The sequence below is a fragment of the Arvicola amphibius genome, chromosome 12 (genome assembly GCF_903992535.2).
Source record: "Arvicola amphibius chromosome 12, mArvAmp1.2, whole genome shotgun sequence".
Classification (NCBI taxonomy): Eukaryota; Metazoa; Chordata; class Mammalia; order Rodentia; family Cricetidae; genus Arvicola; species Arvicola amphibius.
The window spans coordinates 155,625,639-155,697,727 of NC_052058.2; the positions used below are offsets into that span (position 1 = coordinate 155,625,639).

The 72,089-nt window shown below is 36.8% G+C and overlaps 3 protein-coding genes across 5 annotated transcripts; 1 reads left to right on the plus strand and 2 right to left on the minus strand.

The window, feature by feature from the left end:
- Positions 1 to 3,684: 3,684 nt before the first annotated feature.
- On the minus strand, positions 3,685 to 4,686 carry LOC119802512 (olfactory receptor 14A2-like). The gene has a single exon (XM_038313442.1). The coding sequence runs from the start codon at positions 4,684 to 4,686 to the stop codon at positions 3,685 to 3,687; it is 1,002 nt and encodes a 333-aa protein (XP_038169370.1).
- Positions 4,687 to 14,641: 9,955 nt separating this feature from the next.
- On the plus strand, positions 14,642 to 19,268 carry LOC119802513 (olfactory receptor 14C36-like). Its single transcript, XM_038313443.1, has 2 exons — positions 14,642 to 15,567; positions 19,172 to 19,268. The coding sequence occupies exons 1-2, from the start codon at positions 14,642 to 14,644 to the stop codon at positions 19,266 to 19,268; spliced, it is 1,023 nt and encodes a 340-aa protein (XP_038169371.1).
- On the minus strand, positions 18,802 to 59,371 carry Folh1b (folate hydrolase 1B). 3 transcript variants are annotated; one of them, XM_038313681.1, is made up of 20 exons: positions 59,231 to 59,371; positions 56,743 to 56,851; positions 55,212 to 55,398; positions 52,066 to 52,167; positions 49,226 to 49,351; positions 47,979 to 48,165; positions 45,184 to 45,277; positions 39,992 to 40,090; positions 39,638 to 39,723; positions 37,938 to 38,057; positions 35,215 to 35,297; positions 33,034 to 33,097; positions 31,762 to 31,829; positions 28,625 to 28,716; positions 27,448 to 27,538; positions 24,798 to 25,062; positions 24,343 to 24,424; positions 22,641 to 22,733; positions 19,589 to 19,803; positions 18,802 to 18,908 (listed from the first exon to the last, which is right to left on the minus strand). In XM_038313681.1, the coding sequence occupies exons 1-19, from the start codon at positions 59,349 to 59,351 to the stop codon at positions 19,614 to 19,616; spliced, it is 2,259 nt and encodes a 752-aa protein (XP_038169609.1). In that variant the 5' UTR covers positions 59,352 to 59,371; the 3' UTR covers positions 18,802 to 18,908; positions 19,589 to 19,613. The 3 variants fall into 3 exon arrangements, with proteins under 3 accessions (XP_038169609.1, XP_038169608.1, XP_038169610.1); XM_038313680.1 differs by lacking the exon at positions 18,802 to 18,908 and having other exon boundaries at positions 19,361 to 19,803; XM_038313682.2 differs by lacking the exons at positions 18,802 to 18,908; positions 56,743 to 56,851 and having other exon boundaries at positions 19,361 to 19,803; positions 59,231 to 59,348.
- Positions 59,372 to 72,089: the final 12,718 nt, after the last annotated feature.

Genomic DNA, 72,089 nt, shown 5'->3' on the forward strand with positions numbered 1-72,089 from the left:
TATATTTACTTGGTTGTTTCCTTAAATTGGAGTTTTCCTCCAAGTACCTTCTGTAAGGATGAATCTGTAGATAGATACTGTTTAAATTTGACTTTGTTTTGGAAAATCTTGTTTTCTCCATCTATGATGATAAAAGTTTTGGAGGGAATACTAGTCTGGTATTGCAACCATAGTCTCTTAACATCTGCAAGATTTCTGTCCATGTCCTTCTGGCCTTTAGTGTATCCACTAAGAACTTGAGTATAATTCTAATATGTATGCTTTTATATGCTGCTTGGCATTTATCCTTGCAGCTTTTAACATTCCTGTTTTGTATGTTTACTGTTTTATTTATTATGGAAGAGGGGAATTTTCTTTTCAGATCTACTGTATTTGGTGTTCTGTAAGCTTCTTTTACCCTTATAAGCGACTCATTGTTTAGGTTAGGGAGGTTTTTTGTATGAATTTGTTGAACACATTTTCTGGGCCTTTAAGCTGAGAATCTTTTTTTTTACTATTCATATTATTCTTGGTGTTGGTCTTCTCATATTGTCCTGGAATTCCTGAAGGTTTTGTGTCAGGAGTTTGGGATGTTTTTTAAAACTTTACATTTTCTTTAATAAATATTTCTGTTTCTTCTATCATATTTTCCTTGCCTGAAAGTCTTCCATTTCTTTATACTCTGTTCATAATAGTTGTGTCTGTAGTTCCTACTCACTTACCTAGATTTTCCATCTCCAGGATTCCCTCAGTTTGTGCTTTCTTTATTGCTTCTATTTCCATTTTTATGTCTTGAAAAATTTGATTTATTATCTTCAACTGTTTGTGTTTTTCTATATTTCTGTAAGGGTTTTGTTCATTTCTTCTTTAAGGGTCTCTGTCATCTTCATAATTTGGGTTTAAAGCTATTTTCTTTTGCTTCAACTGTAGTAGACTATTTAGGGCTCACTGTAGTAGGCTCTTTTGTGGTGCCACATTGCCCTGTGTATTGTTGATTGTGTTCTTAAATTGGCATCTAGTCTTCTGGGTTTGAAGTTTGTGGTGATTTGAATAGGTATGGTCTGTATTGACTCATAAGTTTAAATGCTTGTCCTTTAAGAAACGGTGCAATTATCAGGTGTGGCCTTTTTGGAGTAGCTTGCTTTCTTAGAGGAAGTGAGTCACTGTGGTAGTAGGCTTTTAGGCCTCATACATGCTCAAGCTACACCCAGAGTAATAGAGAGCTCACTTCTTGTTGCCTGAGGATCAATATGTAGAACTCTCAGCTCCTTCATCAGCTCCATGTACACCTCAATTCTCCCATATTCTTGCTATGATGATAATGGACTAAACCTCTGATACTTTCAGTCAGCTTAAATTAAATGGTTTCCTTTAAAAAGTTGCTTTGGTCACAGTCTCTCCTCTCAGCCATATAAACCCTAATTAAGAGAGAGTTTATAAAAATAGGTAGGTGCTTATTTCTGAGTTATCTTTGTTGGATAGATATTTTTTCAAGTTTCTTTTTCCTTGCTTTCTGGTCTTCTGGCCTAAATGGCCGGTGGTTCTGGTGACTAGCAACTCTTCAGGTTCAATAGTGTGTTCTGGCTGGGATTATGATGGTCTGTGTAACCTCTGTAGTTTGGATGCTTGTATTTCTTCTAGAGTTCTTGGATTCTTGCAACTAGCTTGGCTTCTGGGCTTTTAGATATTGTTGTGGACTCTGAAATCCCAACTGCCTGGGATTTTGAGGTTCCTATAAATAGCATGGCCTCTGATACAGTGGAATTCTTGTGTTAGAGTTGTGGACATGAATCTAAATGTGACTTCTTAATACTCAATTAAGCAGCTGTATTACTATTATGTTACAAATAATATTTTTATTATTATTAAAATATTTATATGCATATTATTAATATGATACAACTGAAAACATGCCAGTAAGAGAAATAAAATTAAAGCAGAAAATGAGCAGATAGTTGGTAGTATAGATGATGAAATTAGTGATTTTTCTATCTCATGATCATTATCTCAACATTAAATATGAATATAAAATTTGAAATTAGTGATTTAATTAGGCATTTTATTTGTTTTTCTCTTAGAAATTTTAATTTCTAAATAATAAATATTTTCAACTTAAAAAATTTAAGGATATTATAATATATTATTGTTTTAAATTAATTTTGTCAAAAATTATATGAAAATATTATGTTCAATGAAATGGCTATATTTAAGTTTCTTGCTTTGGTCACCCAGCAGAAATTTTACAGTTTTGCTGCCTTATTTCCAAATATAAAATTGATACATGATTTCATATTATATAACATGCTATTATGTCATATGTTTAACTCTTTAACTCTTTAAATAGCATGATGTGTGCCAAAAACAGAACAATCAGAAGATAGTTCCTTTCAATTTTCCTTTATTCCACAACAGTAAAATATTCCAGAGTGATTCAGGTGGTGGTAATAGAACATGCCTGCCTCTCTCTCTCTGTCTCTCTCTGTCTCTGTCTCTCTCTCTCTCTCTCTCTCTGTGTGTGTGTGTGTGTGTGTGTGTGTGTGTGTGTGTGTGACTAGTGGAAACTGATACTCTGGTCATTGTTTGAATGCTTTCTATTATAATATTATTTGGTTCCATATCTTTTTTGTAGAAGATGATAGGAACAATGGTCTTCAGGTAGTTATATGGAATGCATTACTGGACTACAGGAAGGCTGACAAACACACCTTAACCATTGCTATGTTAACATATCCTGTGGAGAAACAACACCTACTCATACCAGACAGATGACCAAAGTAATTCTATGCAAATACAACTTTTTGAGTCAATGTGTTTATTGGAATTCCTTACTTACAGCAGCCTGAAGGACTCAAACGTAGTTACATCAACAAAGTGCTTTCATATCCAGTTTTGGTGAAAACTCACAGAAACTGCAGTCCTGCTGCTTAATGCATGAAGTTCAAATAGATCTATAGATCACAGAGCTGCATCCGGGCTCTAAGGATTGTCAGACAGTCTTTCTCCCCAACACTTGTTTAACATTTCTGTAATAACAGAAAGGGACTTGTGTTCTTCTCTTGAGAACTTGTGAGGTTATTTAAGATTATTCCTTAGACTCATAAGCCAGCCTCCTCTCATCTGTAATTAATTCCTCTATTCAGTAGAAGTGGTAGAAAAATGGTCACACAAGTATCTGCCTCTCCTCTGCCCCTTGATAACACTTTCAAACTGTTTGGCTACCATTTCTCTGTTAGAACTTGTCTTATATAATCATTCTCCAAGTTTGCCTTTGCATTAAACATACTTTGGGGCTTGAATAAATCTCCAGAATGCTCTGGGCTTATAGGTTAGAATCCTGACTATTCTTTTCAAACAGAAGAAAGAATAACACAGAAATCATGTATTAATTGTGTGATTGATCATATACTTCCACCATCTAAATTGTTTTGGTTGTGGTGGTTATTAGTTTTGTTTGTAAATGAGCCAGATAAGAAGTATCAATAACAGATACTGAAATTTACCAAAAAAATGACTAATACTTTTAGAAAGTTATATTCCCCAAATGGTGACAGATTTATCATAGAAGAGCAGGAACTGGTGCCATAAATTTATGTGTTAGCCAGATATAACTTAATTTTCTCATCATAGACAATATTAGCCTTATTCTGAATGTGTATTTTTAAGGACAAAATTGAGTATCTACACTTGTCTTTCTAAAGTCAAAAATTACAAAACCTTGCTTGTAATTTGTGAGGCACTATACCACTGACAGATAATTTGAAATGTTAAATGAAGTGAACCCATTGGGCAGAGATTTTGCTGTAACCTCCTCAGAGCATCCTTGACATCCCTGTTCCTCAGGGTATAGATCAAAGGATTAAGTGCTGGAGGTAACACAGTGTAGAGAACAGAAAAAAGCTTGTCCGCGACTGACGGTACATCTGAGGGAGCTTTCAGATAGACAAAGCAAGCAGCAGCAATGAAAACAGTGAACACAGTGAGGTGGGGGATGCACGTGGCAAATGCTTTGGACTGGCCTTTAGTAGTAGGAATCTTCAGTACAGTGCATAATATGTGATAATAAGAAATCACCACACATGTAAAGCAGGACATGCCTAAACACAGACCAATTCCATGGCATGTATAAACGACCACAAGTGTTTCAGAGCGTGAAATCCTTAGCAACGAGGGAACATCACAGAAAAACTGTGGGATCACATTGGAGCCACAGAAAGGCATGGAAAATGTGCCAGCTGTATATATGGCTCCAAAGAGTGCTCCAGTAGCCCAGGAAACAACCACCATCAGCACACAGATTCGACTACACATAATGACCTCATAGTGCAGGGGACAGCAGATGGCAACGTAGCGGTCATAGGACATAGCAGTCAGGACAATTGTCTCACTTGCTGAAAAGGAAGTCATAAAAAGTATCTGGAAGGCACAACCAAGAATGGAAATGAAATTGTTGTGAGTTAGGCTATTGACAAAGAAGCTTGGGATTGGGACAGAAACAAAGAAGATGTCAAACAAGGACAAGTTCTTCAGGAAGAAGTACATGGGTGTTTGGAGCTTCCGATCCAGCGTGATGAGAGTGATAATGAGGAAGTTACTCATCAGGATTGTCAGGTACACTACCAGGAAGAACACTCCGCAGACAGTCTGTAGCTCCCGGGTGTCTGAGAGCCCCGTAAGGATGAATCCTGTTATTCTCGTGAGATTGGGCATTCTGTAGTCTTCAAATGGCCTGTCAAGTAGGATAAATGAGCAAAAATTGACACAGTCTCAGATATTTACACTGATGTACAAAAAAATGGATCCAGGACACTACATAGGTTGTTCCCTATTTTTATAGTCCACATCTTATCTTTCCATAAAGTGATACTTTCACTTACTACATAAATTGTACCGAGTTATCATTAATACCAACTTATTGTACCATGGTTTGTCACGAATTTGAGAAAAATCGTAACAGAAATATATGGTGCTTTTCCTAATAGAAATGGCTCTTTGTCTGAAACGGCCACCATCTAGTGTACAAGAAGGAAGAAGATAAAACCTTAGATCCTCTCCCTTCTGTATTTCGCTTCCTTCGTCTTAATCTTGGGTGAGATCTCTGCTCAACTTTTCATAGCCACATTTACCATTCAAAGTGTGTTCAACAAAGTTAGTGTCTTTCTTCTACCTGTAATACTTTAAAAAGATTGCCAAATTCCACCATTGACAATGTGTTCTGGACCCTTTGGATAGCACATGGATGCTTACATTCATTGGCTAAATCTTTATTGAAGAGAAGCTTTCTTCTCACAGATCCCTCAAAGGTGAGCCTGTGCCCATAAGCAGGAACAATCACCTCCCAGGAGACAATTTGTCTCCAGATCACATGTCTAATACACAAACACCTTGTAATGCGAATGAGCTGGAGAAAATCGGGATCATCCTCAATTCTGCCTCATCAATTTTCTGCTTACGGATAAAATTCTATATATTCAGAAGAGAGATAACTAACAACCAGGCCACAATTTGAACAGGAGTGCTTGAGAATTTATAGCTCTTATAACTCATTCCTAGTAATCTTTGAGCTCTTCTTACTATTTTAAAATACTTGGTTACCTTATATTATCAAACTCTTTCCTTAACTTTCACATTTGATTTTTACTTTTTTTTCCTGTGGTGATTAACCACACCTAATTTGCTAAAACTCTTTCAAGTGAGGCTTCGCGTGGCATAAGATTTCCAAAACAAAGCAAAGCAAGTGCCCTTGCTTAAGAAAATAATATTATCTATCACATTACATTTATGTGTAAAAGTAACCAAGTGTTGTAGTTATAACTCTCAATTATTGTTATATTAAATAGTCTAACATATGCAAATAAATATCCCTGTCCTCATGAATGTCAACAAGGTCATATGAACATAGTTTTTGTTCAATATTTATACCATCTTAAACTGATCCAATCCTAAAATACTGAACATATCACTGACATTGTTAAGAGATGAAAGTTGGGACCTCCTGAAAAAAGGGAGAGGTGGCTTTTCCTAGTGTAGAGCACACATTGTGAGATGTGTGTGTTCACTGTTATTCACAAATACATTGCAATATCTCTTAGTAAAACAAAGCAACAACAACAAAAAAGAGGCCATGGATTTGAAAGAGAGAGTAGGGTCATATGTGTGGCTTTGGAATAAGGTAGGACAAAAGAGAAATATTGTACTCCGATTATAGTCTCAAAAATTAAAAACAAATGAGAAGAGAAAATTAAAGATAAAGGTGAGAGGCAGGAAACTTGGTTCAGCCACTAAGAACTGTTATTTCAGTTTCCAAGACCAAGTTGGTGGCTCAAAATTGACTATAACTCCAGTTCCTAACACCTATTGAATTGTCTGTTGGCTCCAGACAGGAACACATGAACACAAACACAAATGCAAAAAATCCCATAAGTTCACAGGAAATAGAAATATTAGATATGTCTTAAAGAAAGGACATAATTTAAAAAATTTGAGTTGTTCAGCTACACACATTTGTAGTAGAGACGTGTCAGGATGTCATGGTGTTTTGTTTATAAAGGAGTCTTGAGAAACGAATACATCAAAATACTTCCTTCTTTAGTTCCTTCATATTTCTCTTATCACATCATGTTTTCTGAAAATAGTTTTTAGTAAGATCCAATAGACTATGATATTTTATATAATTTATATTGGTATATTACTGGTTACTTAGGTTTAGGTATAGACTAGTATTATTGTAAAAAATGATACAATGTTACATATATTAGACATGGTACTAAATGGTAGTGACAAAAAATAAAGAATTCTGTGGGGCAGTGGAAAGCTTATTTTTCCAAAGGAGGAGGTTAAAATAATACACAAAAACAAAAAACAAATCCTATGACAGTGGCATGACAAGGTTTATAGACTAGCTATGTGGCTGCTACATTTTTTTCAAAAGGCTTTCAATTCACACCAAAGGCAGAGGACAATTGAACAGGACATATATTGCCACAGAAGATACTTTAGAAAAAATAGTTCTAATATATAATAAAGGTAAGTCTTGTTTAGATCGTTTCAGAAAAAGCAGTGGTAAACAGGAAGGAAGTGTGGCAGGGAGATAAGAATTGTGATAACATTTGCCAGCTCATTGTACATCAGGAGGAAGAAACATGGAAAAAAGGTACAAAAACAGTGAAAGAAATCAGCTATAATTTGCATTGCCTTTGATAACTATTCTAATTCTCATAATATCTATAATCTTTTATTCAGAGCAATGTATTTTAATATTTTATCGCCAGAAATTTGAAATCTGTACTTTAAAGCAATTCAGATGCCTCAAGTTCCTGGAAAGGGGATTAGTCATTCAACTTTTATAGGAAGATTTTCCAAGAGGTCCAAATGAGGAGCCAAAATTTCTTATAGACATTAGCATTCGGATTATTGATGGATCATAATTTTTGCAAACTCTGTAATCATAACATTTGGTTATGATTTAGGCTTCTGAAAAAAACTCAAAAGTCTATCCAAAGTTGTAATCATTTCCTAGTACAGAATAAAGCAAATAAGAATAAAAAAATCATTTACCGTCTTATAAATTTTGCTTAGATTTCCTTTGAAGCACTGTGTGATCCAAAGGTCTCGAATAGATCTTTAAGGCACTTGGCTACAACCGTAAGATTACCCAAGGGAAAACCTTTATGAATAGCCTTACTTATTATTTACTTTTCTCTTAATTAGTTATAATAATTGGTGCTTTTTATAGGAAGAACTGATCAGTCCCCTGAAAATACTCTAGAATAGATCATGAAAATCATGGCTCACACTTTTCCCAGGATTATATTAAAATAAACACATATACTCTAAATTATAATGAAACAAGTTATTTTAGTTTTTAGTAAATATTAGACTATCTGCAGAAAATTTCTCTAAGGACTCTTGCCACCTATTCATGTTATCAGTTATTTTATCATCACTATAATAAAAACCTGAAAAACAAAACACAACTGAAGATAATCAAGGTTTATTTGTAATGAAATAATCTTACTACTTGATTCATCTTCTCAGTCTATTTGAAATTCTAATGTATTTTCTCTTAGACAAATAATTGTACTTTTAAAAATCATACTCTCTCTATGTATATGTATATGTCTACAATTACAGATATATATGTCTATATATAATATCCAGATTTAGTATTTTCTACAATAATAGATTTAAAATTAAGTATTTCTGGAGGAATATGTAAAATATAGAGTATTTTACAAGATAAAAAGTAAGAAATAGAGAACCCATAACCCTTCCCATGACCAAATTCCCCTGACAAGAACAACAGCTCCTAGAGACACAGGCATGCCTGCACAAATTGGACGAAGAGGATGTAGTAGAAAATCAGAATTAGTTGTTCTGGTACTGTAATGGTCATACAATGGCAATGATGATTTCAAGATCTCAGGATTTGTTACTTAAACAATAAGAGTAGGAGAGTTTTAGTTTTTATCTTTTAATTTTTTTGTTTATTCATTTTTTATTGTTATATCTCAACCAATGTTTTCCATCTCTCTCATCCTCTCAGTTCTTACCGCTCCCTCCCCTCAGTTTTGTTTTTCTTAAGGGTGTTGGAAATGAGTGTTCAGAATCTATTTGTATAGTACACAATTCAAGCTCCAAAGATATATTCATGGATATTAGTTAGCAGTCCTTCTCTATTACTGTTCAGAAAATGGCAGTCCTACCATGGATAGCAACAAAATTTGATATATCTAGTTGCTATAAGACAATGTCCTTCCCCTTGTATTAAGGCTGGGCAAAACAACCCACTATGAGCAAAAGGTTCCCCCAAACCAGTCAAAGCCTTAGGGATAATCCCTTTCCCACTCTTAGTTGTTCCACAATAGACCAACCTACACAGCTGTTGCCTAGGTCCCTAGGTCAGTCCCATGCAGGTTTCTTGGTTGTCAGTTCAGCCAATGAGTTGCTATGAATCCAAGTTAATTGATTCTGTGGGTTTTTGTTTTAATTCCTTGACCCCTCTGGTTCTTAAAACATTCTGCTTTCTTCAGCTTGATTCTCTGAATTCTGATTGATATTTGGCTGTGGTTCTTTGCATCTGGTTCCACCAGTTACTGGATGAAGTCTCTCTTTGCTGTGAGACAATGGTTTGTACCCTGTCAATTGTATTTTAATAAATACAAACTTGTGCAACCACTTTGGAAATCAGTGTGGCAGTTTTCAGGAAATTCGGGATCAACCTACCCCAGGATCCAGCAATACCACTCCTGGGAATATACCCAAGAGATGCCCTATCATACTACAAAAGCATTTGTTCAACTATGTTCATAGCAGCATTATTTGTAATAGCCAGAACCTGGAAACAACCTAGATGCCCCTCAATGGAAGATTGGATAAAGAAAGTGTGGAATATATATTCATTAGAGTACTACTCAGTGGTAAAAAAACAATGACATTTTGAATTTTACATGCAAATGGATGGAAATAGAGAACACTATCCTGAGTGAGGTAACCCAGACCCAAAAAGGTGAATATGGTATGTACTAACTTATTAGTGGATTATAGCCATAAATGAAGGACATTGAGTCTATAATTCATGATCCTAGAGAAGCTAAATAAGAAGGTGAACCCACCCCCCCAAGGAAAAAAAAACATGTAGTTATCCTCCTGGATATTGGAAGTAGACAAGATTTCCAGGAAAAATGGAGAGCTTGGGGTGGGGGATGGGATAGGGGTAAGGGGAGAAGGGGAGAGAGAAGTGAGAAGGGGAGGATGGGGAGAACGTGGGGGTAATGGAACAGATGGGATGGAGGAGGAGTGGATATAAGAGCAGGGAAGTATATATCTTAATTAAGGGAGCAATTTGAGGGTTGGCATACAAAGATTATATTTTAGACAGATAGGGTATCTTAAAACATTTCAAAGACTTACAGAGCAGGGTATTTAATATTTATTAATAACATAAGCCTTTTCATGACAGTATGACACATTTGCTCCTGACAGCACCAATTTACTTCAAAAAAAGATAACGGGCATCAAAAAAAACCTCCATAGAGTTTTTGTTTTCTTTGTAGCAAAATCTACCTGCTGTGCAAAAAAAAAAAAAAAAAAAAACTTCCCCTGGCTCATCTGCTGACAGTATACTGTCCAAATTGGACAAGGAGGACACATTGGAAACTTTGTAAACTTTGAATTTTGCAGGAAAATGGAGCTATAAATCATCATTTTGAGTGAGATAACACAGACACAGAAAGAAAATTATCACATATACTCACTCATAAGTGGTTTTTAAAGATAAAGCAAAAAAAAAAAAACCATCCCACAAATCACAATCCCAGAGAACCTAGACAACCATGAGGACACTAAGAGAGACATACATAGATCTAATCTACATGGGTAGTACAAAAAGACAAGATATCCTGAGTATATTGGGAGCATGGGGACCTTGTGAGAGGGTAAACTTTGTCAAGACAAGTAGGGTGGTCATTTAAAATTTAAGTTTCACAAAGAAGGCCTGCAGGTCAAAGATGAATTCCCTAATGTTATAGTGGAACTATATGTAACTATCTAAGGAGCCAGATTTTTCTGTTAATTTTATAATTTTGAAAGTTAATTTACTGATTCTCCTGTTTACTCAAGTAATATTTTATCCTTCTTGGGTCTCTGATGGGGGTTGAGGATAATTTGTTATAGTTTTTACAGTTTTTCCTGTTACCAATTTTTTATTGATTTTTATTGAGATCTACATTTTTTTCTGTTCCCCTTCCCGCCCCTTAAACCCTCCCACAAGGTCCCCATGCTCCCAATATACTCAGGATATCTTGTCTTTTTCTACTTCCCATGTAGATTAGATCTATGTATGTCTCTCTTAGGGTCCTCATGGTTGTCTAGGTTCTCTGGGATTATGATTTGTGGGATGTTATTTTTTTGCTTTATCTTTAAAAACCACTTATGAGTGAGTATATGTGATAATTTTCTTTCTGTGTCTGTGTTACCTCACTCAAAATGATGATTTATAGCTCCATTTTCCTGCAAAATTCAAGATGTCATTTTTTTTTCTGTGTAGTACTCCATTGTGTAAATGCACCACATTTTCCTTAACCATTCTTCAGTTGAGGAGCATATAGGTTGTTTCCAGGTTCTGGCTATGACAAACAATGCTGCTATGAACATAATTGAGCACATGTCCTGGTGGCATGGTTGAGCATCCTTTGGGTATATACCCAAAAGTGGTAATATGGGGTCTTGAGGAAGGTTGTTCCCTAATTTTCTGAGAAATTGCCACACTGACATCCAAAGGGGCTGTACCAGCTTGCATTCCCACCAGCAATGCAGGAGTCTTCCCTTTACCCCACAACCTCTCCAGCATAAGTTGTCATCAGTGTTTTTGATCTTGGCCATTCTTACAGGTGTGAGATGGAACCTCAGAGTTGTTATTTTAAAAATAGCTTTTATAAGAGTATTTTAGATATACTCAAATTGTATATCTAAAATATGTTTTGATGTCTAAAAGATGTTTTTAAGATGATCATAGTAATTATACCAAAATGTGGGTTAGGTATACAATTTTGGACTAAAACAGGATAGATAATAGACTAATTTTTTTAAATTTGACAAATTTAAATGGACTGGATATTTTAAATGTAATTCTTACCTGATAATTGTTCTTATTTTATATAATTTTACTGTGTTACAGCTAAAACCTTTCTTTTTTATGTAGACAAAAAAAAGGCAGAAATGTTCTGGAATGTTCCTTTGTACCGTGCAAAGATGTGTCACTGTGATTGGTTTAATAAAAAGCTAAATGGCCAATAGCTAGTCATGAGTTATAGGTGGGACTTTTGGAAAGAGGGAGCTCAGAGAAGAAGAAAGGAAAGTCTCCAGTCAGGCATGGCATAACCAGGATGGGCATAATGGAGATGGACATGGGGAAGAATGTTGATTTTAAATGGGTTAATTTAAGTTATTAAGAACTAGTTAGAAGCAAGTCTAAGATAAGAATGAGCTTTTGTAAGCATTAATAACTCTATGTAGTTACTTATGAGCTGGCAAGTCAAAAAGAAAAGTCTGCCTAAAATGTGACTATATTAATTAAATATATAATTTAATTAATTAAATACTAAAATTAAAGAATTTTTTAAAATATTAAAAACTAAGCAAAGTCCAACCTTCCTTTGTGAACGACAGAACTGGAAATATATCACGTATTCACAGTTTCTGGCTGTAAGTAGCCTCTACCTTTCAGATAGAAACTGTGGTACTATAGATCTACTATCTTCCAATCTTCATACCATTTGAGGTGTCAGATCTAAAGTATTTTACTTTCCAGCAACCAATACTATTAAGAACCAACTGGGAAATTCTAATATTCTTACCTATTATAATGTTATGGGCAGTTAGCTGGTGTTGTGATATATTATGTAATTTAAAATATTTTAGTGTAATTCATAATATACATTTTTACATGATTCTTTTTAAATCTGCAAAAAAAAACTAAAAAAACGGAGTTGAAAGTCTTAAAATTTTTTTTGGAAACCCATGAAACTGAGAAGTGCCATTTGGTTTTTAATGCAGTTCTTGAGCATGGAGCACATTGCTATTGGTCTCAATGTTATGGTTAATGGATGTTCAAAGACCTAATTCCTTGTTTCAGTCCTTAGCAATCAAAATTTACATTTATGGTTTTGGTTTTAAAAGTGATGATTTCATTCTGTTCTTTCAGTATCTCTCATAGAGCATATCAAAATGAAGAGGAAAGAGATGGAGAGAGAAAGAAAAAGCGAAGGGGATGAGGGGAGAAAAAGGGAGAGAGAAAAGAAAAGAAGAGGAAGAGAGAGAGAGAGAGAGAGAGAGAGAGAGAGAGAGAGAGAGAGAGAGAGAGAGAGGGAATATATGATTGGTTTGAGATGTTAATCCACAGAGAATATTGTCCTGAGGTCCATGCAGGCACCTGGCACATATTTCGGGTGATGGAGACTACCCATGTGCCATCAGGTGATGGAGACTACACATGTGCCATCCACTCTGCTCTGTTATATTAGCTACACTTTTCGAGTGACTCAGGAGACATTGGATCCCGTTCTTCTGCTGGTGTCCAGTCCTGTATTTTAATTGGGTCCAGTTTTATCAGTTTTCTATAAATAATCACCTACCTAAATCCTCTAGGCATTTTGTCCCAATTAAAGCCTGTATTCTTAGAGCCTTTGCACTCAGGAGGATGCCTACATTTGAGATAAAAAAGAGGACAAAAATAGCCAATTTTAAAAGGCAAAAGTGGTCTTTTACTCATTTGGAGATTCGTTGTATCCTGTTATAGACAGCATGAAACTATCTTTAAGACTTTTATTTGAAAAAATTAACAATGGAGAGTTTCAGTCTCAATTTTGAATGGTGAGCAATGGCTGGGGAGTGTCCTGCATGTTCCCTCTTACTTCCATATAAGGGATTTCCCAGAAATTACACTATACTTGTAGGTTACACCTGGTAAAAACAGCTAGGTCCAGCTTCTCAATAACTTGTGGAGTTTCAACATAATGACACCCTGTACTTTGTCAAAATATAATGCTGTATAATAATCCTGAGTGGTCGTTATGGACCTTTGTGAAAGAATGCACTTTGGAGGTGACCAGTCTTCCTTTTCTGTAGCATACTGCAGCCATAATAAAAAAAAAGTTATGGATGTTCCTGCCTGATATGATGCTCAGTTACTCCTTCCAAATTGCCATCTTACACTGCCGCTAAAGGTGACACTGAACACACCATAGACATCAGTTTTGCTCATCCATTGCAAGGTGGGTCATCTTCTGATTAAACCTACATTCGGTATCTTTGGCATTTCAGTCAGATATTGTTAAGTGTTGTATTCTTTAACTGAGTTTTAGGTTTTAATTTCAATGCTTGCTTTACTATTGTTCTCAACTAATTTGTGGGGATATTAGACTATGATCTTGACAGATACCTGTTAAATATAATAGAGATATGCTGATATATTCAATGGATGTCATAATAATATATCTTTTGGAAGAATATTTTTTCTCTCTTTGCATCTTGGCAAAATGATTTACTACCATTTTTGGAAATGAAATGAATTATGCAAATAAGGATTAAAAATAGTTAATGTTCACTACTGAGTATCACTAAGTAAATGTTTCCTTTAACTTTTGTTCATTTCATGCTTATAGTATTTTGACATTTCTAATGCATCATACACTTTAACAAAAAAGTTAGCTACAGCTCTTTCACCACTTGCTATTCCTTTGTTACCTTTTTAATGTCTGTTTTCAAGCTGTTTTGTTTTTAAATAATTAATGTTTCACATCTAAGTAGTATCTTTGGTGGTTACCAAGACATTTTTTAAAATTGTTACGTTATTTTATCAAGCTGAGAGAAGCTTACCTTTAATTATGTATGCAAAAAAATCTGCATTTTAACACCCCTATACTCAAGTATAAAATTTAGAACTTAAATTTTCATATTATACACTATTCAAAGAATAATAACAAATATGCAGGATAGAAGCATATGTAAGCCAAAGAAACAAATACTTGACTTTTCACACATAAAGTCAGTTTTAGAAAATGGAAGTAAACGGCATTATGAGAAATGGTAGTGATCTACCAATTACTTTAGGTTATCCTCTGTCATTGCTTTTTTTTTTTTACAGGTAGACTTGTACTTTGAGACCATGACCAATTCCACTCTGGTGACTGAGTTTCTCCTGGAGGTTTTTGCTGAAACTTATGAACTCAGGCTCCTACTCAGTGTGCTGTTCCTGCTGGTGTACCTGGGCAGCCTGTTAGGAAACCTTACCATTGTCATTGTCACCACAGTCGACCAGACCCTGAACACCCCCATGTACTTTTTCCTCAGGAACCTATCCATCTTAGACATATGCTACGTTTCAGTCACTGTCCCCAATGCCTGTGTCAACTCTATTACTGATCACAGAAATATTTCCATGGCTGGCTGTGCAGTACAGGTCTTTTTGGTCTTCTTTTGTGCGTGTGTAGAGATTCTCTTTCTTGCTGTCATGGCTCAGGACCGCTATGTGGCCATCTGTAAGCCTCTCCTCTATCCTGTGATCATGAACCACCAAGTCTGTGTTCAGATGACACTGGCTTCCCTACTTAGTTCTCTTGTCATTGCAGGTGTACACACTATCAAGACCGTCCAGTTGTCTTTCTGTCAGTCTAATTTGATCCCGCAGTTCTTCTGTGATGTCCCTTCTTTACTGAGACTTTCTTGTTCAGACACCTTTAATAACAAACTCTTAATTCTTCTGTCTGCCATTGGGGTCAGTGGCAGCTGCTTTGTCTTAATTGCTGTATCATACATTCACATATTATCAACCGTGTTGAGGGTTCCTGTTAAAGGAGAGCGAGGTAAGGCCTTTTCCACGTGTGTCCCTCACATTGTTGTAGTGTCTTTGTTCCTTACTTCTGGTGCCTATGTGTATCTAAGAACTCCAGTAACCTCAGAAGTAGTTCAGGAGATGACCCTTTCTGTAATATATTCCACTGTTCCACCCTTCTTAAACCCTATCATCTATAGTCTTAGAAACAAACAGATAAAGGAGGCTGTGAGGAATATAACATTAAGAATATTTTATCAGCCGGGCGGTGGTGGCGCACGCCTTTAATCCCAGCACTCGGGAGGCAGAGGCAGGCGTATCTCTGAGTTCGAGGCCAGCCTGGTCTACGAGAGCTAGTTCCAGGACAGGCTCTAGAAACTACAGGGAAACCCTGTCTCGGAAAAAAAAGGAAAAAAAAAAGGAAGAATATTTTATCAGAGTTGAACATAAAAAGAAATTATATAGGTCAGGGTTTTCTAGAGAAAAATAAACACACACATACTAAAAGGAAGTTTTTTTGCCATTTTAATGAAGAAATTGTTTTTACATAATATATTCTGATTATAGTTATCCCTTCCTCTACTCCTCCTAGTTCCTCCTCACCTATCCTACCATCTGAATTCACCCCCTTTCTATTGCACATTAGAAAATAAATAGGCTTCTAAAAGTTAATAATAAAATAAAATGAAATAAAGTATTATGAGATAAAACAAAGCTAGTACATCAGAACAACCCATAATGAAGAAACAAATGGAAAAGGGATGAAGAAAAGGCCCAAAAAATAGATGCAGAGTCCCACTCATTCAAACACTGAAGAAGCCCATAAAAACACCAAATTGAAAGCAGTGATATGTATGCAGAAGAGAGAGATGTTGGGCTTGGTTTGGGCTTTTGAAACTTCATTGCCTTTTCCAGTGAAATTCTTCCTCCAACAAGTCCACACCTACTCAAACAAGTCCAAACTTCCTAATCCTTATCAAGTAGTATCTCTCCTTCATGACTAAGCATTCAACTATATTAGGTTATGGGAGCAATTCTTATTCAAACCACCACATGCAATTTTCACTTGGGTGATTAGAGCTACCCCAGGATATTTGGTATTATTTAAGGCTATGGTGAAATTGTTTCACTGTTTTCTTTCTTTCTTAATAGAGGAATATTATTGATTTTTGTGAGTTAATTTTGTGTTCAGCTACATTGGTGAAGTGCGTACCAGCAATAGGGGTTTCCAAACATAATCCTTAGAGTCATTTACAAACATTATCTTATCATCTATAAATGATTATACTTTGATTTTTTTCTTTCAATTTGTATACATTTGTTCAACTTTAGCTGTGTTATTGATCTAGTGCAGACTTCAAGTAATGCATTAAATAGATAAGGAGAGTATGGACAACCTTGTCTTGTTCCTTGCTTAAGTGGAATTGCTTTGAATTTCTCTTCATGTAATCTGATGTTGGCTTTAGACTACTTGGAAACAATCTTTAGTGTATTGAGGTATGTTCTTTGTATTCCTAATCTCTCCAGAACTTTTATCATTTAAAAGTCATTTTTTTCAAAGTCCTTTTCTGTACTTAATGAGATGATCATGTATGTTTCGTCTTTCAGCCTGTTTATATGATATATTGCAATTATTAATGTACATATGTTGAACCATCCCTGCATCTCTTGAATAAAGCCTATTTAATTATGGTAGATTATCTTTTAGATGTGTTCTTAGATTTAGTTTGTGAGTATTTTATTGAGAATATTTGAATCAATGTTGATAAGGGAAATTGGTCTGTTATCCTCTTTCTTTATTTGTTCTTTATTTGGTTCCCATATCTGGGAAGCTGTAGTCTTTGTAAAACAAATTGAACAGCATTCCTTCTTTTTCTATTTTGTGACCAGCTTGGCAAATATCTTCTTTGAAAGTATGGTAGAGTAAGGCAATAAAGTCACCTGGTCCCGGACTTAGTTGACTTTTTATTATTTTAATGTCCACTTCTTATTCACTAGGGATTATGGGTATGTTTAAGTTGCTTATCTGATCCTGATTTATCTATGGTAAGTGCTACCTATAAAGAATATTATCCATTTCTTTTAGATTTTTTTCCGGTTTGGTGGAATACAGGTTTTTAAAGGATGTCCTATGATTCTCTCAGTGTCTTTTCTTATTTTCATTTCTGATTTGCTAATTTGTATTCTGGACTTTAGGTAATTTGAGTGAGGGTTTGTCAATCCTATTGATTTTCTCAAAAATTTGTTTGTTTCATTGATTCTTTGTATTGCTTTATTTTGTTGATCTAAACCCCAATTTTGATTATTTCTTGCCATCTACTCCTTTTGGTGTGTGACTCCCTTTTGTCCTAGAACTTTTCAAGTGTGCTGTTAAGTTACTAGTATGATCTCTCTCTCTCTCTCTCTCTCTCTCTCTCTCTCTCTCTCTCTCTCTCTCTCTCCCTCCCTCCCTCCCTACCTCCCTCCCTCCCTCTCTCTCTCTCTCTCTCTCTCTCTCTCTCTCTCTCTCTCTCTCTCTCTCTCATATGGGTACCTTGTCTCTTAGAATTGCCTTCAATGGGAAAAATAATTAAAATCAAAGCAAAAAACGGACAAAGGGAAACATGGACTCTGATTGCTTTGGCCAGCTCCTCCTGGACTTGTGGCCTGCCCTGGAGTGTGATTGAGATACTCAGTGACATGGTATTGGAGCAAACTGATTTTCCCTTCCTAGCAGGTATCAATTGCAAATCAATATCTCTTTGGTTACAGATGGGTCTTTGTATTCACATTCCCTGTTCCCCTCTGGGATTTGTTTGCCTTGAACATGTGCAGGGCTTTTGCATGCTAACACAATTCCACATTTTTGCCTTATTAGTATTTTTGGCTGTTTGCTTGTTGTGAATTTTGGTTTGGGAATTTATTACTATTTTTTTGAGAGAGAGAGAGAGAGAGCATGCATGAAGTTGGATGGGCAGAAAGGTGATGAGTATCTGGGAAGATAGAGATAGTCAGTATAGTGACCGTTTCTTACAGCTTCTATACATATCTAAACGTCCCTTTACTTTTCGGGTGCCAGTGATACAAAGAAACAATACTGACATAACTTGTGATTCTTTCTGATGTCTCTGCTTGTTCAGATAACTATGTGATTTTTTTTCTTTGTTCAACCCTTACTGATAAATGACATTACTCAAGATAGTGTGGTGCCTTAAGGCAAATAGGAAAGATGAGTACTGCAAAAATACAAATGTTTGATTAATAATTGCACATGCATGCTGTACATAGTTTTAGTAAAAATGAAATATTTATTAAGTCTAAATAGTTATGTTTTATAATACAGAGTAATGAGGTTTACTAGAACTGTGAACAGACAAGAAACCATCAGCTACTGTGTCGTTTTTAAAATTGCTTGTATTGAGCTATATATTTTTCACTGCTCCCCTCCCTTCCTCTCCCCTATCCTTCAACCCTCTCCCATGGTCCCCATTCCCCCAGTTTACCCAAGAGATCTTGCATTTTTCTATTTCCCACATAGATTAGATCCATGTATGTCTCTCTTAGGGTCCTCTCTGTTGTCCAGGTTCTCTGTGATAATGAATTGTAGGATATCTAAAAGACACTTATGAGTGAGTACATATTATATTTGTCTTTCAGGCTCTGGGTTACCTTATTCAATATGATGCTTTCTAGATCCACCCATTTGCCTGCAAATTTCAAGATGTCATTATTTTTCAGCTGTGTAGTACTCCATTGTGTAAATGTACCACATTTTTCTTATCCATTCTTTGGTAGGGGGCATTTAGGTTGTTTCCAGGTTCCAGTTATGACAAATAATGCTGCTATGAACATAGTTGAGCACATGTCCTTGTGGTATGATTTCAGCTACTGTGTCTTAAATGAACCTTTGAGCTTTGGTGGCCAGGCACCACCTAAGCCCATGGGGAGAGCACCCTTGTACACTGTCACAGGTGTGACATGAAATGGTACTTGTTTACATTGAAATAACTGAGCTAGAGGCTGTATTAGATTTCTGATAATTATCTGATGATGCCAGATAAATGAGTCGTTATATTCAATTGTTCACCTTAATTTTAATCACTTAACCACTGAACTTCAGATTTCATAAATAAATTCTACAATTATAAAATAAAATTTTCCATTTTTCTTTTTTGATCCATAAGGAAAAATAAAAGAAATATATGTATATATATATATATATACACATACAGATATTACACATAATCATAAAGTCTCATATTTATTTTTCTATATAGGTTCTTCCAATAATATCATACCTACCAAATATGGATTCTCTGAAGTACCCTTAGGCTACTTCTCTCAAAGTCTCTGCTGCAGCTTGCACTGTGAAGGCTGCAATAGAAATCTGTCTCTTCACTTCTTTCCAGGCCTTAGAAGGGTCCACTTTGCTCTCAATATCAAAAAGAGCATCATAAATGCCTGGGAATGACTCTCCTGCATACTTGTTGTGGCTGCTTGGAGCGTAGATGATATGCCTGTTGAAAAAACAGATTTCTGTCCATTCGTTGCACAAACAATATATAAGAGAATGAAGGCATTATATTCAAATATAATATATTTGCATACTCCTTATTTTCTTACTTGAATTATTCACTTGTTACCTAAACTTAAATCCTCAGGCACATTAATTTTTACTTTTAATGGACAACTCAAAGTGCTTCAGAGCTAAACAAATAACAGTAAGGAAAGCCACTGTGAACTGTTTTAAGGTATTAAAATGGTGACTTAAACACCTTTTATAATCACTGAAAATAAACTATATAAAGTTGATAACAGTGTTCTCAGAGGAGGAAAGTCATCTGAGAAGAAAAGTGATGAATGAATTAGTCTCCAAGCACATTGCCAGTAAGTGATGATCTTTACATTATCCTCCTTGTTAAGACACACCATGACATCATGCTGGTAACCAGCCTACTGTGCATTAGGTTCAACTTTGTATTGTTTTGGTAAGATGGATTCATACTTTATAAGGGTTAACACAATATTCTGTTGTGAATCAAAATGTAAATATCTCATATGCAGAGTATGTGATAATTGGTACCAATGAAAGGATCCGTCCAACTCCAAAGTGGTCAGGATCCACAGGTTGAGAATTACTGGCCTATCAGAATAATGTCAGATTCTTCTCACTCTTTATTAGAATAAACACAAAGACCCTTGGCCCAGATTCTAGTAGAGTCTTCTTGCTCCCCTAAAACTGGTGAGCTGAATAGCAAGTCTCCATATTCCCCCCAGCATTCTAGTATTCCTAACTCTCATCAGATAGGCTCAATAAAGTGTGCTTACTTTAAGGCGTGATTGCCCAAACTCTCCCACATTCAACCTTCAAACTAATTCCAAAGGACCGTGAGCCTCAGTGAGTTTATCACAACAGCAACCCAGGCTCACCACAGGTTTCCTGTATTACTCACATTTTCCTTGCTGTGACAAAATACCTCCCAAAATAAGTGTAAGGAAAGAATGGAATATTTTGTCTCACAATTTAAGGTTACAGTGTGTTACAATTTAATTAACAAGGAGAAAGAGGTAGAGGGAGGGAAGTCATCATGTAACAGAGCTCACTTGGAGAGTTTTTTATTAGGGGAAAAGGATGGGAAAGGAGGGAGGGGAAGGGGGAGACTCACTTCTGCAGACAGGGGCAGCAGAAGAGAGGAAAAAGCAACAAAGAAAGGCAGGGAAGCAGAGAGAGAGACAGACTGACAAGTGACAAAGTAGATGGGGACAGAGAGACGAAGAGAGTCAGCAAGGCAGAGAGACAGAGAGGCGCAGAGAGAGAGAAGGCAGGTGGCCCACGTTTTAAAAGTGAACATAGCTGTAGTGATGTAGCTGATGTTGTCAGGACCCTGAGCATGTCAAGAGTACCGTCTGAGTACTAGCAAGTGCATGCAGCCAGGTGACAGGGGGCAGACCAGCATAATGCCTGAATGTTAACAAAGTCTGCTATGGTGGAGGACACGTGACAACAGAAGTGTGGGACAGCTGAGCATGTTGCATTCACAGTCAGGAAACAGAGAGATGAACGCCGATGATCCAATTACAATCTCTCTTCATTCCATCCAGACCCCGGGTCATGATGACACCTGGGCTAAGTATGTGTGCTCTTGAACCTCATACCCAGTGGTTGGTCTCTCAGGTGATTCCAAATCTCATCAACTTGACTACAAGATTAACTACCACAGTTTCCAACAATTCAGAATGATTCTGAGTAAAAAGAATAATCTTCGAGGTATCATAGTACTTAATTTTCAAGTCACACTACAGAGCCCACAAAACAATCCATGGATAAATGGAACATAAGAGATGAACCAGAAATAAAACCTCACATTTAAAAATATGTCAAAAATATTCATTGAGAAAAAGCAAATGGTTAAGTATACTAGATAAAAAGAATAAAACTATATGCCTGTCTCTCTCACCCTACACAACAAGCATTTTATAATGAGTCAACAACCATATTGCAAGACTTGAAACTTGATAACGATAAATATAGGGAAAACATTTCAAGGTGTAGGTATAGACAAGGATATTTGAAAAGGACTCCAATTGCTAATAAATAATGCCAAGAAATGCCAAATATGACTTAAGAAAAATGTAAAGGTTCTTTGCAATAGAGAAAAATGAAATGAAGGAAATATCAATGAAATTGGAGAATATCTTTATTAGTTAAACATCTGGCAGAGGATTTTTATCTAGAATATATAGAGAATACACCCATTTAACATCCAAACCCTAAACAACACAGTCAATAAATGAACAAATGAAATAAACACACTGTTCTCACAAGACAAAACATAAGTATCCAATAAACATATGGAAATTTTATATGTTTATTGGATATTTAAACATATAAAACAGGACTTTTTATATGTTTATTGGATATTTATCAGGGAAATTTCAATTAACTCACCTTGGTATTCCATATCGCTCCAGTAACCAACAAACACAAACAAATGCTGATGAGAAAGTAGGGGAAGGGAACATTTATACAGTAACGGTTGCGGTGTACTTAGAACAATTACTATAGGGATAAATACGAACGTGCCTCAATAAAACTGCAAATAGAGTTACCATATGACTCATCTATTCCACTTCTGGGTGTAGCCTGAAGGACTCTCTAGCTATGGCTGAGATAAGTGCATTCCAGTGCTCATTGTAACAAAGTCTTCATTCTCGAAACAAACATATTTTACAGAACCTAAATCTGTGTAGAGTGAAATTAACTCACTAAAAATATTTTGAACATTAAAAATAAATTAGCTATGATTTTTTTTGACACAAAGTGATACTATACTATAAAGTATTTTTTCCTCACCTGTAGAAAGGCCTGCCTGGTAACCCTAAAGGATCAATGAATGCACGTTCCAGATACATCAGCTGGTCATTCATAATTCTCAGTGACATGGGGCTAAAACAGAAATTAATAAAGTTAAACCTTCCTGAAGCTATGAACACTACCTGGCAAACTATAAGTCTGTAATAAAATCAAAGTCATTAATGCATTTTAAATCATTGTAATATGCAAATTAAGATGACCAGGAACATTACGCAGACTGAGCAGGCTGTGCTTATTTGTTTAGAACTATTGTAAACAACAATTAGTGAAAAATGAAAATATGAATTCTGAAAGAGAAAAAGAGGGTGTAAAGGGATTGGAGAGAGGAATGGGAGGGTAGGAATGATTTACTTACATTATAAAATAAAAAATAAAAGTAATAAAAAAGATATTAGCATGCATCGTCCTCATATTTCAGAAATCCCATAAAATACTACCCAAGTAAAACATGAGTTATGAAACAGTAGCACGCGGGTGGCAACACATGACAATAACTTTGATGTACAGGAAGATGAGAATCAATAACCCTGTGTTTATAATTATTGTCAAGTTCTTTTTCACCTTAGAGAACCTAACGGTATACTCAAGGAATTAACAAAAACATTGAAATGTGAAAATCTACTAATATAATTAACTTTATGAAAATTAAAAATATTAAATAAGTGACAATATATAATATCCTTATTGTTAAAAATACATTTGTCAAATATATAATCCTTAATTTGTATTTTTTTCAGTATTCAAACATCATGTAGCAAACACACTATTCCGGAGTTCATATTCTCAAGGGAGATTATAGGGTTGAATTAGAAAGTTATCATTGTTAATAAAAGTGAATTAATGAAATTAAAAATCTATCATCAACCCCCAAATAGCTCAATTATTAATTATGGAATACAGTATTCTAACTATGTTATGATATAATTAACAAATGTTATAGCTTTAATAAATAGTTTTTATCTATTAATCTATCGAGATTTTCATTTTATATTAGTTTTAATAATAATTATAGTTCCTCACTTTTGTAAATGCTTTTATAGTACATTTAACTTCAGAGAAATCCTGAACATTATACAGGGTTATAACTCCATTTCATAAACTAAGGATTTGTTTGGCAAAGTTTATAATTTTACATTTAAACAGTAAACATTGCAGCATTTATCAAATTCGGCTTATGGTATTGGCTTTACACAGAATTATCTCTATTTGTTCAGCACTTCTGAAAACAATGATTTATCAGTATTTATTATTCCTGAAACTATTTTTTTTACTGGAGTTGGAAAGGATCATATGAGTATGCATATAATGACTTTGAGCATAAGTTGAGAGAAGATTGCTCCAAGAACAAAAGAATCTTGTTGGATTATGATGCACAGGGGATGAAATAAAGAACAAGAGAAACCAAAACATGTTGGAGTCAATACTAAAGTAGGAAAGTGGTATGTAATTTGGCTGGCAGAAAGGAGGCACTGCAGTCCAGTTCCAACTCATGTAAGAACTAAAATCTCTGAATGCTACAGAACCCTCAACAAGATGCATCAGAGTGAAGACAGAAAACAGGAAAGAATTTCCAAAGCTATTCTGCAACAAAAATGTAAAGTAGTGTTATTTTCATTGTATACATATGTACATATATTAGACATAATTATCTCATATGGATATAATTTAATATATGACATACTTGCTTTTATCCAAGCCTTGAAGTTTTTTGTTGAACTCAGATGCAATCTCTGTAAAATTATTTACTGCAGAAAACAGTGAATCTGAAATGGAAATTCAAATTAGCAAAAGCTTTAAGAACATGATTTCTAAAGCAAGTAAGTTGGCAATGCCTACAGTTTCAGCACTCAGAAAGCTAAAACAGATGCATCACCTCAATTCGAGAGTCTAATATCAGCCAGTTCAAGATATGCAAATCTCATTTCAATAAAAGAAAAATGCATGGTTTCTGTACAGTTCAAAATGTGCAAATAACATAGGAAGCCATTTTGTATTTTATGAGGTCTTTTTATATTTTAACATATCTATGCCTTTAAAAGGTATTTTAAGAAAAAAGACTTATCAAATGTAATAGAAACAAGGTTGGGAAGTCATTAAAAACACAAGATTGAATATGAAAGATAAATTGCAACCTACCAAATGATACCGAGTATTCCTTCATCTCTTGTGGATGTTTCATTGAAATGTTGTAGATATTTTCAGTATACTTTTTCAGAGCTACTGCATAATCTCGACAGTCAAAGGGAAGCACTAGAGAATTGGCCAGTTCAAACACCATCCCTCCTCGAACCTGGGCCACAGCGAGGTGATATTTAAAGGTTGGATCATAAAATTTTTCCACTAACTCATATGTTTCATAGACACTGTGGTAGAGTGGATAGCTTCTGACTTTGTTTGTTTTCTAGGAGGAAGAAACAAAATACATCTCTTGTAAGATAGTTCATAAGACCCACAACATGGTATTTACTGTGCATATTATTAAGGTTGATCACTGATGAACAGGAACCATGTAAACTTGGGAACTTAGAATTCTGCTACTTTAGCTATGGGCAAATGAAAACACGTGTAGACATGCTACAAAAAAAAGAACTGAAAATATTCTTTGGGAGGCACTAAAGAGAGTTGTCAGATGTGTTGAGAGTTAGAAGAGAAATGATTCAAGAAGAGAGATGGGGAATCATTAGACAATTGAAGCAATAGTACAGACTAGCATATAGGTGACTATGTCAAATTTACCACTGAAAATTCCATGGAAAAACATCTGAGAAGCAGCATGCTGCAGAGTGATGGGACCAAGCAGTAAGGACCACAGTGGTGAACTGGGAAACTTGTAAATGAGGGTGACGTAATGCTCACTGAGGTACAAGAAAGCTACATATGTGAAAATCAAGGACTTTTCACATAGTGAACTGCTGACTAATGTCTTCTGATCTTTTCTCAATATGCTCCTTTGTTACTGATATAAAGAACATGCTATTTATTATCATGCTGAAGAGACGGAGACTCGGGCATTATTAATGAGAGAAGAGTTTCATTCTTAGTCTAAAATTCATTACCAAGAATGTTTGGTAGTCATCTGAACTTTGGTTGTTTTAGTTTCTTATATGTCAAATGTATCTATTCTCATCAAAATTCCAGCATGAACCCATATAATTTCTTAACCCCGAAAGATCCCTGGCTGGGGACAAATAACATACGAAAGAGTAAAAAATTACAAAAGTTCAAGGCCGGTGGCTTTGGGATTGGTGCACAATAGGAAGTCAGAGTCAGGTCTAATAGATTTCCCCTCTAACTATATCCCTGTTTGAAATCAACTTAAATATAGTCTCTCTTATATTTTAATAATTGTATAATGTCAACTTGACACAAGTTAGAGCCATCTAAGAGAAGGGAACTTGAGTTGAAAAAATGCATCCATAAGGTCACGCTGTAAACAAATCTGTAAGGCATCTTATTAATTAGTGATTAGTGGGTAAGGGTCCAAACCATTGTGGGTGGTGCCATCTCTGGACTGACTGAGCAAGTTAGAACGAGCAAGTCAGAAAGCAGCATTGTTCAAAGGCCTCTAAATCAGCTCCTGCCTATAGGTCCCTGCCCTGGCTTCCTTCAATATTGTACAGTCCTGCCCAAGTTGATTTGGTCATGGTGTTTCATCTCAGCTATCAAACCTAAATAAGAAAGTAACTATGACATTTTCTCTTACTAGTATAAATCTGAAAAACAAAATATTAGAAATGTAAGTTATTCCTTACAAATATTGAAGAAAGTAAGAATTAGAAAACGAATGTACAAAAGACTTCACTGTAAAATAGAATTTAATGGTAGTTTGAACATAAGAATCAAAAATCTCTAGCTATAAGCATTCATAAAACTATTTGAAATTTTATAAAAAAAACACATTTAAAACTTAAAACTGAAAATTTATCTTTCACAACAAGGAAGGGTATGGAAAATTATTTATGATTTTGTTATATTATGACAATTTTTCAGTGATATGATGTTTATTTAATGATCTGAACTACAATATAACAGGCAAAAATCCAAATATTGCTGATTTGGATCAATTTTGAGAGAAACTAGAGAAAGATGAGTCCAAGATAATTCTCACTAACTGTAGTAAGAGCTGCGGGCCACTTCCCGCCTCCCGGCTCTCAGCTGCCTGGCTAGCTTATGCCCTGAAATAACAACACACAACTGTATTCATTTAAACACTGCCTGGCCCGTTAGTTCTAGCCTCTTACTAGCAAACTCTCACATCTCTTGCTTTAATCCATATCTAATAATCTGTAGCACCACGAAGTGGTGTCTTACCAGGAAAGATTCAGCATGTCTGACCTGGTGGCTGGCTTCATGGCGACTGGCTCCCTCAGGAGAGGCACGAAGGTCTGACTAACTTCCCAGCATTCTGTTCTGTCTACTCCACCCACCCAAGGGCCGGCCTATCAAATGAGCCAGGCAGTTTCTTTATTAACCAATGAAATCAACTCAAACAGAAGACCCTCCCACATCAACTAACTTTAATGATGAAGTGAATATTAAGTCACCAAATCAATAAAACAGACTACATTTGATGGTAATCATGGAAGTTCTCGACTGCAGAAAGCTATATGAGCGCCAACTGGAATGTGAATACACGCCCATGAAAAACAGTGACAACCAATACAACATCGCTGTTTGGCTTTCCAACTCTCCCTTTAGTGCCAGAGGTATTTATTGAAGTAAAACTTAAAAATTTACTTAAATATACCCATACTTAATACTTAATAACTCACTAATTTAGACTTACCCAATTTTTAGTGTACCGTGCTCTGCCTGAAGCAATTCCAAGTCTTTGGAAAAACACTTCAAAATCATTGCCAGACCCCAGCTTGCTGATCCTTTCAGATTTAAAATTAGTACAATTAGTTCAAAGTACTATGTTCATTCTATAAAGATCAAAGGTCAATTGCTAAATTATAGTTATACTACTATAAATGTGATAGCCTTAGACAGTTAAAGTAAGATATTTATTCTGGTTCTGAAAATATGCTTCCTTTGTAATACAACTCTATGGAGTGGTACTTTTATAAGTCACTGTTTTATTTAAGTATTCTGAAGGTTGGAGAATACTTTCCTTCAAACTATGACAGACTGTGTCTGTCATATGTGCTAATGAAAAGAATCAGACATATTCAGATAATTAGAATATAAATTCTGCCTGAAATTTTTAATTTATTCATATTGTAGAGGTCTTCATTTACAAACTATTGAGATAATTATTTCCCTCCTCTTGCATGTAAAGATTCAATCATGCAGTCATAGTTTTAATTTATCAGAGCAAACAAAATATGTGTTACCTGCATGATGCTCAGGAAAATGATTAACTATAGATGGAGATAGGATAGATATTTGTCAGGAATTGTGTTCCATTTTCTCCATTGTGACCTTTTACATGAACCATGTATGAGCATCACGTATCCTAATAAGCACCAATATTCTCCCTTTGCTCTAAAAATACTAAAATTAATTTCCACAGTATACTTTGTAGGGACCATGTCATTAAAAGCTTGGCAGCTGCCTCTTGCATAAAGATTGTCTAAAAATCAGCATTTGAAACATACAGATTTAATTTCAAGCCACATGGTAATATTTTATTGTAAATCAAAGCACTAAATTCATTTGTCAGATGTCAGAGAATTTTGAAAGTTCCATTATACAAACAATATTTTAAAAGTACCCTTTTTTCCCACAAGAAGCCGTGGGAAGGAGGGACACACACACGGTTCGCACAAGCAGCACATGCACAACGACAACACATGGGATTCGAACTCGCAGACACACGCACACGCACGCAATCGCCAGCGCCCTACACGATGAGCCACCGCAAAAAAAAAAAAAAATAAATAAATAAAAGTACCCTTTTTATTTCCAACACAATCCGCAAACCAACCAAACTGGGTAGAATGGCTGGGGTATTTCTGTACCTGGGCACTTCACTGGATTCTGGTGAAGGATTCTTTTCTCTCCAGCTGTCGTAAAGAGATTTGCCTTCAAAGCCTTCATCTGGGCTTTGGAGCTACACAAGTTAAAAAGAAGAGAATACTCACAAATCTGATGTATAAGCTGAAATGTGTTCCTCAATGAGAAAGTGAAGAGTTAAGGTACATACAGCTAAACAAGAAATGAGAGTTCTACATTAGAAATTGCTCTGAATTCCGGGACTGCTGGGTGGTCCACTGTGAGAATGCTTTCCTGGTATGCTAGAGGCTTTGGGATTGCTGCCCAGCATAGGGAGTTGACAGTTACATTAAGAAATTTCTGGAGGGAAAATGTCTCTGCATGTGTAGCTGCAAGTGTAATGATGTGGGGTTCATATAAAAGAATTCAACAAATTATTAGCCAGTCATTTTCTGTGAAAGAACAATTGTTGACCTGTTTTCCAAGATGGAAGGAGACTACTCTCAAAATCATATACTGTCTTAGAAAAAGACAAGATCTTCTGAGTAAATTGTGAGCATGGGGATCATGAGAGAAGGTAGAAGGCGAGGAAGGGAGGAGAGCAGAGAAAAATATAATTCAATAAAAACAATAAGAGATAAAAATGAAAAAAACATATACTTCTAATCTTATAAATAAACAAGCAGCGTGACCTTACTAATTGAAATAGTCCTGTTAATATTATGTGTTGTCAGGAGGATGGTTGAATTCTTACATGATATATAATGAAGTAATTAAATAACATAAAAAATACAATGTAATTAATTATATTCTTCTTAATTGATTCTTTGTTACAATTGTGCTAAATACTGGGCTTGAAACTCATTATCTATTTTTTTATTTACCATTTCTAACTGACAGTTCTTTTTTAATTTTTTATTTTATTTTTTTATTTATTAAAAATTTCCACCTCCGGGCGATGGTGGCGCACGCCTTTAATCCCAGCACTCGGGAGGCAGAGGCAGGCGGATCTCTGTGAGTTCGAGACCAGCCTGGTCTACAGAGCTAGTTCCAGGACAGGCTCCAAAGCCACAGAGAAACCCTGTCTCAAAAAACCAAAAAAAAAATTTTCCCACCTCCTCCCCTCCTCCCATTTTCCTCCTACTCCCCCCAATCCCACTCCCTCCTCCCTCTCCAGTCCTAAGAGCAGTCAGGGTACCCTGCCCTGTGGGAAGTCCAAGGTCCTCCCCCCTCCATCCAGGTCTAAGAAGGTGAGCATCCAAACAGGCTAGGTTCCCAATAAGCCAGTACATGGAGTAGGATCAAAACCCAGTGCCATTATCATTGGCTGGCTTCTCAGTCAGCCTTCATTGTCAGCCACATTCAGAGAGTCAGGTTTGATCCCATGCTCATTCAGTCCCAGTCCAGCAGGCCTTGGTGAGCTCCCATTAGATCAGCCCCACCGTCTCCGCGGGTGGGCGCACCCCTTATCTATTTCTTTAGATGTAAAGCTTAAAGGAGTGAAGAATGAACTATTATTAAAGTTTAGAATTAGAATATAACAAGTTGTACCAGAAATATTTAATAAGCTAACCACAACTAAGGCTCCATACTTATTTAGGTTTATTGTAAGAATTTATACAATATTTTATTTTGTTTTATTTCATGCTTAATAACTGTCAAGTATATTAGTCCTCAGTAAGGTCAGCCAAAAACATTATTAAACACCTAAACTATTTAAAGTTTTTATGCCAAAAATGTAGAGGCCAATGAACTATTACTGTAGCAAATATACCTATAAATCATTATATGAAGATAAACTAGATTTTTCTAGCATGGGGAAAGATTAAGAAGATAGATCAGCATCTTCACCTATAAGATATAAATAAAGAAACAAATTATTTTGCTCACACATCAATTCACTCTCACTTTTCTTAAGAAACATACATTTAAAAATATAATACTGGATTATCAGTTTGTCAATCAGTTTATTAGCTCTCTGCAAATACTCTCCTGAAACAAAGAAAAATAAGCCTTTCAAGCATCGTCTGTGCTACCCTGGTCCAGCAGGGTTCTCCAGATGATTACAGATGTGGCAGGAAGTAGTGGTTCAGAAGATGAACGGAACAAATTGCTGGCCTTCATTGTCGTTTGCCTTATATTTCTGAACAGTGATATTTCTCTAAAATACTAGTTTTGGGGATCTTTAAATTTCATATGCTGCAATATAAGTGATAAAATTGCATTGAAATGGTAGAGATCTTAAATATCGACACGAAAGATTTCTAATTAACATGCTTCCTATATCTCTAGAGGAAACCATTTTTTTCATGATTGAATCCCATGCTTTGTATACAAAGCTTAGTGGTTTTATTGCAATTCCAATGTGAAGTCATTTTGATTTTCTTAGAAATACATTGGAATTCATACATCTATCCAATGCTCATGTCTTCTGGGTGATGTTTGGTTTTGGCAATACATTCCAGGACAGTTTCAAAAGTCTGCCTTGCGGTTGGAACGCGTGTACACTTCTACAATTCCAGCCACTCTGGAGGCTGACACAGAAAGATCTGGAGCTCAAGTCCAGAGAAATCTGTCTATCAAGACCCTTTCTTAAAAGTCTTTCAACCAGAAGTGTTGGTACAGCCTCTCATCTAGCTTTAATCCCTGTTGCTGTTAAGAGAGATAGAACACATGTCGGTCCCTTTGATGGGCCCAGAGATTGGAGTTCAAGGCAAAAGATAAGACAGAATCTACATGGCATTATTACTTAGTTTTTATTCCCCAAATGACTCTGCATTTTCATTCAAGACATTGTTTCTCCTATATTCTGTGTTAATTTATTTAACCATAAAGGGGGCATGAAGCAGTTATAGAGTTCAGTATATAAACTGTAGTTTAAGCAACCTTGACTACAATATTTGCTTTACAAGGTGTATCTTTTTATTATTTTTAAACTGGCAATGGTAGGCAGAAAGCAGTTTAAAGGATGCCTCATTGAGGTTAGGGAGATGGGAGGTAGTATGTAGAGAAAGAGTTGGTTAACTGTGATGGCTCAGGGAAGGGGAAAATTTATCATTTAAAAATAAAGTTGGCTACAAACAATATAAATGTGTCACACACTAATTGCACCCCAGGCAAGTATCATTTGCTGAGTTCCTGAGATGGGTTGCCTTTTCCTTACCTCTTTTGTTAAGTTGTACACTAAGCCGTGCAGCAGTGGTGAGCAATCGACTCTTAAGGTGTAGTTTCCTGTAACAGAAAGGATAGGATAGTTTGTTTTGTTTGTTATTTTTTTCAAAGACCACTGCTAAACTTTACACAGAATGATCTCTTCAAACATGCACTTAAGGAAAACCAATGCTCTCCACCTTAAAGGATAAAACCCAACATCTTTGGCATTTACATGGTTGAAAGTAGGCCTGAGGCTGGGGAGAGAACAAAATTGACAAGCAACTCTTCAAATCTGCACCGGACTCTACCCAAGACTTAAAGCCTTGAGGACCTGACAAACCCTGTTACCTCAGTATGGATCAGTGTTCTATGTCATATCTGCATGACTTCTTCACCCTTTGGATTCATGTTACATTTTCTGAGTGACCTCCCTCACTCCTGTACGTGACACTGCACACTGCCATCACACCGTACGAGCTGCTGTCGTCATCACTTGCCCTTGGTCTGTTTTTCACATCACTCACCTCCCCCACACATTTCCTCACTGTCTTATTATTTCTTTCCTCCAAATGCATTGTTTAAAAAAAAAAAACAGCCTTCCCATACGTGTCTGCATCATGAGATTCCTTCCGAGAATGTTATGTATCTTTTACTCTCAAAGAATTCATGTCACTGAAGGCTGAATGGCCCAGACATGCAATCTCAACATTCAGGAAGTTGAAGCAGGATGCTCATGAGCTCTATGCCAGACAAGACTACAAAGTAAGAACTTTAACTCAAAAAATATAGAATACATATATAAACAGAAAATGTAATTTTGGATACACACATGCATTTATACAAGGGTGACTTGAAGGGAGATAGTTTGAAGGCCTTTATTGCAATTTAAATGCACTATTCCTGGTACCAAAGAATTACACGTGTAGCTCAATATTCACTTCAAACTTTGTTTAGAAAAGTGTGTATACATTAAAGGACCCTCGCTGCAGTATCATCTACAGAACTAAAATGTAACTGTTCTGCTGAATATGCTGCAAAGGTGGCTCTACCATTTCAAAGTAAGGAATGCTGTCTTCCTGCACCAGCACCGCAATACAGAGTGGGGAAAATATCTCTGAGTTATTTGTGCCGTCAGCTCTGGATCAAGGGAAGAGGTGTGGAAACACCCAGAGGTATCCACTCCATGTTAATGGGCTGCCTTCTGTGCCGGGATGCAATTCTTCAACTAAATTCTGAACTCCAGAGTAACCAGATGTTCTCTATCAAGGGCAACAATATTCACCTTCTATGGAAGAATCGGCGTTTATGTAAGCCACACCACGTTCTTGGAGGAGTCTGGAATGTTCCTGTAACAAGATATTTTTAAAAATCATTAAGATTTGAAGAGTAATAGAACTCCTTCCCACCCAAGGCACATCTGCCTTTCTTGGAGATAGATGTTTAAATGAAGTTACCCCTTTGTGTTCCGATAGTTTGGCATATGTAAGTCTCAAAAGAAACTTGGACTGAGAAAATGTTAAATTTGTTCCCATTGAGAAACAAGGGCAATGTCTGATAAACTCATTTGAGAGGATGAACTGCTCACATAGAAGAAGATAAAAAGAGAGTTGGGATTTTTAACCACGTGCATCTGTCCGTCATAATTTTTTTCAGAAAACATCAATTTAGGAGTCTTTTAAGTATAAACATACTTTTAAAAATACTATCATTATTTAAGCAAAGGTGTTTTCCTAGATTCACAAAGAATTTAGTAAACTGGCTGTTTCCAGTTTACTGGCTGGGAAATTTACAAAGGAAATCTGTCCATAAAGCCTATTTTTCATGTAGTATATTGCCACCTAGTGGTAATTTTCACTAATTGCACATTTTTAACTAAAGTGTAAGCAAAGCGCTGCTGAGACATTTTGGGTCTCTAAAACAGCACCTTTCTTGAGATTTTGGTTGTAAGAAAAAAAAATCAGAAAAGTATATGCCACTCTGAATTATAAACTACAATATGATCATAGTACAGGGGGTTGAGACAGGAGAATTGTGGAAGTTCCTGCGCTAAATAAAGAAGCTGCAAACCAAGGAAACAATAGTAACAACAATAATAATAGTATAGAGACAAACTGCTTCCTGAATATTCATAGGTTTGCCTGACACCAGGATGAAACTTTCTTGTGGAGAAAAACTTCACCTTGGTCAACAGGAATACAGCAGGTTTTCAGAGGAACCTGTAATACCTGTGTTTAACAGGAGTCACGTGAGCACTCAGAGCAGCAAGGGGAAGGTGATGGAGCAGATACCAATGCTGCACGGATTTACTTCTCCGTCACACCAAGCCAGTAATTCCAATGCAGTTACTATTCAGGACTCCTGGTGAGTACTCCGCCTGCCTCACTGTCTGCCATATTTAATATAGCGGAGACCACAGGGGTAGAAGATAAGTGTAGACCGGGGCTCACTGTAGAATCTGAGAGTTCAGGGGAAGTACCACTGGCAGCTGTTTTGGATGATGTGGAAGAAACACATTAGAAACTTCCATGTGGTTTTATATTTTATTTGGTCTCGTGTTTGGTTTCCAGTACATTAATTTGTTAACTGTATTGCATAGTCAAAAAAAGCAAATTAATTTCAATAGTTGACGTTAGATGTTTCTCAAAAAAAAAAATCAAATGAATCTGAATTCTTAAAATAGGATAGTATTTTTTTTTTAAAAAAAAAACCGTATTTATTGATTGACTTAGTGCTTGTTTGCATGTTTTGTAAGCCTGCATGCCATGACACATATGTAGTGACCTGAGGACAGATTGCAGCTCTCGGGTCTCCCCTCCCACCATCTGCTCCCAAGAATTGGACTCAAATCATCATCTTGGCAGCAAGCAAGTGCCTTTCCCAGCTGAGTGATCTTGTTGCTCTCGTAGACATTTGAACAGTGCTACAATCCTTTAGGATAATTAGGCGTGTCCAGCGTGTGCCTATGAGTCACATGCAGCCAAGTATAGGTATGAATGAAGCCCAACACAATGTTGTCTACATGCTTAAAAACTTATGAGGTGGGGCTGGAGAGATGGCTCAGTGCTCATCTAAAGGTCCTGAGTTCAATTCCCAGCAACCACATGGTGGCTCACAACCATCTGTACTGAGATCTGGTGCCCTCTTCTGGCCTGCAAGCATGAATGTAGGCAGAATACTGTATATATACAATAAATAAATAAATCTAAAAAAAAAGAACTTATGAGGTGGTTTTCATCCAGTGATTTTTAAGAAAACCTTCCTTGTGTCATTCCTTGGAATAAATTTTGCCTACAGGACATTAATGTTCCACTATCAAAAAGTTGAACACACGTGAGAGCCATTTAGAAACACTCGAAGCATTGCCTGACTGGGATCACTTGTTATTTCTCCAAACTTCATGAAGAAAATTCTCAACTGCTTTGCCATTTGGAGAAATTCATATGGAAGCAAATTGTCAACCTACCTCTGCCCACTCAGTAGAACCAAGAAGGCCAAATTCTTCCGCATCCCAGCTTGCAAACAGAATCGTTCTTCTAGGTCTCCATCCTAAAATAAAGGTGGATAACACATAAATTCTCATAAAGTATATCACACACCCAAGACATGGAAAAGTCTACATTGAAAGAAAAAACAGACTTCTAAAAGCTATCTTCTATCTTCTGATTTCCACACAACACTCTGTGATATGTATGCATGTGCCACATACACAATAAATGTGTGTGTGTGTGTGTGTGTGGTTTACATTGTGCAGGACCCAGATACCTTGTTTGTAGAATAGTTAAGAGAATAAAGGGTTGACTCTCTACATGTAATGATTAATTTTAAAACTAACAATTCAGATCATATCCCAACATTGAGATAAGAACTGGACAGAAAATCTCACCCCTAGCTTTGGAGCTTGTGGCGACTGATACTTCTGGGAAAAGAACGGAAAGTTTTTTTCTAAGAAGGTAGCCCCTACTAAGTGAACCAAGCTCCAGAAGGGTACACATCCAAAAATAATTGGGCAGCACAAATTAGTTTTGAGAATTTTAAAAAGAAATATGACACAAATGTTGGGGAGAGCACAAGAGTAAGGGGGGAGTGGTTATGACAAAAAACCCCACATTTGGCCGGGCAGTGGTGGCGCACGCCTTTAATCCCAGCACTCGGGAGGCAGAGGCAGGCGGATCTCTGTGAGTTCGAGGCCAGCCTGGTCTACAAGAGCTAGTTCCAGGACAGGCTCCAAAGCTACAGAGAAACCCTGTCTCGAAAAATAAAAAAAAAAAAAACCAAAAAACCCACATTTTAAGAAACTCTCAAAGAACTAATTTTGGAAAACTCTAAATGACAACCAAAATATTTTTGCAAAAACCCACAAATATGTCCTTGAGTGATCCCTTTTGTCTAATTTTAATATCTCATTTGAAAATTTTAAAATGACCTGACCAGTGGTGACAAGGTTGTGGAGAGAAACGAGACGATGTGCTGCTCATCTTGGTTCCACTGAGAAGAACCACCAATATTTTCCTTTTAGACCCTTTCCCTCCTGAGTTACATAGTATAGGTGACCTGAGGTGTTACGATGGAGGAGCATGGGAATGTCTCTCCCAGTTCTTGGCCAGGAAACCCTTGACAGAGCAAACAATAACCATGCGATTTATTTCAGATGTCAAAATACATTTATTTTGCAAAATAATTAAAAATGATAAAAATAATTAACCAACATTAACATTGGCTCTGCTATAGTTGCTAATCTGTTGACATTGTTGAGCTTTTATTTATTTATTTGGTTTTCTTTTTTCCTTTTTTATTTATAAATTTATTTTATATCCCGACTTCAGTTTTTCCTACCTCTTCTCCCCCCATTCCTTCCTCCTCACCTCACTTCTGCCTACCTTCCCAATCCACTTCTCCTCTGTTTCTGTTCAGTAAAGTTCAAGCTTCTTATAGATATAAAAAAAAACATTGCAAATCAACTTGAAGTAAGACTAAGCACTTCCTCTTGTATTAAGGCTGGGCAAGGCAACTGAGCATAAGGGCTACGTTCTCAAAAGTCAGTCAAAGTGTTAGATTGTCCCTGCTCCCACTGTCAGAAGTCCTGTAAGAAGGCCAAGCTACACAACTGTCACATATATATAGAGGGTCTAGATTAGTCCTATGTGTGCTCCCTGGTTGTAATTTCAGACAATTTGAGGTACTCTGAACTCAGGTTAGTTGATTCTGTGAATTTTCTTATATAGTTGTTGACCCCTCTGGCTCATACAATGTACACTATCATATTATCTGTGAATAATGAGACTCTTAACTTCTTACTTTCCAATTTGGATCCCCTTGGTCTCCTTTAGTTGTCTATTGCTCGAGCTAGAACTTCAAGTACTAGATTGAATAGATACGGAGAGAATGCATAGCCTTGTCTCTTTCCTGATTTTAGTGCAATTGATTTAAGTTTCTCTCTAATTTGATATTGACTGTTGGCTTGTGTTCCCCGATTTCTCCAAGACTTTTTATCATGAAGGGATGCTGGCTTTAGTAAAACCTTTTTCAGTATCTAATAAGATGATCATGTGGGCTTTTTTTTCTTTCAGTTTGATGGCATGATTAGACTGGCAGATTTTCATATATTGAATCATTCTGCATCTCTAGAATGAGGCCCACTAGATCACAGTGGATGATCTTTTTGATGTGGTCTTGAATTTTGTTTGTGAATATTTTATTGAGAAGTTTTACATAAATGTTCATGCGGAAAACTGGTCTGTAATTCTCTTTCTTTGATGAATCTTAGTCTTAATGTAGTTTGGGTATCAGCATGACTGTGGCCACATAAAAAGAATTTAGCAATGTTCTTTCTGTTTCTTTGTCCAGCAAACACTTAGCAAGGCAACCCTTGACAGAGCAATAAGTAATCCTGTAATTTTCTTCAGATTGTCAGAATATATATATACATACTAATTAAAAATAATAAAAATATAATAAACCATCCTTAATGCTTGCACTGCTATTGTTATTAACTTATTGACATTATTGAGTCCATATTAATTTATTTGGTTTTCTATTGTGTATTACAGATTGAGAAGAGGGCTTCTTGTACACGAGGCACACTAACATGGAGCAACTTCACAGCCCCTAAAATATTTTCACGGTCACATTTCAAAAGATTACACTGAAATTTCTAGAATTTGGTTTTTCACTCACTGTTTCTCTTACCTTTCTTCCTCAGTGCTCCAAAGCTCCTCACAATTTCATGAACAACAGCTGCTCCACTCTGAGGGTCAATGCCACCAAAGACCCAGGCATCTCGGTGACCTCCAAGAATGACATATCTGTCTATACAACAGCGGCACAAGGGTCACAAAGAGAGAAAATTAAAATTTACTCAAAGGCATTCACAACTCAAAGTAAAAATATCAACTTTCCTAAGGCTTAGACTCTTTGCTCAGATTTCAGAATTGGTTTCAACTATCTGATAAAATTATAAATGTGACTTAAAAATTAATTCAATATATTATTAAAGTAATAAGCATATGGATAACAGGAATATATGAAATTATCTCTGTTTACCTCCTCAAAATTTTCTAGTATCTGTTACCTCTCTGTGTCCACCACAGAGAACACAGCCCTCCACTTCCTAGTTCTAATCTATGGCCCAGTCAATTAGTGTTCTTCTTCTATGGCATTTTCTGTCTACTGTAGGAAGAAGATACTGCTTGTGCTGAATGTTTGGTAGCAATCATTTCATATTTGATTAGATATTCATCATCCTTAAATGCTGAGCTTTTCTTCTAAATCATAATCCCCTTGTCACTAGTTTCTGTGTGTTTTGATCACCTTCCATAAATCCAAAGTTTACCACAGTCCTTGTACAAAATAATCATCTAGTAAGATTCAATAAATCTTTGATGTGTGTTTCCACATGAATATGTGGTTTATTACTTACAAAAGTTAATTTTATAAAACTCTTGGTTCTTAAAAAAAGAGCCTGTGTTTACTCTTAGCATAGAACCGAACATAATGACGATTTCAGAATTTGGGACGTGATAACATAAAACTGAGCCTAAACCCAGCCTAATCTTTCTACTCCGAGATCTTGTTTAGAAAAACAAATAAGCAACATGTTTGTGAAAAAATACATTTGATTTAATTGTACTATTTGTTAAAAATAATAATCAACTAAATCCTAAGTAATCAAAACCTAAATTTTTTAAAAAAACAAAAGATATAATGAAATAGGTGGAATTCTCCAACCTAGTCTAAATCACAATGTATACAAATCACACTTAAGGAAGGCCCCATTCCTGGCAGTAAATAGATAACACAAACAAACTTGTTGATAGTTTTGTGACTGTTTTGTCTCATATTGTTTTGTCTGTGTATTTTTTAAACTTTTCTGATTGTTTCCTTATATATTCCTATTTCTGATTTTGTGGTGTTTTGGTGTGTGTTTATGTGTGTGTGCCTACCTGTGTGTGTGTGTGTGTGCAAATGTACTGCTCATGCTTCTTCTTTGACTTCTTTTTTACTTTATTCCCTTTTTATTTTATTTTGATTACTTGCCTGTTTGGTTTATAAAGGAAGAAAGAAAGAAAGAATGCATGAGGTTGGATGGATAGGAAGGTGGGGAGAATCTAGTAAGAAATTAGGAAGGGGAAATGTGATTAAAATATATTGTAAAATTATTGTTTCTACAAATAAACAGTGCAGCTTATTAGTCTCATCCATCCTCAGACTTTCACGTTTCTTTTCTTGTGACACATACGATGGTATACTATACCCATAATGTCTTACTCTGTGTTTAGGTGACTTTCATTAGGGCAGCAACTTGAATTCTTAGTTCATTCTGCACTCAGAGTAGTAGACATACATGAGATTTGATGGACCAATATATGCCAAACAAATTCTCCTTTTACCTGGTTCAGTAGCTCCTTTGAGGGTGCCAACGACATTATAGATTCTTGTCACTTTACTATAGGAGTGTATGTGGAGCTTGACTTTTCTAATTCAAAGACAAAGAACACATTCTTTGAGAATAGAGGTTATGTATTTAACACCCACACTTCCTAACTCTTTCATCATTATGTACAAATATTTTTAGTTGTACAGAGGAGGAAAGTAACATTTGCTAATTGCTAATTTTAATAATATGAAATCCTTGTCTCATTCAACTTTTAGTTTGATTTTTTTGATGGTACTAACATGTTTTTCATCTTCTATAAATGTCTCCTTTTAAAGTTGCCTGTATAAAAAGATTATAATAACTTAACTGTGTTGAAAAGTTTCCAGCAAAGCCAGGTCCCACATTGTAAGGTACTTTGAGGCCTCCCTTCCAGCTGCTGTCAGGGGGTGCTGGGCCACCCATGTGTCTGTTAAACATGAAAAAAATATTAGTTGGGTAAACTTTAACATAGCAAATTAAAACACCAAGTAATCTACTGTCTAGGGCATAAGAGTTTCTATGAATGAAAGACAGAGCGAAGTGCTTTGCATGTAATACCCATTGACCATTTCTGCCACTCCTGTAAGGCAGTGTTCACTAACCATTCTACTTTGCATATGAGAAACTTGAAGACAAAGTGAACTCATAGCAATGGCCAAAGTTATGGTGATAAGAAATACAGTTGATATTATTCTAATTATTTCAAGAACCCCAAAAAAGTGTAACTAACTGTGCAAAGATAAATCATGTAATTCTCTGATTTTTTGTTTGATTCTTATTTGCTTTTTTTATAGGTTTTCTTTTCTCTTTTATCTATCTATCTATCTATCTATCTATCTATCTATCTATCTATCTATCTATCTATCTATCTATCTATCATCTATCTATCTACCTATCATGTATAGTGTTCTGCCTGTATGCCTGCCTGGAAGCCAGAAGAGGGCGCCAGATCTCATTATAGATGTTTGTGAGCCACCACGCTGTTGCTGGGAATTGAACTCAGAACCTCTGGAAGAGCAGTCAGTGCTCTTAACCTCTGAGCCATCTCTTGCTTTCTTTTTTAACTGCCCAGTCTGTTTCCTAAAAAGTGAGAAAAAGGCATGGAATTTGATGGATGGGTTTGGAGTTGGAGATGATCTGGGAGGAGAATCATGGAAAGGAAACCATGATAAGAATATACTGCATGAAAAAAATTTCAATAGGAAAGAAATATAACTCAGGGAGATAGAGAGATAGTTCATTGGTTAAGAGAAGTTGTTCTTCTTGCAGGGGGCCATATAACGGCTTACAAACATCTGTAACTGTAGTTCTAAGGGATCGAATGGCCTCTTCTGACCTCTGTGAACACCAGGCAAGCAGATGGTGCACATACATGATGCAAGTAAAAATATTGTACACATAAAATTTAAAAACATTACAAATAAAATAAAATTATTTCTGGGCATAATTTGACAGCTATATTAAGCAACTGACAGCAGTTTGACTACATGCAGTAGACCTACACAAGATCTAGTGAAAGGGAATCGCAGTGTAAAGTTGGCAGAAGAGCACCCTATTAGCTCAAGATTACTGGAGTTGATTGGTGGGAAAGGCAGAGTCCGTATTCTTTAGGAATGTGACTCCAGAAAGTCTATGTGTGCTCATACAATCTATGCACATACAGAGAGCCCTAATCGGGGCTCTGGGGATTCAAAGAAAATAAAATAAGAAAAAAAAGCACCCGAAGTTTAGAGGGGAAGTGGTGGTGAAATAGGGGGAGGATCTCAAGGGAAAGGAATGGGAGGGTGGATTTCACACACACACACACACACACACACACACACACACAAAACCAGTATATGGATGCATGGAATTTTCAGTCAATAAAAATATCATTAAGATTATCTCTTCCTAGAAAATATTAAAAAGTGTAAGCTGTTTATAATCTCTATAAAAGAGTAAATCTGTCATCTCTTTTTTCCTTTCTCATTAAATTAGTTTGGCCAATTAACAAAATTTCAGGAAATGTACTATAAAATGTATTTAATGTATTTTTGTTAAAAAGCATTAACTGCACTTGGGAGATGCCTTGGTAACTATTTTCTGGATAAGCATAAGAATGTGCATTTGGACCTGCAAAGATGCCATAAGAGCTGAGTGACATGTTAGCATCCCAAGAAATGTGGGATAGGAAGACAAGGGAGTCCTAGGGCATGGTGGCCAGCCTGTCTTGTCAAATATTTGAGTTTGAGGTTCAGCGACAGAGTTTGACTCAAAACAAAAAGATTGGGGGTTCCATAGAAGTAGACACATGACACTGACCTCTGGGATCCATAAGTTCGTGTGCAAGAAAGCATGCACACACCAAAATAAAAATCAAATAAATAATTAAATAATTAAAAAGAAAGCATGTGGTTATAAAAAGATATATCTACATTGCTAGAAAGTATAATCTACACCCAAAACAACAGAATATTCAAGATACAAAATGTTATTGGGCGTGAGTTAGATTATACCTTTATTTTATTGTGAATAGACTCTTTTGACAAGTATATATTAACTAATAGAGATTTGGGGTAGAATGTGCTCATTATAAATAGCATGCACACCTAAGTCCATATACATAAACATAGAAAAGAAGAATATAAAAAGGGTGTTAACTGTACTATTCAGTGTCTCAGCCCATACCCTCGAGAACACACATACTAGTAATTAGACAAAACACAACAGCAAATAGACAGAACAGAACAGAACAGTTGTATAAAAGTCTAACAAGGATCAAAGAAACACAGGAATGGAGAATAGATGTTTTAATTAACAAATGTTACTGATGAGTGTATTTACTACCCCCTCTTTCAGGCAACAAAACCCTCAAGTAGAATAAAAACTTAAATATTAAGAAACAATATTAATTTATTTTGAAAATATTTTGGGATTTGACATATGTTAGATGCTTTAGGAATACATAAAAATTGTCCTAATTTTTAAAATCTCTATGATATAGTTCATTCGTTTTGGTCTCATCATTTGCAAACTTTTATTGTTTACTGTGATAAATGTGCTCTGTTCTACTTAATAAGGCAAATACATATAAAATAGGATCTTTCCTTCAAGAGGATACGTCATCTGAGGTGGTCAGGTAGCTTTGCCGACTGAGCCGGCTCAGCCTAATGACCACAGCCTGGCTGTGCTGCTCCTGTTTTCTTTTGTTATTAACGGAGATCGCCTGAGGGGAGGTGTTGTCTGAAGCTGACCCGGGACGTTTGGGGCTCCTCCCTTTGGTAATTTGGAGGCTGTCGTCTTATAGAGATGCTAATTCACGGCCTAGGGGACAGCCAGCAGACTAGCCAGCAAACAGGTCAGCAGACGGCTAGCAGACAGGTGGGTGCAGACCCGACAAAATGCCACTCACCTGGTTACCTAGGAGACGGCCCAATGTGTCCCCCCCCACCCCACCCCCGCTCAATTGCTGTGATGCTATAAAAACTGTTTGGAGAATAAATGAGGGATCAGATGTTGCCCTTCAAGGATAAAAAAAAAAAAAGAGGATAAGTCATTCAGAAGGAACACATACAGTTTATGTTAACAGAAAATTAAACCCCGTCAACATTATACCGGAGAAACCATTGCTGCTATCGACCATGGACAAACGAGGTGTTAACATAGCCAGGGGGATAAGGAACACATTTCTAAATTAGGTTTTTACACGTGTAGATTTTAAATAAATAATGTGGAAAGATGAAAGTAAATGGTAAAGTGTGAAGAGGAATCCTGGTAAGGGATATAGAGCAAGAATAAGGGAAGAAAGATGAGGGGGCTGCGGTCCCTAACGCCCTATCTCCTCTGTCACCAGATCTACACCCCCATTTTCCTTCAGAAAAGAGCAGACGTCCCAGGGCTTTCATCCAAACATGGTACATCAAGTTACAGCAACACCAGGCACACCCCATCATATCAGGGCTCGACAAGGCAACATAGAAGAGGTAAGGGTCTCAGAAGCAGACAAGTCAGAGACAGTGCCTGCGCCCACTGTTAGGAGTTTCTTATCAAAGTAAACCTGTTGTTTTTATGTGATTCAAAACTGTACACCAGAGAAATAGAGATTGTATTGGTAAGAAACTCATACACAAGTATCCACAGTTTCTTCTTTCGTAACAACAAGAACAAGGAACAACCCCAGTTGCCCTTTAACTAGTGAATGATTAAACAGACTGCAGTATCATGTGATGTAAAACTTCAGTCGTAGAAAAAAAAAAGGAACCTCATGCTCAACACAGTCTATTTAAGAAGCTAGATGGAATCTGAGATAAATTGAAGTTGCAATTTTTCAATCAAATAATTGCCTTACCTCAGTTAGGACACAGTTAATATTTATCTTTTTATCCAGTCCAAAGAATTAGCAGACATGACTAAATAAATCGTATCTAATTCTATGTATTCTGTTTCTTACTACAAGGAAAATATGAGGTCATTTGAATGGGTTCTATAACTGGAATCATACAATATATTGTTTTGAAAATCTGCTTTTTAACTTAATGTATTACAAATATATTCCATGTTATTAAATATTCTTGACCAATATTATTCTGTATTTTATTGCTTTCTGCAGTATTATAACCAATGACATGCTTGAAGAGGCGAAAGTGCTTTATTATTTGAATTGTTTCATTATCACAAGTAATCTTATAATAATATTTATTTTTAATATAAATAATTACACTTTATTTATCTAAATGCATATTTCGAGGTGCTTGTAAAGGGTCTATCACATACTTAATCTTAACCCAAGTGGCACAGCTAATAGCCCAAACCTAAAAGTGATCTGTCCTTAGGTTGTACACATAGCTCTAAATCATAGATATAGGGATCCTCACTTATGAAATTGGTGGCCTTAACCTACCTCATGAAATTCTTTCTCACTGATATGACAATGAAATCATTAAAAATGCTTTGCAGTCAGGCATGATGGAGCTCCCTTGCAGTTACAGTGCATGGGAGGCTGAGCCAGGATTACTGGCAAGATGCTCTGATTCTATTAACTTTACTTTCATAGAAATTCCCTTCCCTTTCTTCTAGAGGGAAGAGAACCATGAAGGGCAAGCAGAAGTAAGAGAGGAAGACAGGAAAGAAGCTCAAGAATGAAGGCAGAAAGGGAACAGAAATACAGACTAAAAACTGGACATTAGTGGCTCTTACATTGTTATTCTGTTCCTCAAAAGGGTGGAAGCTTAAAAATAACATGGAAAAGATTGGTGAATAAGAGATACATATAGAAAAGGCTGGGAGAGAGTTGAGTAGGAAGCTAGAGAAGTTTGGGAAAGTATCCACAGGTTCGATGATATTTTGAAACAGGGTAAAAGGCAAAGAGAACATGGAATAAATTCCAGAATCTGAACCAGAATTCTTTAAAATTGTGAAAACATTCTGCATTGCACCTGTCACTGAGTATAGAGTACCAAAACTTGAAGACTAAGATAAAACATTTGAGAATTCTCAAGAATGAGACATACAAAAACAGTTATCTTTTTCTGACAAACTTACTCTAAGAGCTTCTGTGCATCATCGTATCCAATTGGATGGACTGGAATACTTGGAAGTCCAACAGCCTCTGTCAAATCATACCTATAAGCATATTCTGAGAAAATAAAGAGCTTATTTGTCACTACAACAAATGATAAGGCATACGAAGTGATAAAATATTATCTGTAGAGATTGCATGCCCTCTCCCTAAAAGCCAATCATTTTATTTTATTTTTTATTGATTTTATTGAGCTATACATTTTTAGCTGCTCCCCTCCCTTCCTCTCCCCTCTCCTTCTACCCTCTTCCATGGCCCCCATGCTCCCAGTTTACTCAGGAGATCTTGTATTTTTCTACTTCCTATGTAGATTAGATCTATGTATGTCTCTCTTAGGGTCCTCATTGTGTTCTAGGTTCTCTGGAACTGTGAATTATAGGCTGGTTTTTCTTTGCTTTATTACTAAAAGTCACTTATGAGTAAGTACATATGAAATTTGTCTTTCTAGCTCTGGGTTACCTCACTCAATATGCTATTTTCTAGCTCCATCCATTTGCCTTCAAATCACGAGATGTCGTTAATTTTTTTTTCTGCTGTGTAATACTCCATTGTGTAATGTACCACATTTTGCTTATTCATTCTTCAGTCAAGGGACTTTGAGGTTGTTTCCAGGTTCTGGCTATGACAAAAAATGCTGCCATGAACATAGTTAAGCACATGTTCTTGTGGAACGATTGAGCATTCTTTGCGTATATACTCAAGTGTGGTATTGCTGGATGTGTGGTATTGAGGAAGGTTGTTTCCTAATTTTATGAGAAATCGCCATACTGATATCCAAAGGGGCTGTACCAATTTGCACTCCCACCAGCAATGCAGGAGTGTACCCTTTACCCCACATTCTCTCCAGCGTAAGTTGTCATTAGTGTTTTTGATCTTGGCCATTCTTACAGGTAGAAGATGGAATCTCAGAGTTCTTTTGATTTGCATTTCCTGATGGCTAAAGATGTTAAGCATTCCTTTATAGGTGTTTTTCAGTAATTTTAGATTCCTCTGTTGAGTGTTCTCTGTTTAGGTCTGTACTCCATTTTTCTATTGGCGTTTTTTGTTCTTTTGATGACCAATTTCTTAAATTCTTTGTATATTTTAGAGATATATTTTAGAGCTATCATTGTCTGATATGGCTTTGGTGAAGATCTTTTCCCATTCTGTAGACTGCTGTTTTGTTTTGTTGACCGTGTCCTTTGCTTTATAGAAGCTTTTCAGTTTCAGGAGGGCCCATCGTGATCAGGAGTTCCAACTAATTCAAATTGTATTTTCACCATATTAAATTAGCGGAATGAACATGATTTGGGAGAGATTTATGTTTTTTAATGAGGAAATGGGAAGGCAAGCGTAAATAAAAGTCATGCGAGGCAGACTCGTGGATTTTATTTCCATTTATATGATCAATATTCTGTGTAAAATTTGAGGGTTTCTTTCTTATATTATTTGAAATTTTCATACATATACACAGTGTATCTTGATCATATTCATCCCTGCACTCTCCAGCTCCCCACGAATCCTCTACATACTTTGCTCTACCTATTTTATGTATTTTATTAAAAATCCACTAAGCCTAATTAATACTGCTCATATCTAGATGAGTTTGGGGTCATATAGTGGGACATGATAAACCTAACAATGACCATGCACCATAAACATGACCCTATTTATGGTAGAGTAATATAAAGTAGTTTTAAAGAATGAAAACAGCTATGGCAGTTCCCTATTTTTTTAAAGTAGGTTTTCATACCCTCCAGACACATAAGTTTTAGAGAAATACAAGATTCAATGAAGCAGAGGTCAAAAATAAATATGTAAGTGTCATAGGTACTTTGACAAACTCCTTTATAGAGGTTAAGAGAACTCACTTTGTTCCAAACTATGCAAACTAAATGAACACAGAGCTGTAGACAACATCTGAAGTTGAATGCATCAAAAATAATTTATCTGTTTAATTAATGTTTGACCAGGCTACATATCAGCAAAAGACAAGAATGTGGACTCTGAGGCCACCCTGGGACTTTGAACTCCAGTAGCCTACTTAGTAATATGATGATTTGGGGCAGGTGGCTTGCATCTTCCACATTTTCTTCCAAACCAGAGACCATAATACTCTGGTTCCTATAAGATTGCTAAGGCATGCAGAAGCTATCATTTAGGAAACACTACTTAGTGTGATTACTTATCTTTACAAAGCAGTGAAAGTTGCTGACTCCTTAGTGCACTGTCTGGGCTCTGTATCTGTATTCTTAGTGTACTATAAATCTACTTTATAAGACATTTTGCTCTTCTGCTCACTACTAGAAAAGTAAAACCCATATCTATGAGAATTATAGGTTTGGAATAAATTTCCATGACAAGAAAAGCCAACCTGGCCAAAACACATGAGCAGAAAATGACAGATTAGAACAGACATGAGTCTCCTTATATTCCTTTTAACACATGTTCATTGTTGATAATCACACACTTTGCTGCAGAGTTATTTTAAATGCATTTTTTGGTGTATTGCATCTATATCCTCATGTGCCATGCATTATATTATACATAGACCATATTACATTTCAGTATCTTAAAAAGTCTGAACTCCAAACCCATCAGGTCCAAGCTTTAAAATATGGCATAAAGAACATTGACTTTCAGAATCTGAAACATTCTTATTTCTATTATTCAAAAAGAATGAGAAAAAAATTAACCCTTGGTCATTTTGCCATAAACTCTTTTGCAGAAATCACTTGCAATGGTCAGTTTCTTCTTACGGTAGTGTCTGATCACTCACCATTGGCTGGGTAACCCGGTGTGAGGGGGTCACCTGCACCATTAAGGTTTAAGACATTCCCACGCTGGACACCACCTCCAGGGAGGTTCCAGCCATCTGGATAGGACTTCACCCCAGGAACAACATAGTCAGCAGGGTCTGAGTAGAGAATGACTCCTTTCGCACCCGCCAGCTGAGCGTTTTTAACCTAGAAGACACGGTGTTTCTCCTCTCAGTTTAGGTTGAGTTGCTCCAGATTTAGTAATGGCAGATGACAAGATTACATTAAATCAATGGCCAAACTTTATCTTCTGTTTTAAAGACCAGGTCTCACTGTGTTTTCAAGGTTGAATCTGAATCTACACTATAGCCCACAAAGACGTTGAACTTGTAATCCTCCTGCCTTGGCCTCTCAAGGGGTTACAACTATGTGATCCTAGGCTTAGATCCTAATTCACAATCTGAAAGTTGATGGGATTGCAGAGTGGCAGACCCGGAATATTCCCATCATGGTGGGAGCAAGGGTTTGCTCTTCCCTCTGGCTTTCTAGAAGCATAATAACCAAGTAGAATCCCAAAGCCAAATTATTAAATCCATGTCAGAAATGGGAGTATTGGACTTTTCTCGTTAGCTATAATAATGATCCACATTAAATTAATTTCAGTAGGTCTTTAGATATAATAATTAAAATAAAGTTACTAAAAATTAGTATGTTTTTTTCCATGCTTCTTTTTAAGTCACAGAAACTTGCAGGAACAGAAAAACCTGGTGCATTCATTCTTGCCAATAAGTTCAGAATTCCAAGAACACAAATCAAAAACACTTTCTATATGTTAGAGCGTCTTCCTTATAAGGCAAGAATTTATAAAGGCAAGAGATTCATAATCTTGGAAATTTTAAGGAGATGGTTCTGTACATGTAAATATATGCAACATTTTAGATGAGGGAAGCAGGTGACCTTTAAAAATGTCCTCAGCACATATGCATGATACAGCGCAGCTGATTCATTAAAGCAAATTCACACATGGGCATCACGTGTGCTGCATTCCTCCTCTTACCCTCTTCTTTCTCCCATCATCCTTCCTGGTTCTCTCCTTCTTACTTACAAATCAATCACCTCCCCTCTATTTCCACCTGTAATTCTGATCTTGCTTTTCCAAACCTAGATCCCACTTATGAGTAAAAAAAAAATGCAGTATTTGTCTTATTTATCTTAATATGATGCTCTCCAGTTCCTCTACTTTCCTGTACGGACATCGTTTCCTTACCTTATTACCTCTAAACACTTTCCCGTATCTGGCGATCACAATCTTTCCAGAGCAATTAATCTTCATGTCCCGTTCCAGCTTAAAGAAGTCTTCGGTACGTGCATAGTTAACATACACTAGATCCCCCTGTTGAGATCAAGAGCAATTAGCTGTAAGATGTCGCATATGGAGGCATCTACAAATGAGGGACGTGTGATACCGAAAGAGATGCAGATAAAGCAAGAACCTCCGAGAGCCCTGGGACAGAGGAGTCTCAAGCGAGACAAGAGAAAACTTAAATTGAAAACAATTAGACAAGTTAAGAGAATTAAATTTAATGGATTAAATGACAAATTTTCTTTTATCTATCCGTTACTGAATAACTATAAAATGCAGAAATACCCACATAACTGTATTGGTATTCAAGTTGCTGAAATCTGAAAAAGGTTCAGTCACCATAGGTTGACAAACCCTTGGGGAAAGAAGGCTTTCTATTCTTTAGACGGCACAAACAGGAGCGTAATAGGTCCTCACAAACATCAGAGACCAAAAAATGTCTTTCAACAGAAGGTCCAGTTGCAGTCGTTTGTATGATCACATGCAAGCACATTGCCATTCCTAAGTCTCAATATTGTCATTTATAATGTTGTTTTCTAAAATTTTCCCCCCTCTAATCTAGAACCTAAGCAAATTCTGAAAAGAAATGTACATATTATTTATTTTACACAAACATCTAAAATAGATTTAATCATTCCTTTATGATACCAAGTGTCTGCAAGGAATATAGTTTCCAACATATTATGAATGGCAACATTTCAGAAGCAATAACACCGCTATTAATTTATATCTGAAGAAGTTAAATACTCATACATTTATACCACTTAACTTCTTCCATTTAAAAAATATATGACCACAGTCTGAGAATGTAGCATCACCAAATAATATTTACTCAGAATTACCAGGCTCAATGAACAATACTACAAAAATATTAATTTTGTACAAAACCTCAAATCTAATTATGACTGTATTATCTGTACTTTCATAATTTTTTTCAGTTTCTCTTTTCCTTAAGCATTAACTTAGAAACCGTTGTAATGGGCTGGCCCAAATATACACTGTCTATTTGTTCTTCAGTCAATTATCTGCTTTAAGTTCAAGGAAGGCTTTTCAAAAAAATGTAAGAGCAAAGGATGGGGGTAAGAACTGTGGAATGCTGTCTCCTAGACACAGTGGCTATTGCATTCAGGATCTCAGAGCCCCAGCGATTACCAGAAGATCAAGTCAACCAAAATTCCTTCACAGATGGGTGAGGACCCATTCCTTACTTAGAAAATTGGCAATTGTTAACTGCTAGAAGAGGGAGAATCATCCTTTCTTGAAGGAGTGGCCACTAGTAGGTTTCCCTATACTTCAGTAGATGGCCTCACAACCATACATATATGGGCAGGACTAACTAGAGTTATCATCCAAGAGCAAAGAGGTAAAGAAAGAGAGGAGAAAGAGCAGACAGAGAAAGAGGAGGGGGAGAGAGGGAGAGAGATTAAATTGGTCTGTTCACATTTTTTTGATTTTACTAGTAAGTTCTCACTTGGGAGAAACTCACAATTTTGGGGAGATCCCCCCTTAAATATTGCAAAATGACAACTATCTTTTGATCAACTGGAAATCATCATAAGAGAAACTATTCTAGAGAACAGACTGGGGAAGGAATTGACTTAAAAATTTGCAAAATCTGTCACCTCACCTTGAGGCCGGACCAAGGCCCTATCCCCTGTGTATGAGGGATGGGGGATGGGGAGAAGATGGGGAAGCAGGAGGAAGGGAGGGAGGGGGAACTGGGATTGGTATAAAATAAATAAGTTTAAAAATCTCTGCAAACAAAAGTAACCAATAGATACACTTTCTAGGCAAGTTGTACTCTCAGTTGAAAAACCATTTTGTCTTAAACAATGGCTTTCTTGTATGACTCACAATGTGCTGTTGTTCTGATTGCAAAATAATCTCGACCTTGGCTTGGAATTTTTACCGATTCCTTCAGGCTTCTTTTTGTTTGCTCTTATCAATACGAGAATTTGGGTCAAAAAACAGTGGTTCCCAAAGAAACACCCATGAGCTCTTTGGTACATCCTCAGACCTGCTGAAACTCATGGGCTAAAATCCAGAATCTGGGCTTTTCAAAATCTCCACTAATGACCAATCTTAAAACCTGAGAAATACAACAGTGTGTTTATAGACATGCAATTGTTAATTAAAATAGCCTAATGTATGAGCCAGTGTTATAAGTTCCACAGGATTCAGAGTATATAGATTCAAGAATTAATGATGGAGAAATGTACTACATACACATAAGAAACCTATATAATTAATAACTCTTGTGATTGGGTTACAAATCACCCAGCAAATCACTATAGTCAGCACATGGCCTTCTATTTTAGTGCAAATAGTGATAGCACAGAGAATGAAACCTTCTATATTGCAGAATAATTTAAGCATGTTTGAAGGAAATAAAAATAATGAAGTTTATGATTTCCTTTAAGAGAAGAGAAAAAGCTATGTAGTGCAGACTAGTCTCAAACTCACAGCAGTATCCCTGCCTCATTCTTCAGAGTTCTGGGGGTTCTTTCTTATGCGTAGAATCATTAAATAATTAAAACTTTAGTGGATTTCAATGAGTTACTCAGTAAAAGTACAAACTATCTGGGTATAGTTATAATTTTCTCTTCATAATATTTGGAAGTATAATCTGTTTTGACATAAAAATCTTTTAACGACAATACCTTTCGCAGTGCTCTCAACTGACACACACTAAACTAACTGGGACTCTTGCTCGTCATTTGTATTGTAGTGTGCTACATTGTTACCTCTGGTGTCCCTTGTGGAGAGAAGGCACTGAAAGGTGGCACTACATCTGAGATGTTCTCATACCCTGGAGGTGACTGTTCAGACAGTGATGTGTTGAAAATCTAGAGAAACAAACAAGAAAATGAAGAGCATATCAGTTAAAGTTTATCACAAGCAAACAAACCAGAAATTGCATTCATCTCTCCTGCCAATAATCAAACCGGTTACACACAGGTGCTCCACAGTAGGCTAGAAGAAATTAAGCCTCATGAGCATCCCAGATAACAACATCCTAGATACACGGGTGCTCCACAGTAGGCTAGAAGAAATTAAGCCTCATGAGCATCCCAGATAACAACATCCTAGATACACAGGTGCTCCACAGTAGGCTAGAAGAAATTAAGCCTCATGAGCATCCCAGATAACAGCAGCCCAGACACTCAGGTGCTCCACAGTAGGTTAGTAGAGATTCAGCCTCTTGAGGGGCCTATAAAAGCTCATAAGCAGCAATTTCTACTTAAGGAGATAATGTCCACAAACATTGCTTTAAAGTCCTCAAAGAGAAATATAGCCTTGCTATTAAAGGTGGTAACTATTAAAATAAGGCTAGAATAGTCTGAATATCAAATTTACTTTAACAAAAAGGTTACATAGTTGAGAGATTAATCCTCAATAGTACTCGGAGACAATAACCAACATTTATACTTGAAAAAATTAAAAGCACTAACCAAAATATGAATCTGTGTTTATATTTAAGTATGTCCTCATTGAATTGGAATATCAAGGATATTAAGAACCTCCATAAATAGCAAACAAATAAAAACAGATATACAACAGGCATTCTGAGAGGTACTACGAAAATCTCCATTATAAGTTTGGATACTGAGTATTCCTCAATGTCTGTGTGTTAAAGGATTGGTTGTCAGGGTGGCAGTGTCAGGAGGAGGTGCAAACTCTATGAGATGAGGCCTTGTGTGTGATCTCTCAGTGGAAGGTGAGACCTTAAAAGATTCCTGGCATCCCCGCATCTTCCCAGGTCCTTGCTTTTTTGTTGTGGCTTAGCAGTCTGTGCCTCCTTCTCCATCAGGCACTGCCTCATTAAAGGTTGAAAGCGACGAAATCCTTTGATTATAGACTCAAAACAAAAAAAATAGCTGAAATAAACTTTAATAAATTAATAATCACAAGTAATGAAAGCTTACTAGAATAGAACAGGCCAATTTTTGTCTCTGTTGAACCTATCAAAGTATAAGGGCCCATAAAAGGAACATAGACATTAACATAGTCTAACTACTCTTCAGGAAATGGAGTCTTGAAGGAAAGTCCTGCATAAAGCAGTCACCAACGAACAATATATCTTAAGGATAAATTAGATATAAACTGAAAGTGATGGCTCAAGGTAGAGGAGGTAAAAAAAAGAACTCAAATAATCTACATTTCCCCATTCACTACTACAAAATGCCCCTAGGTGAGGGATTTATTTTGTAGTAGTTTCCAGTTGGTAGAGATGATTGAGGAAAAGCAGAAACTGTCAAGATGCATTATCCTTTAATTCAGACCTTTAGAAGCACTTAAAAGTATTAAAGAAGAACTAAGAACCCAAACAAAAATCATCAAATGCATACAAAGTCTTTTGGTAGGAAAAAGATACGGAGAGCAGAGAATAAACTCATGCTTAGAAAGACTACATATTATACATGACATTGGTTTTTAAACTTAAATGAAAAATCTTTAAATAAATGTAGAAATTTAAAGAATATACAAAGTGTCCACACACAGCAACATATACTTGAAATCTCAGCTTAAGGATATTCAGGCAGGCAGATTGAGAAATCAAGGCACCACGTTTCTCCCTAACCCCCATCAAGAAATCTTTCTTTACTCCCCTCCTTCATCTTGCCCCCAGCCTTCCCAACAGGATCTCTAATGTTCCCATCACCCCGCCAAGCTTCCCCACCCCTGCCTGCCCCCAGTTTACCCAGGAGATCTCTTTTATTTCATAGTTTTTTTTTAATTTTAAGAATTTGGCTAACAGTACTTGTACATTGGTGTTAGGCCAGAGTGATAAACATGAACCTGAAGGATCACAACACCAAAAGACAGTGCAAGAATCTGAATCAAAAGCAATGCAAACTTACTACTTATAGAAAATAAGGAAGCATTAAAAGACTCAGCTCATGGCTGAATAGTAATTTCCCTGAAAATGGTAACACAAACAAGAAGCATGGTGTCCTCTATGTGTGATTAAAGTAAGGTTTGTATCATATCATTGATTATAATACATATCTGTGGATGTAGTATAAGTATATTTATTGTTCATTACAAAAAAGACTAATGCATTATTGGTAAGGAAAGTTTGAAATTTTGAAAAGAATCAAATATGAAAGGTTCTAATTTGTGTGTAAAGTTTGAGAAATGCTGTTGATAACAGGAATTTCAGTTACAAGATGACTATCAGAAGCTATGTAGACTAGCTATATTAGGTCTGCCATGGAAAATGCACTGGCAGGGATTAATGTTTTAGTTATGCCTTATTGTTTTCATAACGAACATAGATATTGATGAGACCAACCTCAACTAACTGTATTATAATTGGTTTGGCAAATACATAGCCTGACTTACAAACTAGATTGTAAATCCTTTGATGTAGATATACTATGCTTCCAAATTATTCCCTTCCAAAGGTCTAAGACAAGGTCTTAGCAAAAGCCCATGTGCAGGGTCATTCGAGAAATAATCATTCAGTGCATCTAGGACTTCTAGCTAAGACTGGGTGAAAATGAAATCATTTAAACCAATACACCCTTGCTAGCTCAAACCCACACTGGTTCTGTAAATATCCTGGCTAACTCTAAATCTGTGCAATGTCTTTATACTTTAAACCCATGAGAGTCTGTTTAGTTGCTCAGAATCTTAACTATATATTGCATTTGAAATTGGTACATAATACTAACAAATAGAAAGTAACTATAATGAAGCATTCATTTAAAAAAATCTTTCCTAAATCACACTAAATTCAAATACTCTAAGGAATAAATTGACATAGATAAGGAGATTTTTAAAGGCAAATCAATTAATTAAAAGTCAATAATATTGAATTTGATAAATACGTGAAGATGATACAAGATAACGGTGGAATGTTTCTTATATTCTCTCTTTTTCTTACCTCATTTCTGTCTCCATCAATTATTGAGATGTAGTTAGGATGAGTCTCATTTGGGTAAGACAGCAGCACATCGTAATGGGACAGCTCAACCGAGTCCAGGCCAAATTCTTTCCACTGGGCATAAATTTGCTTTGCGAGCTCAAAATTGTGTTCTGTTCCAGCCAAATGTGGTGTGCGTGTAAAATTACTGTTGAAGAAACATTGAAAATGTTTAAACATTAATGTTTATTTTGTTTTAATCTCCAATATGCAACAACGCAAAACTACTGTTATCATGCCTATAATGCAGAATATAGTGGAGTAAATACAATCTGCAGAAGTTTTTCCATAAAGAAGTTTAAACCCAAGCCTCTCATTCAACAGGGTCCTTCTGAAATCAATGGAAACAACCGTTTTCATGGTTTTTTTTTAAAACTCCATTGTAATTGATACAGGCACATATGCATATGCCTACTAATATAAAACTCAATCCATATGTGAATATCTAATGGTATTTTTATATCAAATCACTTTGTATTCATTAGGAAATCAATCATTAGGGGGTTTACAATCCATTTTTGACACCTTATTTTAAACGCTGAAAACTATAAACCATTAGTAGTAGTTGGATGCACTAAATATACATTCACACATTTTATTTTTAACTAAGTATAAATTTAACTTTGTGACAACTTTTAGCTTTTAATTTCTTGCATTGTTGAGGATCCAAACAGGGCCTTGTATATGTTCAGTGGTAGATGTCTTGTCTAGAATGTGCCAGGCACAATACTTTTAATTTTATTTATCTCTTTTGCTTTAAACTATTTCAATAAGAATAGAATTTGTCTGTAAATTTTCAAAACATCTGTTTTCCAATTTCATCCTTATCACAGTATCTTTGCTCTCATCTTCATAGATATGAGAATAAAAGATTAAGAAGGTTTATTATTCACTCAAAGTTACTGCCCTATCAATGGGCCAAGATGGAGTTTGCACAACTGTGCAGTTTTAAAGTCAACTTTTTCTTGATTAAAACATACTATCTTTCTTTAAAGGACAAGTCTACAAAGTAAGTTCTTCAGTCCAAGTTAGGTCACGACCTGTCTTTGTACAGTCCATAGGCAAAGAACAGCTTTGCATTTTAAGTAGTTGAGTAAACACGACAGAGTTTGCAATGCATCAACATATAAGAATCAAATTTCAGTGCTCATGAGTACATTTGATAGGAACTGGCACATGTAGTTAGTTGCCTCGTGATTCCTATGGCTTCTTTTGCACTGCAGGAGCAAGATTAAGCAGTTGTGACAGATGTTTGCTGGCTTGCAATGGCTAGTCTTTTTACATGGAATATGTGTTGACCCCACTCTGGAAGCTTTCTCATGATCTGCATTTAAAGTTGAAGCTGTAATACTCCTCTATGAAATATAATACAAGATCCTCAATAAACAAACATTGCAAAAAGCGAAATTTTTGTAAATGAAATGCTGTAACAAACCATCTAAGCAGAACAATGTTTTTTAATATAATGTCCAACTTTTAAGTATATGCTTACTATAAAAAGTTTTTGATGTTCTCAGCCTTCAATTCTTGCAAAAATAACTTCTTCATGCCAGCATTGGGAACAATACCAGTAGATTCATTGGAAGCTTTTATAAACCATCCTGACAAATATACAAAGATATGAATGAGATATGAACTTAGAGTTGGGTCTTATTTTTGTGTAAGACACAGTTAATTATCTTCTGTATTAGCTAGAATTTTGATGTTTTCTTTCCCTTGCTTGCTTCTATGTGGGAAAGAGCATATCAGTATATACTTTTTTAATTTCAAAGCAAGCACAATGTATTTCAACCAAATTTCAGTTTATGCGTATTGCTGTTACTTCTCAGAAAAGTCTAATAAGGAAATTCGATTTGGTAGTATTGTGCAAACTATTGTAGATAAGATGTTTTGAAAATGTATCTTTTTCTACATTATCTTCTCTTTACCCATAATTGCTTGCTTTTCTATAGAGCTAGAATAGAATAAGCATTTAACAAATGATTATAATGAATTAATTATGAGTACACTGACTAGAGAGATTGCTCAGCAGTTAAGGGAATATATTGTTCTTGCAACCCAAGTTTGATTCCCAGCGCCAAGATCTGGCAGCTCACAATTATCTGTAACTTAAGCTCCCGGGAAAGTAACTCCCTCTTCTTAACTCTGTGGATACCCTGTTCTCTCATCTTATAAATGGACATTCCCACATTTGCAGATACTCAAAAGGAGGATCTTGATTATGACTATATTTCAAGTATTTAAATTATCTCAAGGCATTAAATAAAACCCAAACTTTTAGTCTGTTTTGAATTTGAAACTAAAGCAAAATGTACTGACATTTTTGTTTCCCATTGAAACAGACTTGAGAACTCAAAGATGGGAAACCACAATGAACTACAATGTACTCCATAGCCCTGTAAGAGATCCAATGCACAGAAAGCCAGAGGCAATTTATAACCAACTCCTTAGCCCATGGTCTCATGAGTTTATTTTAATCTGAAAGGAATAGGGCATCAATGCAGGGTTTGCAGAGTACCTGGTCGGGGAATACAGAAGGTGACCCAGCCAACCTTCGTGAAACATTTCATAGTTTTGATTACATATGCACAAATACAGAAGCACATAAATAAGCACGTGGAGACACACGGGTGGACCTAAAGGAATACATTATCCTTTCTGTGTATAAAATTAAGGGACCTGGAGATGAGTCTGAGATTAGGGAAGAACACTCTGAGGATGATAGATTAGAACCAAGGTCTGAAGAGAACTACACAGGGAGAAGATAGAGCCCTGTGGGGGAGACGGAAAACACTGACAAACTCACTCATTGAGCAGTGAAACCAAGGATTACAGGGAGAGTTACAAAGTAGAAACAATAAATTGCCTTTAGGACACACAGCCTTTTTGAATCCCCGGCTAGCCTTCCCAAGTCTCGAGTCTCACTTTTAAACTGAAATAATGGGAAATCAATCTAAGTCATCTTTCTAAGCAAATACCTTACTGAAGTCCCACAACAATCCTAGGTGATTACTGATATCTTTGTATTAGTTAAGATTGGAGGCTATGGATTAATGCTACCCAGCTGGTCCATACATAGCCTGTTTTACAAATACCCACAAAGCTTACTCCGAATTCAGAGCAAAGAAGGCCGACTTGGATGACATCTTAGACCGGCCTGTGTGCTAAAATCAGTTACAAAGAAGACCTGAGCGTTGTTCTAGGACAGCTTCACATGCTGTTCCGTGTTCTACTCTGTAAGTTGCTCATATTAGCTGCATCGTAAAGATAGATAAACTAAGGCTAAAAGAGGCACAGTGACTATTTCACAGCGAGAATTAGTGATGCATGTATGAATGCCTACGTGTGTTAGCCTGTGTTGCGCAAGTTTTCTTACAGAGTTGGGCTCAATTTGAACTAAGCTCAAAGACCTCCTGGTAAGACTATGTTGAGAAAGTGCTGACAGTAATCAACATTTCAGGATTTGCCACTGTTAGGCCTAAGGAAGAATGCCAACTGAAAGGAACTCCCTTTCAGAGCGATGCCCTGAATGCGGTGGTACCCCCAGAAACCGCCCCAGGAACGAGCTAGATGAAATCCCAAGCAGGCAAAAGCAACTCTATGCCAATCCTGCAGATTGAGCTGGATCAGCAGCGACTAGGAAGCTCGTCTGAGAAATGTGGCGTCTTGCAGGGTTCCAGAGGCTCCAACCTAGCTCCTGTTCCGCTTTTTTGTTTTTGTTTTTTAAATCTGACTTTAATCTCTGCAGCACAATCCTACAAGCAGTTTATGCAAAACTCAGTCTGGCACAGAGGCCAGCAAATCCCCGCTTAACCCACAGGGATTTCTCCCTTCTCCTCCCACCGCCCCCAAACAGGACTTTGGGGGAGACCCACAATAGGATCGCTTCTGGGTGCGGATAGAGCTGCAGAGTAGAGAAGGGGAGGAAAGGGAGGTCGACGAGTCGGGATCCTATCGTTTGCCCCGCAGATGCACCCTACCAAAGACAAAGCCAATGATGAAGATTCCGGAGAAAGCCAGCACCAGTGTCCCGGCGCAGAGCCAGCGCTGGCGACGTCCCGGATCCACCACAGAGTCGCTGTCCGGCAGCGGGTTCCACATCTCGGGCAACTGTGTGCTTGCTCGCCCTTCGGGTTTCTTGTGACCCCACAGCAGCGCCTCTGCTGGCCAAAATTTCCTCCCACTACTGCCCTGGGGAATAGAAGTCGTTCCCAAGACTTTCTCCTCCCCCCCCCCCCCCCCATATATTTCTCTTTTAAACTCTGAACCAATTGTAGTTAAGCTAAGGGAATGTGTATCTCCTAAAAATAAAACCTGGCCTCTTTTGAGTGACACTTTGCGGTTCCCCTTGAAACTTTACTGACAGGCTACTTAGAGAGATAAACAACACCAGTAAGGAAAGATAATGTGCCAAATAACACAGCCTGTATTCAGAAAAGTATTAAGGTCTCCTTATTCTTGCTTAACGATCCGTATTAACCACAATGAACCTTGCTTGAGGGATGGGAGAGATTTCATCCTGAAAAGCCAACATTCGCACACATGAGCGTGCACTTTCCCTAAGAACTTTTCTTTCTTCTAACCCTGTGCTTATGTCTATGTTAAATTATCTTCCTGATAAAGTCCAACTCTCCTTAATATTTTTGCCCTTCTAAACACACACACACACACACACACACACACACACACACACAACGTTATTTTTGGTTAGGTAGGTACATTAAACTCTGACCTGAATATCATCATTCTTTTCTTAGTGAAGGAGTAATAAATTCAAATAGAAACAATGAGTAAAGAAAAGATGGTTTTATTAGCCCCTGGTCATCAGTACTTAGAGGACTCTACAAAAGCTCCCATAGATAAGGATTGTTCCTGGCAAGTATTGGCAAACAATATGCATGTGACACAGAGAGGTGAATGAACCATACAGAGCTACTTTTGCTGCCCAGGCATTAAGAAGTATGGATATCTTTAAAAAGGAATAAAAGTCGTGTGTGATGATGCACGCCTCTAATCCCAGCACTCGGGAGACAGAGCCAGGCGGAGTTCAAGACCAGCCTGGTCTACAAGAGCTCATTCCAGGACAAGCCCCAAAGCTACAGAGAAACCCTGTCTTGAAAAACCAAAATAAATAAATAAATAAATAAAATATTAGGTAATAAAACAAATCATGCAGGGTAAAAGCCAGGCAGGCAAGCACATGAGATGATTTACCCGGAGACTCAGTTTGGCTTTGGTTACGTACAACACACACCTTTTGTAATAAGGCAATTGGTGTGCTAGTTCCTTCACATCCATGTAAAATATGTATGCACAGTCCATTCAACCAAAGCACATTGAAACCTCAAAACTCACTCAGCCCCCACCTGTAGCAGAACACATGTACTCACATGATTAAGCAGTAAGTCTAGCTTTCTTTGCTCCTAGTACCAACCATATTTAGACACTTTCTATTCAAGTATATTTCCAATGTACCTAAATATGAAGATTAGAACAGTGGAGCCAGTTTAAGCTGGTTTTGGAAGAATGCTCTGTAAAGCAAAATTAGTTCCTATAATAGCTTTTATAAAGAATACCATTTTGTGCCTCTGTGTAATTGGGTGTACATATAACTCAACTAAAATACATAGTAGGAAGAAACATATATAATAGAAAAATATATGACATCATTAATCAGTCAAAGTAGAGAACACTCAAACTACATGCCTTCCCACCTTCTTTTAGATTTCATGAAAGAACGTCAGGGTATACATTCTGACCTTTGGACATCTTCACTCTTATGGCCTACTGTCATTCTTGACAGTATAGAGTCAGTAATCTGAATAAAGTTATCTTGATTACTTCGCAAACACGTGTGGGATCTTATTTTCAGTATTTTTGATAGGAGACAAAGATCTGGAAATAAGTGGCCCAGACACTGACCACTGATAACAAAAATACAGAGATTTAATTTGGTGATTTTCACCTGTAACAGAAACAAGAGACAGTTCCATGCAGGAGCCCACAGCTCCCTGAAGAGTTCCTTAGTCCCTTACAAAGTGAGACCCCGGTAAAGCTGTATCTTTGGCTTTTACACAGAAAAGACTTTAAGAATAAGCCAGTATAAGGCATAATTCAAGTTTATTAAAGGGCAGTCTCAATATATGCTTTTAATCACCAGGAATAAGACAATGAAGGATCTACGGAAGAAAGTAACACCCCAGCGTAGATTTGGCTTCTTTAAGAGAATGCCAATTCCTCCTTTCCATTGCAGTATATGTAACTTCTGATTGATTTTGAGTGGATTTAGAAGTTATAAACTTCAGAGTGTTGCTAACACACATAAATGATACAATAGGACTGTTTCTGTCATCCACGTGACAGAATTATGATTGATAAAGTTAAAGCATAGATCAGTAGGATATAGGAACTTAGAATATCTTCCCTGTAACAAAGTTACTCATCTTGCTTGTGAGAGTCTCAGAAAATAACAGACTGTAGAATAAAGTCATACCTCTTTAGGCCTTAGCCTGGTTCATTGCCACTCAATAGTAAATACCTGCAAACCAAGCTCTCTATGAAAGAAATATCCTCTCCACTGACAGCGATTGCTATTGGGTAGTAACTCTCAGTTCTCAGCTGGTAAGAGACATAACCACACTGTAGCATGAGGTGTTCTTTCCCCTTCTTTTCTCCTCATACTGCGTGCTGAGCACCCTGCCCCATGAGGAGATAAATCACACTGTCCTTTAGCAGAAAGGATTCGCCTACTTATTTTATCTAGTGTGGGATCTAGTCTTATCACCAAACACTGCCAAGTAACTCGCACATGTCCAAGTCTTTATTTGCTCGAGCCTTTCTGAGTTGGGTTTTCTGACTGTTGAGACTATACCGTTATATACAAAACATTACTTAGTAGGAAATACAATCTCATTCTGGTCCTGCTTTGCACTGACTAAACGGAAATAAAAGGAGGCAATTATATTAGCTAACTAGCATTTTGGGAGTTGGTAAATATGCTCTTCAGATGAAACGATTTAAGAAGTCTTTTTGAAATGGAGTCTCGCTCTCACTGTGTAGCTCTGGCTGGTAGGAACCTTACGGAGAAACTCCGGGGAATCTCTATCTTCTCATACTGATTAAAGTCATGTGCTGCTGCATCTGGTCTTAAAAAATAATTTTTCTTCAGGAAATCTTGGAATTAGACTTGTAACAGGACTCAGAAGACTTGAAGACATAAAAGCATAGTACTGTCAGAATAATTCTCAAACATTCTGCTTTGGGTTCTTAATCTCCCTTTTCGGAAACTACAGCGGTTCCCAGTTAACGATTAGATGAGTATGACTTCTTGGACAACACACGAAAGTTGTCTATATGCTAGGCTCTTCCCAGGAGCTCGTCCATTAACTGCCATGTACTCGGGTGCTGCTTCTTTACTCTTACTCATTCAGTTCACTCATACAACAGGAATAATAATCGATTCTGTCTAATACTGGTATCAGAGGCTTAGCATAGGATTCTGACCCCCTAGAAATGAATCTGGATGGAGCATGCTGCATCCGCCTCTTTCAAAAACAATATTACTATTTACCATCTATTTGTTCAAGTCTTTTCAAATTCAACTTCACATATATATCTAGTAGTGGCCTTTGTTTAAAACCAACAAACTACGTTATGTTCACCAACCTTGAATGAAACCAATCATCGTGAGAACAATGAAGAAATACATTCCAAACGACAAAATGAAATAGATACACGCAAATTCAAAGGGATGACATCAGTTGAAATGAAAATTAGGCTATAAAAATCTTTGTACACACTTAATTAGTTAAGGCAATGGATTATCCTCTGTGTGGTTCCGTTCTTGGAGAAAAGGACAAACTAACTCACTGTGTCTATCGCTAGTCTTCCAGAAAGAAATTTGCTCCTGAAAACAGTTTAACATAATAAAGAGAAATACTTTTAGTCCAGAAAGGCGTGGACTTTGTATTATCATTTCTGATTAGAAAACTGGGGCATGGATTCCTGAGTACTGGGCTATGGTGTTGTCCAGTTGTTGCAGGTAGAAGAAGGCACCAGCAGGACCTTCGGCTGCTATGGGCACAGCGTAGACAGTTGCCAAGCCCAGGCACTAAGCCTGGAGTCAGAGACCATCAGCAGTGCCATCTGGTGCTTTTGGCATTGAGTATCAATCCCTGTGTTAGGAAGGAAGAGGCAGTGATCACTAGAAAAACCTGTGGGAGAACATGGGAAATAAAGACTCTGGTTCATTGGCAAAGAGATGAGGCATGTCCTTGTCCTTTTCGAATATTCTGATACAGAGAACAGTGCTGGCCCCACACATAGCCCAGCCCTTAACCTTCTAAATGTCCGTGGGTGGCAGTGATCCTTCTGTGGGCATTGGTTCTTGGATTGTCTAGTTCTGGTCTTCAAGGTCTTGGATCCAGTCCCCACATACAAGGAATAGCCTCCCACATGGCAGTAAAAGATGAATGGAAGTTTGTTCCAATCTATACTCCAACAGAGACTATATTGGGCTTTAATTGTATCACGGAATGCTACTTGTAGTGAGGGGAGCTGCTCAAAGACACAGAAGCTTCTGGGATCTGGGTGACTGGACCGTGGAGCAGGAACCAGACTCCGCGTAGCTGGCTGCCACGACACCATGTCCACCACAGGCTTTTGAACCCCAAGGGTGGTGAGGAGGGTGTACAATAAAACTTTTCTTAAAATACTAATATTAGTATAGCGTAATATTTTGTACTTACAAATTGTTGTATAGGAATAGAAATAATCCTCCAATGAATGTGAAACCTATCTCTGAAGGGACTTACAATACGTCAAAGAGAGCAGTGATTTTTACTTCTATGTTTCTTTAAGCATTTATATTAGAATATATAGCATACAAATGATTTAGAATATATATTTTATTGTACACATATATAGCACGATTATACGAGTGATAATAAACACATTGCTCATTAAAAATCCAGGTTTAAAACAGGATATTCAAAGACCACCAGAACACCCTCTTTCTATTCTCACTGCTTTCATAATGAAAATATCAGCTGTTTTCCTCTTCTAATTCTGTTGCCAAAGTTTATTTAATATTATAGGGTTTCAAAGACTATATAATTGAATCATTGAATCACGCAGTATTTATGCTCCTATATGGCTTTTTCTCCAGAATTTTGTTTGGGTGATACCATACAATGTGCTAAACACTAGATCTCTCTCTCTCTCTCTCTCTCTCTCTCTCTCTCTCTCTGTCTTTCTCTCTCGCTCTCCTCCCCTTCTCTCTCTACTCATCTACTAAGTGTTGTCTAATATCTCTAGTTCTTAATCCTTAGTAATTGTGCTGCCTCAAAGTTTCTATCCGTATCATCTGGAGTTTACATGTATTTACATTTCAGGATATATATCTTGAAGTCATAGCTATGTATAAATTCTCTCTTGAAAAATTTTAGTCAACTGCATGAAGTTTCGTAAACAATCCAGGTTTACGAAAGTCTTGCCTCTCCATACCCTTGTCAATGAACTCTCCTTTCACTTATAATTGAGATTTCCAAAGTCTACTATTCATTTGAAATCCTCTTTTCTATATTAACTGTTTTGTTTCTGTTTTTGCTTTTTGCATTTTCTATTGAGTATTTCCCCTTCGTTTTCGATTTGTAGGAGGTTGTATATTTCTTTTTACTTATAATTTTGTAATTTATTTTATTCAGTAATGCAGTCTTTTACACACTTGTACATGAATCTGCCTCATTTTTCTGCTACTTTTCAATATTTAAAAATCTATGTGAGACAACTTCTTCCTTTCCAATTCGAATCCCCTTGATCCCCTTGTTTTGTCTTATTGCTATTGCTAGAACTTCAAGTACTATATTGAAGAGATAAGGAGAGAGTGGACAGCCTTGTCGCGTTCCTGAATTTAGTGGGATGGCCTTGAGTTTCTCTCCATTTAATTTGATGTTAGCTGTCGGCTTGCTGTAAATAGCCTTTATTATATTTAGGAATGACCTGGAGGGAGTTGGGAGGACCTTGGACTCAACATAGTGTAGAGAACCCTGATGGCTCTTTGGCCTGGAGAGGGAGGGAGTGGGGATATGGGTGGAGGGGAGGGGAGGGAAAGGGGAGAAGGAGGGAAGGAGATGGCAATTTTTAATAAAAAATAAATAAACTGGAAACAACAAAAAAACCCAATAAAGTATACAGACTGTTTGAAAAAAATCTATGTGAGAATAAAAATGGTCATTTTTACTCATTAAAAATTGCAAAGGAGCCTGTTGGGTGGGCTGGGCATGGGAGGTGGATTGGGGGAGAACTGAGAGCTGTGCGGAGTAACCAAAGAGACCTCTTGATGTGGAGAGCATTTCAGGGTTAGCGGGGACCTGGTGTCTGGAAAACTCCCAGAAATCTACAAGGATGACCCCCGCTAAGACTCCTAGCAATAGTGGAGAGGGTACCTGAACTGGCTATCTACCTTAATCAGATTGATAACTACCCTAATTGTTACCATTCAACCTACATCCAGTAACTGATGGAAGCAGATGAAGTGATCCACAACCAAGCACTGGTCCTAGCTCTGGGAGTCCTTCTGAAGACATGAAGGAGGGATTGATTGTACAAGCCATGGAGGTATATGTGGGGGCATCATGATGGAAGAACTCACAAAGACAGTTTACCTGAGCTTGTCAAAGTACATGAACTCTAGCCCAACAGTGAGAGAACTGCACTGGATCCACCTAGCCCTCTGCATATGTGAGAGTTGTTTAGCTTGATCTGTTTGCAGGCTCCTGGCAGTGGATAAGGACCTATCCGTGGGACTTAGCTGGCTTTGGGAACCTTTTCTCCATGCTGAATTACCTTGCCCAGCCTTTATGCAGGGGGAGAAGCTCTTTTCTACCTCAACTTGCTGTGTCACGCTTTGCTAAAGCTCATGGGAGGCCTGCCCCTCTCTGAATGGAGATGGAGGAGGAGTGGATGGGAGGCTGTGGGATGGATCGGGAGGAGAGGAGGGAGGGGAAAGCTGTGGTCAGTGTGTAAAATAAATGAAAAAACTGTTAAATAAAATAAAGTTTAAAGAAATGTGATATATGCATGATTCACAGAAGCCTTTGCTATATTGAATTTGTTGTGGAAATCTATCTTGAAAAGTAGCAAAAGAAATCACATCATTTGGAAAAAAAGATATGTCTTTCGAAAGATTGTTGCAAAAGGAAAACAAGGCAGAAAGACTCTACTGAGTTCATAAATAGTGAAATAATCACAGAATGTTAAGAATGGTTCGGCATTAGAAAACAACCTGAAGTCAGCACAGAGGACTAGGAAACTGTCCCAATCTGTTTAGAATATAAAAGTACTATCAGTCTGAAGCAGATGGGAATTATTAGGTAAAACATCCCCATTCAACATCTTTAGACACTAGAGAAATGAAAGCAAAGCCACAGTGAGATTTAATCTCAGTCCAGTCAGAATGGCTAACCTCAAGAAAAACAATTGACAAATGCTGGCGAGAATGTGGGGGAAAGAAACTCTTCCTCGCTGATGGAATGTAAATTAGTCCTCCACTGTGGAAATCTACTAAATGTAGAGCCACCATTTGACCCCATCTATACCCTGTGCACTGCTGTAACGTAGAGAAAAAGTCCCATAGGAGACAAGAATGGGTAATAGGGAATTACTACGGCCAACTATGTTGTTTGTATGCACATATGAGAATTTGAAAAGGATAATTGTTATTTTAAAAAGCATTTTTCTGCCACACTATTTTGCCATGTGACAAAAATTTCTGGCCTATAATTTCCTCCAGTTCTATGGCTTTACAGACAATATCATGTGGCTGGAAAGTAATAAGCCCGAGTAGCATTGGCTCCATTTCTTTGCTCTTTAAAAATACTAGACTTATTACTTCTATATTAAGAAATTTTGCTCTCTGCTCATCTTGAAGTTTGCCATAAGTAGAAAATTCCCATAGACCTCAACATTTCCTTGATGATGTAGAGATATAAATGCCATTTCTGATTAACAGCTCTGGAAAAGCACCACAGGAAAAATACAGCTGATGTCTGTGGGTGAAATCACTAAAGCTCAAGAAATTACATGGAATTGTATTGGACAAAGTCTCTAGTCTGAATTCATGGGGGGATGATCTTTGGCCTATTCATGAGTATAAAGTTTGAAATAAATAGTAAGGAAAATCAAAACACTTTTGAAAAATGTGATTATTTTGTTGAATTTGTAGAAGAATTACTGAGGAAATCACTTAGAAACCACATCGTACTATATATGTACATTCATGCAAGTACATTTCAGAAGACAAAAAAATAAATAAATAAAATTACTTCCGAAAGTTACAAAGGCAGAATGTGTTATCTAAGATGTGGTCATTGCTAGATTACCCAAGAAACCATGTTGTATTATGCTTAGAAATCACCATTTCCCATAATGCTCTATAAACAAGATCTTTTACCTTGTAAATATAGTCATTGAAATAGAGGACAATACAATGTTTTACAAATACATATGGATAATACATGATTTCTTAATGGTTTTATTAACATTAATTATTTAATTGGTTTCATCGTTTGCATAGTTGAACCTAATCTTCCGTGACATTCAGCACACCTTTCAAAACACTAAGGCCAAATTTTTTAGGATACATTTTATCTGATAAACTAAAATGATGGCATGATGCTTCATCTGATACAGTACAGTGTTTTACAGACTGGTCAAATCCATAAATTCTCTGCCACCAGTTTATGAAGAGACTTGTAATCTCATCAGAATATGAACCTATGTACTGCTTTCACTATCTGTAACAACTAATATCAAAACAAATTTTGTCATTGACTAAAAGTACATCTATATTTTAAAACTGTATTTTTATGTGTATGGGTGTGTACATAATTGTGTGGGTGAAGGCAGAGACCAGAGGAGTCAGCTCTTCTTGGACCCTTCTCATATATTCCTGGGACATGAACTTAGGCCCCTGAAGATATTGAAGCGATCTTAACCCCTTAGCCATCTCTCAAGCAGCTATACCACATGATTCTGTAACTTGGACTGAACAAAAATACTTACTCATTTAAAAAAAAAAACTTTAGAAATTTCTGATATATCTAAGCATCATTACTTTTTAAAAGTTGTTCCGCTCAATATTAGTTTCCTTCTTTTATTTGTTGTTTATTTATATCTGTAACATTAGTTTTTATTAAGTCAGATGAACGTAAAGTATCACTCCTCAGCTGTTACCAATACATAGCCCAAATAAAAAACATCTAGATTTAAAACATGAGGGGTTAAGGTTATAATACCGTTGTGAAAGCATGTTTTGAGAAACTGCAAAGCCCTGAGCACAGTCCTACCGTAGTATTTATAAAATGTTAATAACATAATTAAGTGACCAGGCCTAGCAATAAAGTACTTGTAATCCTATCAGTAGGGGTGGAAGAAACAGGAGACTCCCTGGAGATTGGTCTCCACCCGGTCTAGGTGAATTCATAGATTTCAGGTTCAGAAAGACACCATCTCAAAGAATAATTTAGAGCTATACCCACCCCCCTCCACCAGACCCTGAAAGCTCCTGGCCCCATCCTTCCCCCAAATTTGCCTATCCTCCTGCAACCTTGGTGAAACCCTGAATCACAGCTTGCTACAATACAGAGAGGGCCAAGAGGTGAGTGAGAAGCCACCCAGCAGTACGCCCCACCTTCTAGGTCCTCCATAGTGGGGCAAAACCCCAGGCCCCTCCCCCACCTGCCTCAGTTAATCTAGCCAGCCAGCAGGAGAGTTTCCTACTGAGAGGACCAAGAAAGAGGTCCAAGAGAGGATTTCTAAAGCACAAGCTGTGGTTGACCAGAGTGAGAAGACCAAGAGAGCAAATGAGAGAGAAGACCAAGAGGACAGGCTAAGGGAGACCTCAGTGGCTCCCTGAGACACAGACATTAACAGTACACAGCAGACCAAGAACAATTCCAAAAGACTCAGACAGTGACTGCAAAGATTGGACCAAGACACAAAGACACTGCCAACATTTGTTGAAAGATGAGATGAGTAGGTGCCAATGCAACAATTTATCCAACAACCTAAAAAGCAACATGGTAACACCTGCTGTAGTTACACAACAGGAAGACTGGATCATCCTAACCCAGAAGAAGCAGAAGACGACTTTAAATGTAACTTTATGAAGATGATGGAGACCTTTCAAGAGGAAATGAAAGCCTCCCTTAAAGAAATGGAGGAAAGACAAACAAAAAATTGGAAGAAATTAATAAATCTGTAAAGCAAAGGACACAGTCAATAAGACAAAAAGCCAGCCCACTGAATGGGAAAAGATCTTCAACAACCCCACATCACATAGAAGACTGATCTCCAAAATATATAAAGAACTCAAGAAATCAGACATCAAAATTCCAAATAACCCGATTTAAAAAATGGGGTACATAACTAAACAGAGAATTCTCAACAGAAGAATCTCAAATGGCCAAAAGACACTTAAGGAAATGTTCAACATCCTTAATCATCTAGGAAAGGGAAATGCAAATCAAAACAACTCTCAGATACCATCTTACACCTATCAGAATGGCTAAGATCAAAACACCAATAATAGCATATGTTGGAGAGTATGTGGAGTAAAGGGAACACTCCTCCATTGCTGGTGGGAATGCAAACTTGTATAGCTACTTTAGAAATTAGTATGGTGGCTTCTCAGAAAATTGGGAATCAACCTAGCTCAGGATCCAGCAATACCACTCTTAAGCATTTGCTTACAAGATGCTCAACCATACCACAAGGACATTAGTTCAACATGTTCATAGTAGCATTATTTGTAATAGCCAGAATCTGGAAACAACCTAGATACCCCTCAACTGAAGAATGGATAAAGAAAATGTGGCATGTTTACATATTAGAATACTACTCAGCAATAAAAAAACAACCTAAGTAAATGGCTCTTTCCTATAGCCATACTGATGAGTAGCAAGTGTTTGAATCACATTTATGGAAGAATTATCTAAGAAGAAGGATGTGCTTCACAGAGGTAGATGAATGCAGCATAAACCAAAGCAACGCCACCTGCTCTTTCTCCTGCCTCTCTATTGGCCGTAGAGCTCTTTATTAAATAGACCAGCAGGTGTTTTAGACAGGCAAAGAATCACAGCTTCATGGAGTTAAACAAACGTACTGTAAACAAAAGCCACACATCTTTACATTGTTAAACAAATGTAACATACCTTAAAACATTCCACAAGAACTTTCTATGATTTCTTTCTACCCAGTGTTATTGAATCTAGTCCCAAAGAGCTACCACACATTCAGCCTTCCTCGGGGTTACCCCTAACTTACACAGCACAGCGTTCTTTCTAAGGAACCTTTTCATAACTGTGATTCAACCGCTTGCTACTCCTCCAAACACTTCCTTCACTCGTCTTCTTGGTGTTTCTTTCAGTTTTATTCTCATTGTAGAAGATATGTATCCCTTGTGCAACAAATATTTCAAATTCCATACCTCCTAACTAGAATTCTTGATGTTCTGCTGGGTGGGCAACTTCACACGCCAAGTACATCCCACCAGTAGCCTTCCCTTGGTTGTTTTTTTCTTGGGAGAATTCTCAAATATGCACTTACCTCTCTCTATTGCCTTCTTTGGGTCTTTATTCAAATACCTATTCCTCTGGGAAGTTTCTCCTCATTACCAGATTTAAAATGACATTGGCCACTCCAGCACAATGTAACACATCCCTTTCTACCCCTTAAGCTTTCTCTATGTTTTATGTTATTGACTTATTGATTGTCCTCTCCTCGACATGAAGACATTGATTTTGTTCAGTTTTAATCTAGTACTATTAAGAATATCAAACATAGCCGGGCGGTGGTGGCGCACGCCTTTAATCCCAGCACTCGGGAGGCAGAGGCAGGCGGATCTCTGTGAGTTCGAGACCAGCCTGGTCTACAAGAGCTAGTTCCAGGACAGGCTCCAAAGCCGCAGAGAAACCCTGTCTCGAAAAACCAAAAAAAAAAAAAAAAAAAGAATATCAAACATGCGCCGGGCGGTGGTGGCGCATGCCTTTAATCCCAGCACTCGGGAGGCAGAGGCAGGCGGATCTCTGTGAGTTCGAGGCCAGCCTGGTCTACAAGAGCTAGTTCCAGGACAGGCTCTAAAAAAGCTGCAGAGAAACCCTGTCTCGAAAAACCAAAAAAAAAAAAAAAAAAAAAAAAAAATATCAAACATGCAAAATGCAGCAAATAGATAACATTCCAATATCAAAAGTAACATAACCCTAAACATTTCCATGGATCAAATTATAAGAGGGAACAGGAGGAAGAGAACATTAGGGACAGACTATACCACTGGTGAGAAGCCATTACATATCCTGCATCTTTTTCTACAATGATGATGCAATTCAATAATAAAGAAACGACAATAGCAATCACATTCATGGAATAGATTTTGATATTAAAATTAGCTAGAAGATGTTCTTTACATTTAAAAAATGAATCATTATCTTTTGTTTTGGTTAATTCAGGTGGATTCCCAACGACTTCCTAGGAGTGTATATATAAATATTTATACTTAGGGTTTCTCTGTGTGACAGCCCTAACTCTTCTAGAACTAGCTCTTATAGACCAGGTTGGCCTCGAACTCACAGAGATCTGACTACCTCTGCCTCCCAAGTACTGGGATTAAAAGCATGTGCCACCACTGCCCAGCAATAAGTTATATTCTTAGGCAGCTAGCCTCTTTTTTAGCATCTCTTCCTCAGCATATTTTGCACAGACTTTAATTTTGATCCTGATCACACGTGTATTTCCCCAGGTATAATGTGAAAATGGAATAAAAGCACTATAGTATTTCCTATG

Excerpts from the sequence above, each read along its gene's own strand:
- LOC119802512 (XM_038313442.1), bottom strand. The coding sequence starts at position 4,686 with ATGCCCAATCTCACGAGAATAACAGGATTCATCCTTACGGGGCTCTCA.
- LOC119802513 (XM_038313443.1), top strand. The coding sequence starts at position 14,642 with ATGACCAATTCCACTCTGGTGACTGAGTTTCTCCTGGAGGTTTTTGCT. Across the intron at positions 15,568-19,171 it reads ACATTAAGAATATTTTATCA|CTACTGTGTCTTAAATGAAC; the intron begins GCCGGGCGGTGG and ends GTATGATTTCAG.
- Folh1b (XM_038313681.1), bottom strand. The coding sequence starts at position 59,351 with ATGTGGAACCCGCTGCCGGACAGCGACTCTGTGGTGGATCCGGGACGT. Across the intron at positions 49,352-52,065 it reads CTCCACAAGGGACACCAGAG|GGGGATCTAGTGTATGTTAA; the intron begins GTAACAATGTAG and ends TGATCTCAACAG. Across the intron at positions 28,717-31,761 it reads TGTACAACTTAACAAAAGAG|CTCCAAAGCCCAGATGAAGG; the intron begins GTAAGGAAAAGG and ends TAACTTGTGTAG.